Source organism: Littorina saxatilis, linkage group LG11 (assembly GCF_037325665.1).
Source record: "Littorina saxatilis isolate snail1 linkage group LG11, US_GU_Lsax_2.0, whole genome shotgun sequence".
NCBI classification, from domain to species: Eukaryota; Metazoa; Mollusca; class Gastropoda; order Littorinimorpha; family Littorinidae; genus Littorina; species Littorina saxatilis.
Genome location: NC_090255.1, coordinates 14,265,577 through 14,337,501, shown reverse-complemented (window position 1 = coordinate 14,337,501; position 71,925 = coordinate 14,265,577). Strand labels below are relative to the sequence as shown.

General features: G+C 43.9%; 2 protein-coding genes and 1 long non-coding RNA gene across 3 annotated transcripts; all 3 read left to right on the top strand.

Moving 5' to 3' along the window:
* The first annotated feature begins 9,996 nt into the window (after positions 1 to 9,996).
* Positions 9,997 to 16,471, top strand: LOC138980777 (uncharacterized). Its single transcript, XR_011460441.1, has 3 exons — positions 9,997 to 10,209; positions 13,176 to 13,353; positions 16,313 to 16,471. It is a non-coding gene; the product is annotated as an uncharacterized lncRNA (long non-coding RNA).
* Positions 16,472 to 18,157: 1,686 nt separating this feature from the next.
* LOC138979475 (protocadherin-11 X-linked-like) lies at positions 18,158 to 31,374 on the top strand. The gene is made up of 9 exons (XM_070352191.1): positions 18,158 to 18,300; positions 18,899 to 19,066; positions 20,096 to 20,286; positions 20,613 to 20,937; positions 21,288 to 21,541; positions 22,392 to 22,584; positions 26,586 to 26,750; positions 29,620 to 29,761; positions 31,356 to 31,374. Exons 1-9 carry the CDS (start codon positions 18,276 to 18,278, stop codon positions 31,372 to 31,374), a joined length of 1,482 nt encoding a protein of 493 aa, XP_070208292.1. The 5' UTR covers positions 18,158 to 18,275.
* Positions 31,375 to 35,807: 4,433 nt separating this feature from the next.
* LOC138980679 (cadherin-87A-like) lies at positions 35,808 to 70,846 on the top strand. The gene is made up of 20 exons (XM_070353587.1): positions 35,808 to 35,847; positions 36,691 to 36,813; positions 37,332 to 37,505; positions 37,789 to 37,979; positions 38,304 to 38,495; positions 38,927 to 39,037; positions 43,490 to 43,602; positions 44,363 to 44,507; positions 53,940 to 54,120; positions 54,696 to 54,857; positions 56,111 to 56,239; positions 57,807 to 57,929; positions 58,622 to 58,804; positions 59,292 to 59,485; positions 66,062 to 66,316; positions 66,667 to 66,863; positions 67,806 to 68,077; positions 68,871 to 68,991; positions 69,576 to 69,664; positions 69,936 to 70,846. The coding sequence occupies exons 1-20, from the start codon at positions 35,808 to 35,810 to the stop codon at positions 69,986 to 69,988; spliced, it is 3,048 nt and encodes a 1,015-aa protein (XP_070209688.1). The 3' UTR covers positions 69,989 to 70,846.
* Positions 70,847 to 71,925: the final 1,079 nt, after the last annotated feature.

Genomic DNA, 71,925 nt, shown 5'->3' with positions numbered 1-71,925 from the left:
GATGATGATGATGATGATGATGATGATGATGATGATGATGATGATGATGATGATAAGGCATGAAGAGCGTACACAGTCATGTGGTTATTCATAAAATCAAATGCATACTACGCAGAGAGAGAGAGAGAGAGAGAGAGAGAGAGAGAGAGAGAGAGAGAGAGAGAGAGAGAGAGAGAGAGAGAGAGAGAGAGAGAGTGGGCTGGGTGGCCGAGTGGTAACGCACTTGCGCTCGGAAGCGAGAGGTTGCGAGTTCGACCCTGGGTCAGGGCGTTAGCAATTTTCTCCCCCCTTTCCTAACCTAGGTGGTGGGTTCAAGTGCTAGTCTTTCGGATGAGACGAAAAACCGAGGTCCCTTCGTGTACACTACATTGGGGTGTGCACGTTAAAGATCCCACGATTGACAAAAGGGTCTTTCCTGGCAAAATTGTATAGGCATAGATAAAAATGTCCACCAAAATACCCGTGTGACTTGGAATAATAGGCCGTGAAAAGTAGGATATGCGCCGAAATGGCTGCGATCTGCTGGCCGATGTGAATGCGTGATGTATTGTGTAAAAAAAAAATCCATCTCACACGGCATAAATAAATCCCTGCGCCTTGAATATGTGCGCGATATAAATTGCATAAAAAAAAATTTAAAAAAAATTAATCCCTGCGCTTAGAACTGTACCCACGGAATACGCGCGATATAAGCCTCATATTGATTGATTGATTGAGAGAGAGAACGAACGAACGAACGAACGAACGAACGAACGAACGAACTTTATTACTCAAGGATGGAGATTTTAGGCTCACGCCTTGTCTTACAATCTGTCCCTGCTAAACTAAGACATAAAAATAAAGACAATAAAAGGACAATTGTCAATCGCAATCATACAGTATTACTAATTTCAACATTACCTATACGACTACATAATGCATAATAGAACATTAAAATGTACATGTATGTCAATATAATACAAAGAAAACGAAAATTCGACTCGCACACACACGCGCGCCGCATGCCTGCAATCACGTTCGCACTCAATACAACACACACACTCACACACACACACACACATACACGCACACACACTCACAGAGAGAGAGAGAGAGAGAGAGAGAGAGAGAGAGAGAGAGAGAGAGAGAGAGATTTGAATTGAATTGAACTTTATTTAACAATAATTCAGATTTTTCGTACAATCTGTCCTTGGGACGCACAGACACACAATGATCATTTTGTTTGTTTGTTTAAAGTTAACAAAAAAAGGAGGTCGGAAAACTTAAACTCGTGATCATAAAGATGTCGATGATGATGATGATGATGATGATGATGATGATGATGATGATGATGATGATGATGATGATGATGAGGCATGAAGAGCATACACAGTCATGTGGTTATTCATAAAATCAAATGCATACTACGCAGAGAGAGAGAGAGAGAGAGACAGACAGACAGACAGACAGACAGACAGACAGAGACAGAGAGAGAGTACGCACGTATGTTGGAGAGAGTGAGAGAAAGAGAGTGGGTTCTTTGGCATGTCACGTTTTCGTCGGTGTAACGTTTGCACTTGTTATAATGATAATTTAACTTTCGAATGCAACGTGAAGAGAAGATATCTTCAGCACCTCTGCCTCTAGTCTTACCTTACAAAATCCATCATTGTATTGTGACTTTTGTTCTTTTAAAGACATGATGACGTGAACAGTTTTACCTATCTGACCTTTGCTTTTTTAAAGACATGATGACGTGAACAGTTTACCAATCTGACCTTTACTTTTTTAAAGACATGATGAGGTGAATTGTTTTAGTTATCTGACTTTTGCTTTTTGTTTTGAGCTTATTGGCATTGTTTTTATTTTATTTCATCATTGTATCGTATTCGTAAGGAGTGTATGCGTGAACGAATGTCAACCAAACCGTGGCAAAATACGAATGGATGAAATGCTATATTGCGAAATAAATCCTTTTTCTTGTTTAAAAAAAACGAAATCGTATTTGACTTGGTTTTTACATTTAGTCAAGTTTTGACTAAATGTTTTAACGTAGAGAGAGGGGGGAATCGAGACGAGGGTCGTGGTGTATGTGCGTGTGTGTGTGTGTGTCTGTGTGTGTGTGTAGAGCGATTCAGACTAAACTACTGGACCGATCTTTATGAAATTTGACATGAGAGTTCCTGGGTATGAAATCCCCGAACGTTTTTTTCATTTTTTTGATAAATGTCTTTGATGACGTCATATCCGGCTTTTCGTGAAAGTTGAGGCGGCACTGTCACGCCCTCATTTTTCAACCAAATTGGTTGAAATTTTGGTCAAGTAATCTTCGACGAAGCCCGGACTTCGGTATTGCATTTCAGCTTGGTGGCTTAAAAATTAATTAATGACTTTGGTCATTAAAAATCTGAAAATTGTAAAAAAAAATAAAAATTTATAAAACGATCCAAATTTACGTTTATCTTATTCTCCATCATTTTCTGATTCCAAAAACATATAAATATGTTATATTTGGATTAAAAACAAGCTCTGAAAATTAAATATATAAAAATTATGATCAAAATTAAATTGTCCAAATCAATTTAAAAACACTTTCATCTTATTCCTTGTCGGTTCCTGATTCCAAAAACATATAGATATGATATGTTTGGATTAAAAACACGCTCAGAAAGTTAAAACAAAGAGAGGTACAGAAAAGCGTGCTATCCTTCTTAGCGCAACTACTACCCCGCTCTTCTTGTCAATTTCACTGCCTTTGCCATGAGCGGTGGACTGACGATGCTACGAGTATACGGTCTTGCTGAAAAATGGCATTGCGTTCAGTTTCATTCTGTGAGTTCGACAGCTACTTGACTAAATGTTGTATTTTCGCCTTACGCGACTTGTTTGTTGTTGTTGTTGCTTTTTATATTTAGTCAAGTTTTGACTAAATATTTTAACATCGAGGGGGAATCGAAACGAGGGTCGTGGTGTATGTGCGTGTGTCTGTGTGTGTGTGTGTGTGTGTGTAGAGCGATTCAGACTAAACTACTAGACCGATCTTTATGAAATTTGACATGAGAGTTCCTGGGTATGAAATCCCCGAACGTTTTTTTCATTTTTTTGATAAATGTCTTTGATGACGTCATATCCGGCTTTTCGTGAAAGTTGAGGCGGCACTGTCACGCCCTCATTTTTCAACCAAATTGGTTGAAATTTTGGTCAAGTAATCTTCGACGAAGCCCGGACTTCGGTATTGCATTTCAGCTTGGTGGCTTAAAAATTAATTAATGACTTTGGTCATTAAAAATCTGAAAATTGTAAAAAAAAATAAAAATTTATAAAACGATCCAAATTTACGTTTATCTTATTCTCCATCATTTGCTGATTCCAAAAACATATAAATATGTTATATTCGGATTAAAAACAAGCTCTGAAAATTAAATATATAAAAATTATTATCAAAATTAAATTGTCCAAATCAATTTAAAAACACGTTCATCTTATTCCTTGTCGGTTCCTGATTCCAAAAACATATAGATATGATATGTTTGGATTAAAAACACGCTCAGAAAGTTAAAACAAAGAGAGGTACAGAAAAGCGTGCTATCCTTCTTAGCGCAACTACTACCCCGCTCTTCTTGTCAATTTCACTGCCTTTGCCTTGAGCGGTGGACTGACGATGCTACGAGTATACGGTCTTGCTGAAAAATGGCATTGCGTTCAGTTTCATTCTGTGAGTTCGACAGCTACTTGACTAAATATTGTATTTTCGCCTTACGCGACTTGTTACTCACTGTTTTCACTTTACTTCTAGAATTATGAAATCTAGATTGATTTTATTTTGCTTACGATTGCACCCCCCCCCCCCCCACACACACACACACACACTGGCGCATACACACACGCACAAACGCATTCACGCACATGGAAAAAAGAGAGACAAAGTCTGACAGACACTCAGACAGACCAATAAATACAATGTGTGTGTTTGTGTGTGTTTGTTTGTGAGTGTGAGTGAACAAGAGAGAGTATGTTTGTTGGTGTGGATATGTGCGCGCTTACGTGTGTATGTTTGATTAAAAGAGAGAGAGAGAGAGAGAGAGAGAGAGAGAGAGAGAGAGAGAGAGAGAGAGAGAGAGAGAGAGAGAGAGAGAGAGAATGTAGTAGGTGAACCCGCACTTGCTTGAACTTACACCATAGACGTCTCTGTTGTTACACCACAAACCAATAAGTAAATACAGGACTCTAGCTGTGCCGATAGTAAAAGGGTCAAAACTCAAATGTTGAGACCGCTGGGCTGTATTGATGACAGGTGGACAGCCCGTCACTTGTCCTTGTTGGGGCAGGTTTGGGAGGGGGGGGGGGGGTGTCTTAAAGGCACACTCCTTCCCGTGAAAACAATTCAACTCACCGTCCCAGATCTGGTCAGGGTTTACATGGGGTAAGACAACCCTTCCAAGGCACAGTAAGCCTCCCGTAAACCATCACTTAGCTCCCCGAGCCTCTACAATACAGTGCAAGCATACTTCCATTTGAACGCTCACCGAACGGGAACATCCTGGCTGCTTTCTGTCGAGAGTGAGACATTTTCAAATTATTTATTTTCGTTTACTATGCGAACGGACAATCAGGCGCCTCGTTTTGGTGCTAGACCTAACTTTTAAAATCTAAATCATAAATTGACAGCTTGTTACACAAACATTCTTAAATCATAAAAGAATTCTTTTTTCATCAAAACAAGATCAGTACAATTCGAAGTTTTGAAAGTTTGAAAAAAGAAAAGCCCGAAAACGTGTCACGCAAAACGTCTTTCTCGTAGCAGACGACGGTTGTGTCTGAACCGTCAACCGCCACCGCCGTCAACCGCCACCGCTCTAGTTCGCAGCCGTTTGTTGCGTTTTAGATTCAGAGGTACACAATAACGTGCTATTGCAGATAAGCGTACAGCGAGTCGCATTGAAATCACAAACTGACGACTAAATTGTGAGAAATAAAGGAAACTGGATCACACGGGTTCACGATGGCTCAGGGATAAGATAAACCACGCAAAAATAAATTCTTTAAAAATTGCTGAAAAGGATGTTCTCAAGCGGTGAGTGCTTAAATGAAAGGGTGTACCGTGTGTGTAAAAGCCTGACAGTATCTGTGATGGTTTACGGGAGGCTTACTGTGCCTTTAAATGAAAGGGTGTTTGTACTGTGTGTAAAAGCCTGACAGTATCTGTGATGGTTTACGGGAGGCTGACTGTGCCTTTCATTTGGAAACACACCATAAATCGGCAGTTTGTTTTCTCTCCGTGCAGAGTGATCGTGTTTTGATGAATTGATCGGACACTCGGGTGGCAATCTGTCAAACTCATACACACATGATTACCACGCGCAGGAAGCAGTGAGAATGTTGATCTTTACATTCTACTATGAGTCCAAGTGGAGGTATATGTTTCTCATCCTATGTCAAAACCTGACCAGATCTGAGTGTTTTGACGTGAAGGAGAGTGCCTTGAACGAGCAATGACCGTGACTTGATGAGCTCAACAGATCGCAGTGTCCCTGTGTCCCGACTGGAGAACAGGATCAAGGGCAAAGGCCAATCGCAGAAGTTGTTATTAGCAGGTCTTCCACAATGCACTCTTTATTCACCACTCTCCACCATTGGTATTATATGGGTAGTCAACAACGCGATACAGTGGAACCTCCCTTTTACGACATCCCAAAATAGGATAAAATCTTGACTTAAAAGAAGGGGAGTGTAAAAATGGATTTTTTTTTTACCGTCGATGTGAACAGTAAGTCTGAAGGGGGGGGAGGGGAGTCTAAAGTCACGTGGTCTTAAAATAGGGGTTTAGTGTGCCCTTGTCTGCGAACATAAAAGCTACTGGCTTGACAGATCCCACAGAATAATAATCAACAGGAGGCACGGGCTGGGAACAAACCATAGATCATACACAAAGGCTTGCACAGACCCAAACAAACTTTCTGAGCGTAAAGACTCCCATCGCGCTCAACGGCATATTCCTTCTGAAAACAACACTCGCCCATGTGATGTGACTCAAGTTCATATTATTTTGATGCACAAGAGCTACATGAGCATGATTTGGGAGACATTATTTTGTGTATTTTTCTGGAGAGTATTTGTTTCGGTGAGTCTCTCTCTCTCTCTCTCTCTCTCTCTCTCTCTCTCTCTCTCTCTCTCTCTCTCTCTCTCTCTCTCTCTCTCTCTCTCTCTCTCTCTCTCTCTCTCTCTCTCTCTCTCTCTTGTAAAACAAGGGCTTCATATTGGCCATTTAAACATAAACCATGCATATAACAAAATGACAGACATATTATCCTTACTTTCTAACAATGGTAGAAACTTTCATATTATTGGATTTTCAGAATCTAGATTATCTAACAACATACTTGATTCGGATATTTTCGTTTCAGGTTATAAAACATTACGAAAAGATTCTTCCAAAAACTTAGAAACTGGTTTGTTAGTTTATATTAATGAATCATTAACCTACAAGCGTCTTGAAAAACTTGAATCTCATGGAATAGAATTCATTTGGGTGGAATTATGCTTACAAAAATCAGCATCAATTATTGTTGGATTCTGTTACAGAAACCCAGCAGAGAAAGTAAACTGGTGTGATAAATTCATGGACATGATGGATGCAGTTTTAAATGAATCAAAAGAAATCATTCTTCTTGGAGACTTTAATATCGATCTTCTGAAGCAAAATAAGAATTGGTTGGAAACACTAAATCTATCAAATTTACATCAAATGATTCAAAAACCTACTCGTATTACTTCCACCTCTGAAACACTTATTGATCATATCTATGTTTCTGAAAAACGTCATATTAAAGAAACATGTGTACCATTTTTTGCTGTGAGTGACCATTTTCCCATTTGCACCACATGGTCTCGTAAAGGGGTAAAAATTCCAAAAACAGGTCACAGAACAATTACATATCGTTCATTCTCTCATTTCAATGAAAGTGCATTTCTTTCTGATCTAAAAAATAGTCCACTTTCAAATACTTACAATTTTACAAACCCTGACCAAGCTTTGGATTTTTGGATATCTATATTCATTAATATTTATAACAAACACGCACCCCTTAAAACACATCGAATCAAGCAGATCGAAAAACCTAAATGGATCGACAAAGACATAGAAAATGCAGCAAATTACCGTGATTTTTTAAAAGAATATGGTACACATGAAGAGTACAAACAACACAGAAATAAAGTGAACTCCCTGCAATGTCTTTGATGACGTCATATCCGGCTTTTCGTGAAAGTTGAGGCGGCACTGTCACGCTCTCATTTTTCAACCAAATTGGTTGAAATTTTGGTCAAGTAATCTCCGACGAAGCCCGGACTTCGGTATTGCATTTCAGCTTGGTGGCTTAAAAATTAATTAATGACTTTGGTCATTAAAAATCTGAAAATTGTAAAAAAAATTTTTTTTTATAAAACGATCCAAATTTACGTTCATCTTATTCTTCATCATTTTCTGATTCCAAAAACATATAAATATGTTATATTTGGATTAAAAACAAGCTCTGAAAATTAAAGATATAAAAATTATTATCAAAATTAAATTGTCGAAATCAATTTAAAAACACTTTCATCTTATTCCTTGTCGGTTCCTGATTCCAAAAACATATAGATATGATATGTTTGGATTAAAAACACGCTCAGAAAGTTAAAACGAAGAGAGGTACAGAAAAGCGTGCTATCCTTCTCAGCGCAACTACTACCCCGCTCTTCTTGTCAATTTCACTGCCTTTGCCTTGAGCGGTGGACTGACGATGCTACGAGTATACGGTCTTGCTGAAAAATGGCATTGCGTTCAGTTTCATTCTGTGAGTTCGACAGCTACTTGACTAAATATTGTATTTTCGCCTTACGCGACTTGTTACTCACTGTTTTCACTTTACTTCTAGAATTATGAAATCTAGATTGATTTTATTTTGCTTACGATTGCACCCCCCCCCCCCCACACACACACACACACTGGCGCATACACACACGCACAAACGCATTCACGCACATGGAAAAAAGAGAGACAAAGTCTGACAGACAGCCAGACAGACCAATAAATACAATGTGTGTGTTTGTGTGTGTTTGTTTGTGAGTGTGAGTGAACAAGAGAGAGTATGTTTGTTGGTGTGGATATGTGCGCGCTTACGTGTGTATGTTTGATTAAAAGAGAGAGAGAGAGAGAGAGAGAGAGAGAGAGAGAGAGAGAGAGAGAGAGAGAGAGAGCGAGAGAGAGAATGTAGTAGGTGAACCCGCACTTGCTTGAACTTACACCATAGACGTCTCTGTTGTTACACCACAAACCAATAAGTAAATACAGGACTCTAGCTGTGCCGATAGTAAAAGGGTCAAAACTCAAATGTTGAGACCGCTGGGCTGTATTGATGACAGGTGGACAGCCCGTCACTTGTCCTTGTTGGGGCAGGTTTGGGAGGGGGGGGGGGGTGTCTTAAAGGCACACTCCTTCCCGTGAAAACAATTCAACTCACCGTCCCAGATCTGGTCAGGGTTTACATGGGGTAAGACAACCCTTCCAAGGCACAGTAAGCCTCCCGTAAACCATCACTTAGCTCCCCGAGCCTCTACAATACAGTGCAAGCATACTTCCATTTGAACGCTCACCGAACGGGAACATCCTGGCTGCTTTCTGTCGAGAGTGAGACATTTTCAAATTATTTATTTTCGTTTACTATGCGAACGGACAATCAGGCGCCTCGTTTTGGTGCTAGACCTAACTTTTAAAATCTAAATCATAAATTGACAGCTTGTTACACAAACATTCTTAAATCATAAAAGAATTCTTTTTTCATCAAAACAAGATCAGTACAATTCGAAGTTTTGAAAGTTTGAAAAAAGAAAAGCCCGAAAACGTGTCACGCAAAACGTCTTTCTCGTAGCAGACGACGGTTGTGTCTGAACCGTCACTGTGACCGCCACCGCCGTCAACCGCCACCGCTCTAGTTCGCAGCCGTTTGTTGCGTTTTAGATTCAGAGGTACACAATAACGTGCTATTGCAGATAAGCGTACAGCGAGTCGCATTGAAATCACAAACTGACGACTAAATTGTGAGAAATAAAGGAAACTGGATCACACGGGTTCACGATGGCTCAGGGATAAGATAAACCACGCAAAAATAAATTCTTTAAAAATTGCTGAAAAGGATGTTCTCAAGCGGTGAGTGCTTAAATGAAAGGGTGTACCGTGTGTGTAAAAGCCTGACAGTATCTGTGATGGTTTACGGGAGGCTTACTGTGCCTTTAAATGAAAGGGTGTTTGTACTGTGTGTAAAAGCCTGACAGTATCTGTGATGGTTTACGGGAGGCTGACTGTGCCTTTCATTTGGAAACACACCATAAATCGGCAGTTTGTTTTCTCTCCGTGCAGAGTGATCGTGTTTTGATGAATTGATCGGACACTCGGGTGGCAATCTGTCAAACTCATACACACATTATCACGCGCAGGAAGCAGTGAGAATGTTGATCTTTACATTCTACTATGAGTCCAAGTGGAGGTATATGTTTCTCATCCTATGTCAAAACCTGACCAGATCTGAGTGTTTTGACGTGAAGGAGAGTGCCTTGAACGAGCAATGACCGTGACTTGATGAGCTCAACAGATCGCAGTGTCCCTGTGTCCCGACTGGAGAACAGGATCAAGGGCAAAGGCCAATCGCAGAAGTTGTTATTAGCAGGTCTTCCACAATGCACTCTTTATTCACCACTCTCCACCATTGGTATTATATGGGTAGTCAACAACGCGATACAGTGGAACCTCCCTTTTACGACATCCCAAAATAGGATAAAATCTTGACTTAAAAGAAGGGGAGTGTAAAAATGGATTTTTTTTACCGTCGATGTGAACAGTAAGTCTGAAGGGGGGGGGAGGGGAGTCTAAAGTCACGTGGTCTTAAAATAGGGGTTTAGTGTGCCCTTGTCTGCGAACATAAAAGCTACTGGCTTGACAGATCCCACAGAATAATAATCAACAGGAGGCACGGGCTGGGAACAAACCATAGATCATACACAAAGGCTTGCACAGACCCAAACAAACTTTCTGAGCGTAAAGACTCCCATCGCGCTCAACGGCATATTCCTTCTGAAAACAACACTCGCCCATGTGATGTGACTCAAGTTCATATTATTTTGATGCACAAGAGCTACATGAGCATGATTTGGGAGACATTATTTTGTGTATTTTTCTGGAGAGTATTTGTTTCGGTGAGTCTCTCTCTCTCTCTCTCTCTCTCTCTCTCTCTCTCTCTCTCTCTCTCTCTCTCTCTCTCTCTCTCTCTCTCTCTCTCTCTCTCTCTCTCTCTCTCTCTCTCTCTCTTGTAAAACAAGGGCTTCATATTGGCCATTTAAACATAAACCATGCATATAACAAAATGACAGACATATTATCCTTACTTTCTAACAATGGTAGAAACTTTCATATTATTGGATTTTCAGAATCTAGATTATCTAACAACATACTTGATTCGGATATTTTCGTTTCAGGTTATAAAACATTACGAAAAGATTCTTCCAAAAACTTAGAAACTGGTTTGTTAGTTTATATTAATGAATCATTAACCTACAAGCGTCTTGAAAAACTTAAATCTCATGGAATAGAATTCATTTGGGTGGAATTATGCTTACAAAAATCAGCATCAATTATTGTTGGATTCTGTTACAGAAACCCAGCAGAGAAAGTAAACTGGTGTGATAAATTCATGGACATGATGGATGCAGTTTTAAATGAATCAAAAGAAATCATTCTTCTTGGAGACTTTAATATCGATCTTCTGAAGCAAAATAAGAATTGGTTGGAAACACTAAATATATCAAATTTACATCAAATGATTCAAAAACCTACTCGTATTACTTCCACCTCTGAAACACTTATTGATCATATCTATGTTTCTGAAAAACGTCATATTAAAGAAACATGTGTACCATTTTTTGCTGTGAGTGACCATTTTCCCATTTGCACCACATGGTCTCGTAAATTAAGGGGTAAAAATTCCAAAAACAGGTCACAGAACAATTACATATCGTTCATTCTCTCATTTCAATGAAAGTGCATTTCTTTCTGATCTAAAAAATAGTCCACTTTCAAATACTTACAATTTTACAAACCCTGACCAAGCTTTGGATTTTTGGATATCTATATTCATTAATATTTATAACAAACACGCACCCCTTAAAACACATCGAATCAAGCAGATCGAAAAACCTAAATGGATCGACAAAGACATTGAAAATGCAGCAAATTACCGTGATTTTTAAAAGAATATGGTACACATGAAGAGTACAAACAACACAGAAATAAAGTGAACTCCCTGCAATGTCTTTGATGACGTCATATCCGGCTTTTCGTGAAAGTTGAGGCGGCACTGTCACGCTCTCATTTTTCAACCAAATTGGTTGAAATTTTGGTCAAGTAATCTCCGACGAAGCCCGGACTTCGGTATTGCATTTCAGCTTGGTGGCTTAAAAATTAATTAATGACTTTGGTCATTAAAATTCTGAAAATTGTAAAAAAAAATTTTTTTTATAAAACGATCCAAATTTACGTTCATCTTATTCTTCATCATTTTCTGATTCCAAAAACATATAAATATGTTATATTTGGATTAAAAACAAGCTCTGAAAATTAAAGATATAAAAATTATTATCAAAATTAAATTGTCGAAATCAATTTAAAAACACTTTCATCTTATTCCTTGTCGGTTCCTGATTCCAAAAACATATAGATATGATATGTTTGGATTAAAAACACGCTCAGAAAGTTAAAACGAAGAGAGGTACAGAAAAGCGTGCTATCCTTCTCAGCGCAACTACTACCCCGCTCTTCTTGTCAATTTCACTGCCTTTGCCACGAGCGGTGGACTGACGATGCTACGAGTATACGGTCTTGCTGAAAAATTGCATTGCGTTCAGTTTCATTCTGTGAGTTCGACAGCTTGACTAAATGTTGTATTTTCGCCTTACGCGACTTGTTTTCAATGCTTTCATAATTATGTGTATATTCTTGAAAGCTTCATTTGGGTATCATCATCATCGTCATCATCATCATCATCATCATCATCATCATCATCATCATCATCATCATCATCATCATCATCATCATCATCACAAGCATTGTCATTGTAGGCATTATCGTCAACGTTGGTATTGATAGTGCTACTGCCGGCTACTTTAAAATCGTTAGTATTATGTTCTCAACACCTTTTAAAGGTTTTTCTTGCTGATTACTCTTTGGTCACCACCATCATCGTGGTTATTTGACTTTTGTTTAAAGGCACAGTAAGCCTCTCGTAAACCATCACATATACTGTCACGCTGTTACACACAGTACAAACACCCTTTCATTTAAACACTTACCGCTTTTGAACATCCTAGGTACCCTCCGTAAAGAGCGAGCAATTTTCAAAGAATTTATTTTTGCGTGGTTTATCTTACCCCTGAGCCATCGCGAACCCGTGTGATCCAGTTTCCTTTTTTCACAATGTAGTCGTCAGTTTGTGATTTCAATTGCAACTCGCTGTAAGCTTATTTGCAATAGCACGTCATTAACATTGTGTACCTCTGAATCTAAACGCAACAAACGGCTGCGATTCACACGAACTAGAGCGGTGGCAGTTGGCTGTTCAGAGGAACGGGCGCTAGGCACAACCGTCGTCTGCTACGAGAAAGACGGTTTGCGTGACACGTTTCCGGGCTTTTCTTTTTTCAAACGTTCTAAACTTCGAATTGTACTGATCTTGTCTTGAAGAAAAAAGAATTCTTTTATGATTTAAGAATGTTTGTGTAACAAGCTGTCAATTTATTATCTAGATTTTAAAAGTTAGTTCTATCTGATTTGCCGATCAGACGGTCCACGAAAATAAATTATTTGAAAATTGCTCGCTCTTTACGTAGGGCACCTAGGATGTTCTCAAGCGGTGAGTGTTTAAACGAAAGGGTGTTTGTACTGTGTGTAAAAGACTGACCGTATCTGTAATGGTTTACGGGAGGCTTACTGTGCCTTTAATCATTTTAAAAAAATCTATCTTTCTTCCTTGGACCGAAACAAGGGCATAAACCAAACCTGGGGCAAATACGTTTACTAGAACAAACGAAAAGAGAAAATTGAACGATGGTCAAATGCTTTAAGTCAAAGCTGAACGAGCAAAGAATTGTTAACATAATTTAACTGACAGGACGCTGCTCCTCCCGATATTACGTCAGTTCCCATGCCAACGTTACGCAGAGACAAGAGCTATGACGTCAGTGCCCAGATGCTTGTGGTCAAGGACCCGGATGGAGATGACGTCACGTGCAGACTGTACCCTGTTTTTCGAGTTCCTTTCACCACAGACATGACAAAAACGTCCACGGGTGAGTAAACAACATGATTTTTTTGGACACAAGTGAACAATCCTATGCCTACTTTAACAACTTTTTCCGAAACATTGCGTAACATCCTAACAATTAAATATCTGTAACGATCCAAAATTTCGCTCGAATTATTTCTAGTATGTTGATGAATTATTCTGAAAGTTTCAAAGCAATCCACCAAGTCATTGCTAAAGTACAGCGCTTTTTGTCATGATACCCCTACAAAATGACGCAATAAATCCCGTTTTTTATATTTAGTCAAGTTTTGACTAAATATTTTAACATCGAGGGGGAATCGAAACGAGGGTCGTGGTGTATGTGCGTGTGTGTGTGTGTGCGTGTGTGCGTGTGTGCGTGTGTGTGTGTGTAGAGCGATTCAGACTAAACTACTGGACCGATCTTTATGAAATTTGACATGAGAGTTCCTGGGTATGAAATCCCCATACGTTTTTTTCATTTTTTTGATAAATGTCTTTGATGACGTCATATCCGGCTTTTCGTGAAAGTTGAGGCGGCACTGTCACGCCCTCATTTTTCAACCAAATTGGTTGAAATTTTGGTCAAGTAATCTTCGACGAAGCCCGGGGTTCAGTATTGCATTTCAGCTTGGTGGCTTAAAAATTAATTAATGACTTTGGTCATTAAAAATCAGAAAATTGTAAAAAAAAATAAAAATTTATAAAACGATCCAAATTTACGTTTATCTTATTCTCCATCATTTGCTGATTCCAAAAACATATAAATATGTTATATTCGGATTAAAAACAAGCTCTGAAAATTAAATATATACAAATTATTATCAAAATTAAATTGTCCAAATCAATTTAAAAACACTTTCATCTTATTCCTTGTCGGTTCCTGATTCCAAAAACATATAGATATGATATGTTTGGATTAAAAACACGCTCAGAAAGTTAAAACAAAGAGAGGTACAGAAAAGCGTGCTATCCTTCTTAGCGCAACTACTACCCCGCTCTTCTTGTCAATTTCACTACCTTTGCCATGAGCGGTGGACTGACGATGCTACGAGCATACGGTCTTGCTGAAAAATGGCAGCTACTTGACTAAATATTGTATTTTCGCCTTACGCGACTTGTTATCGCTCTTGCGATCGACACCTGCATCAGTAGGATAGCATAGCACACGAAATACGCAAGCTAGCTAAACAAATCAACCTGTTCAGAGTACATAACTGATTCGACTTTCTTCTTGTATGTAAAAGTTGCAAAGTGTTGCCAATTGTGATTTATTGTCGATTTTTAATTTGGCCTTTCCGGGTTTTTCAGGTCGATTTTGAGGTTACCCTTCTTTGAGCGACGGTCACGTGATCCCTGTAAAAGATATCTTTAATTCAAAAGATGATCCTGATAGTTAAAGGTACAGTAAGCCTCCCGTAAACCATCACAGATACTGTCAGGCTTTTACACACAGTACAAACACCATTTCGTTTAAACACTCACCGCTTGAGAACATTCTAGGTGCCCTCCGTAAAGAGCGAGCAATTTTCAAAGAATTTATTTTTGCGTGGTTTATCTTACCTCTGAGCCATCGTGAACCCGTGTAATCCAGTTTCTCTTTTTTCACAATTTAGCCGCCAGTTTGTCATTTCAATGCAAATCTCTTCAAGCTTATCTGTAATAGCACGTTATTGTGTACCTTTGAATCTGAAATGCAGCATTGCAACGGCTGCGAACTAGAGCAGTGGCGGTTAACGGTTCAGAGGAACTTAATTGCGCCAGGCAGCGTCGTCTGCTACGAGAACCACGACCTTGCGTGACCCTGTTTCCAATCAATCAATCAATATGAGGCTTATATCGCGCGTATTCTGTGGGTACAGTTCTAAGCGCAGGGATTTATTTATTTATTTTAATTTTTATTTTATGCAATTTATATCGCGCACATATTCAAGGCGCAGGGATTTATTTATGCCGTGTGAGATGGAATATTTTACACAATACATCACGCATTCACATCGGCCAGCAGATCGCAGCCATTTCGGCGCATATCCTACTTTTCACGGCCTATTATTCCAAGTCACACGGGTATTTTGGTGGACATTTTTATCTATGCCTATACAATTTTGCCAGGAAAGACCCTTTTGTCAATCATGGGATCTTTAACGTGCACACCCCAATGTAGTGTACACGAAGGGACCTCGGTTTTTCGTCTCATCCGAAAGACTAGCACTTGAACCCACCACCTAGGTTAGGAAAGGGGGGAGAAAATTGCTAACGCCCTGACCCAGGGTCGAACTCGCAACCTCTCGCTTCCGAGCGCAAGTGCGTTACCACTCGGCCACCCACCCAGCTTCCGGGCTATCTTTTTTAAACTTTCAAAACTTTGTATTGTTCTGATCTTGTCTTGATGAAAAAAAGATTTTTTTTCTGATTTAAGAATGTTTGTGTAACAAGCTGTCATTTCAAAGTTATTATTTAGATTTCAAAAGTTAGGTCAGAAGCGCAAAAAAGCACCGTCCGATTGTCTGACAGACAATCCGCAAAATTAATTCTTTGAAAATTGCAAGCTCTTTACGTAGGGCACCTAGGATGTTCCCGTTCGGTGAGCGTTCAAATGGAAGGGTGTTTGTACTGTGTTTTAAAGCCTGACAGTATCTGTGATGGTTTACGGGAGGCTTACTGTGCCTTTAAGTGAACAGCCTTAACTGGCATATAAAGCGCCACGAGAATGAGTTGTTTATTTTGGGTGCGAAATTTGTTGCAATAATGTTTTGGCCAAGTTTATTATGGTAAGCTTTCAATCTTCACTTTTCTGTCGTTTGTCTGTTCTCGTGTGTGTGTGTGTGTGTGTGTGTGTGTGTGTGTGTGTGTGTGTGTGTGTGTGTGTGTGTGTGTGTGTGTGTGTGTGTGTGTGTGTGTGTGTGTGTCTGTCTGTCTGTCTGTGTGTGTGTGTGTGTGTGTGTGTGTGTGTGTGTGTGTGTGTGTGCCTGCTTGGTTGCTAGGCTACCTGATGACCTTCACTCACACATCACCCCGGGGCTTGTTGTCCACTGACTACACGCTGAAGGTCAGGTGCACGGACACCGGTCAAGAGACAACCAAGGTTGACGTGAAGGTCAGAATTATCAACCATCCAAACTCACCGCCTAATGCCGTCACGTATGCTGGTGAGTCTGCAAGTCACTAACCGTCCAGGATTAGGCTACTTAGTGAATAACACTGACGTCAGTCAGTGTGTGCTGTCAATGTTAATCACAGAGCACAATGCAGAGAAATTCCGAGTTGAAACCGCATATTGAAAAGTTGAGAGAAAAAATGAAGTCGGTTTGGTGCGCTCTGTCACTGTTCAACATTTAATATCGGAGTACAGAGAGAGAGAGAGAGAGAGAGAGAGAGAGAGAGAGAGAGAGAGAGAGAGAGAGAGAGAGGGAGAGAGAGAGAGAGAAAGAGAGAGAGAGAGAGAGAGAGAGAGAGAGAGAGAGAGAGAGAGAAGGAGACACACACACAGAGAGACAGAGACAGAGATAGACAGACAGACAGGAAGACAGATAGACAGACAGATAGGAAGACAGACAGACAGACAGACAGATAGATAGACAGATAGACAGATAGACAGACAGACAGATAGACAGATAGGAAGACAGATAGACAGACAGACAGATAGACAGACAGACAGACAGACAGATAGATAGAATGTAAGTGAGGTTGCAGCACAACAGTTGTCTAATACTTTGTCCTTACCCGTTTCCAGCACACTGTTAAACTGTAAAGGTTGACACTGTGCAGTGCTACTGTCAAATGTCATTGTTTTACATCAGCATATATTTTAACTTGAGGCGCATCTAACGTGAAAAAGTGTACTTGTACGGCTTATGCGTTATCAATTAAACAGGTAAGACCATGGTTTCCAAACCTGCTACCCCAAAATCTTAAGGCAAAAGAAGGCAGCTCAACTCAGTTTGGATTTTCCCTCCCCAAAACTTTATTGGCAGGACTACGTTACACACAGTTAAGGCAAAATTAAGGCACAAAACAGAATTAACCTTTTCAACTCGTGTGTCGCCAACCTATTATGCGCACCGATACAAACCAATAATTTGCATATTTAATCATGACGGCCTTTTGCCGTTAAAAGGCAAGAGACAGCAAAGTCCGGAAAACGTAGTTTTGTGAAAACCGCGTATTTTTTTTCCGGAGATGTTACATGAAACAGAAAAACGCGATTTTCTCAAAACGATGTTTTTTGGACGTACTGTTTTTTGCCTGTAAGGGCAGAGTGTCACCCTGGAGTAAATCTAGTCAAACACTCACTGTTCACTTGTCCATGTGTGTCCGGCGCAGAGATAATCACCATCGACGTGAACACGACATTCCTGCCACACACCGTCCTTCACAGGCTGAACATCACTGACCCGGATGGTGACCCCTTCACCTGCGAGGCCACGCCACCCGCCGGCTTCACAGTGGACGGTACATGTGAAGATGAAATGGATGGATGGAAAGCCGGACAAACATTCTATCATTTAACTTCAGCATTGAAAAAAAACAACCCGTACATTGCGAATTTGCTTGACTTAAAACAAACACGTGGCTTGTTGCGATATCAAAACACTCAGTTCATTTGTTGTCCAAAAAGAGCAGTATCCTGTCTTGCAAAAACGTGTTGACTGTGTTGACCCTGTGTAACGTCCCGTTCCGACCCCATTCTGAAAAGTCCCCACGATATGGACAGAACGAAACTAAACTAGGGGTCCTTATTAATGTTCTCACAGGAAATTTTCCTTTTAGGGACATGAGTTGATGATACGCTAAGACACAACAATGGACAGAACTTGACGTGTACAACGTTTTATTGCAGAGTATGACTGCACCATTCGCAACAGCCTTGACCTTCGCTCTCTGCCTTTGACCTCGTCAGCTCTGATTGAAGTGGAGGTCAGGGATGGAATACACGGTCCCGTTGTCATGACGAGGACGCTCTCTTTCTTAAGTGAGGTTCTTTTTCTTCATGTTCAATTGTGTTCATGTTGCCCGTGTGTATTCAAATTTTTGTTTTTTAATACCAAGTTGTTCGTCTTCTTCCACAGTCATCGTACAACACACACACACACACACACACACACACACACACACACACACACACACACACACACACACACACACACACACACACACACACATACGCGCACACACACACACACACGCGCGCAGACACACACACACACACATATACACACACACACACGCACACACACACACACACAATGTCGTGCATGCGTGCCTGTGTATCTGTGGGTGCGTGCGTGCGCGCGAGCTGGTGTGTATGTTTTTGTGTGTATCTGTCAGTCTGTCTTAGTGTCAGTCTGTCTGTCTTAGTGTCAGTCTGTCTGTGTGCGTGTCTGTGTCGGCTGTGTGTATGTCTTCATGTCCTTACATTTGTAATCACACTGAGACATTTTTGACGCTTGGCTTCGGTGGGAATCCAATTTGAGTTGTAAAGTTTTACCTCCGTGTAGCACACCATCACAGTAAGCACCTGCCATTGTTAACAGGTGTTGAAATCCAAACTCTCAACTCACTCTCTGTAGATCCCAACAAGGCTCCCGCCTTCTCGGCCATCCCTACCGTCGTATCAATTCCCGAAGACGTGACGTCAGGAAGCACGCTCGTCACGTTCAGCGTCACAGACACCCAGCCATTCTCAAGGACCTTCACCGTGGATTCCGATCCATCCTTCTTTGATTGGAACCTCACGTGTGAGTATTCGTCATTGGTCACAAAGATAGGTCATATATCATTGATCTTGCGCGTCAGAAATGTGACAATTTGGCCGTCATGTGCCTGGTACGTGCGTGTATGCACATTCCTTTAAGATGCAGAGTACTAGTTGGTACGAGAGTCTCTGGGCGGGAAGTTGGTTCAGCTGTTGAGCAGCTAGTTTTGAAACCAGTGGGTGATCGGTGCTTATTGTCGTTAACCTGACCGCCAGAGAGAACTAGACAAATAGTTTAACAACGTTGTTTACTTCTTTCTCCATCAACTCTACAATGTATAGCCTACATGTTTAAGGATGTAGCATAGTATGTATACAGGGATCGCGCTAGCTTTTTAAAAAACGCGTAAGTCATACGCAACGAAACGAAAAAAACGCGTCACGGACCAGTATTTTTGCGTACTACGAAAACACGTACAGACACAAACAAAACACGCACGAAAGACTTAAAGACACTCCTTTCCTTAATACGGCGAGTTTTCCTGTCGAACTCCGCGCACGCCTGTCGAATAACACCCCTGCTGTCTCCAACCTTCGGGCCTTGCGAGTTTGTTTCCCGCTCTAATACGACTAGACACACTTTCCGCCTTTTGGAAGCGCGAGATGGGAGAGCAGCTAATGTCTGTTTCATTATCCGACAAGACATTATCTGGTAATACCCTCGTTACGTTCGTTTGCGATACTTCGATGCAAAAAGAAACGGACTTTAGTTTTGACGCGCAGATTTCATGTGTGTCGAGCCCTATAGTCAGATTATTAAGTCAGAGCAAAAGCGCTGCGTGAAGACAAGAAAAAGTTACAATTTTTTTGCGTATGGCTTACGCGGCGCGGCGAAAAAAACGCGTCAGCGACTTTTAAAATGCGTCAAATACGCAAAAATCGTGTGTAAACGCGATCCCTGTACAGTATATCAAGATTTACATTTAACTGACAAAATAGTATTTTGTATTAGTCATACTGCAATGTGTATGTCATTACTCGCAGATAATCACCGAATGGATTCCATTTCCAGCTGGTGAGGTGAATTTAGCAGCTGGCCAACTGCTCAACTACGAGGCGGAGAGAAAGAGCTACGTCATCACCTGTGTGGCAGACGACACTTTCTTCCAGTCTACGGCCTCAGTGACAGTGTCGGTGGTTGACGTCAACGACGCCCCGGTTCTCTCCCCTGCCTCTCTTGCCATCACTGTTGAGGAAGGACCGGTAACAATAAACATTCCTGTCGGGAAACACCACTTGCTGATCTAATTGGTTTTGATTGTTGTTGGGTGTTTATTTCTATTTTAAGCTACAAGTGAAAATTAATACGCATGTGACGGAATATATTGTTGCCTGTTTATTGTCGTTTAATTGAACGCGAGTGAGAACTAGACAATAAGTGAAACGATGTCTTTCACTCTTTTCTTCATTAACTCTTGTAGCACAATCAATATAGGCTACTTGAAGAGCTAACTGAGTAACTCAAATCGCTGATATTAGATTGGCGTGTTAAAGTGATAGCTTCAGCTTAATGAACGTTGTCTGTACAGCCCTCCTCGCTGTCAGCCAGGCTGCCCCTGACAGTGACAGACGATGACGGCACGAGCGCCACGTCCCACGCCTTCTCCCTGCGTTCCCATGGCAACCACAGCAACCTCTTCACCTTCCCCGACCCGCACAGCCCCGTGCTGACCAACCTCCTGACGCTGGACGCCGAGAGTGACGACCCGCCCTTCCCGGCCATCCTGGAGGTCGTCGTCATGGACACCGGAGGGAAAACCGCCACGGCCAAGGTCATTGTGACCTTGAGTGATGTCAACGACAATGACCCAGTTTTTTTGCAAGATTCATTGACCATGAAGACGGTTTATGTGGGTAAGTTAGAGCCGTTCAAAGTAAACGTTCAATAAAAAAAACCACTGAATCAATTTTTTAAATATTCATGGAGTTTTACAACTTCTATGAAACATAATTAAATAAAAATAATAAAGACGAGTATCATTTCTAAAAAACAAAATAAAGACAAAAAACAAAACCCAAAGACAGACGTGTGGGATAAAACTAGATCCTAGGTCGCCGACCTAGTTACTTTGAAGTGGGCGGACAAACACCAACGAAAAAATGAACAGAGAAGGTAGGTGGTGTTTCTTTAATCTCAAGGTGGCGAGGGTCATAGGGTTACTTCTTCACAACGACAGTCTTGACCAGTGTTGGATGTATTTCAGGCATGGCGGCAGGGACCTCCCTGGGTCAGGTGGTGGCGACTGACGCGGATGAAGGGGGGAGTCAGGGGGTGGAGTTGTCCCTCCTTGCATCTGACGCACACCCACACCTCGTCACTGTTCAACATGACGGCCAGGTGGCGCTGACACAAACACTCCCCACGGAAGATTACGGGACGCTGCTTACTGTGAAGGTCAAGGCCACGGATAAGGGGTCGCCACAGAGGTCATCAACAGTAGTTCTTACGCTATATTGGGTAAGGTCATTTTTGCCACAAGCACACGACACTGGGTACTACACAACCACAACAACAACAACTACAAAAGCAGCAGCAACAACAACCTCAAACTGCAAAGTCCTGTACTCTTGCGGCATTCCTTTTATTCACAATCAACAACAACAAAAGCAACAACAACAACAACAACAACAACAACAACAACAACAACAACAGCAACAACAACCTCAAACTGCAAAGTCCTTTGATCTCGACAGTCCCTCTTTATTCACAAACAACAACAACAACAGCAACAGCAACAACAACAACATGTGATCGTGTCAATGCTTCCATATTGTAGGCCCCACAAACAACGCAACATTCTCTGCACTGTTGAATCTCCAGTTGTGTGTCACTCTGTTGTGCCTGGGATTTTTGCCCTATCACGTGAACAAGTTTAAACTTATCACGGGTTCTGTAACAGATTATATTTTCTCTGTTAGTCTTTGCTCCTCCTTTGTTTGTTTGTTTGCTTGCCTATTTTGTGTGTTTGTCTGTTTGTTCGTTTGTTTGTTTTTTCACACACCAGTCCCCATAACTGTTGAACAACAGAATGTTTTTAAGCTAAGGAGCAACGACTAAATTCCCACAGACACAACATGCCATACACTGTTCTTAATATTGCATCTAGGCTATGTGCTCGGAGACACAACATGCCTTAAACTGTTCGTAATATTGCAACTGGGCTATGTGCTCGGAGACACAACATGTCATACACTGTTCGAAATATTGCATCTGGGCTATGTGCTCGGAGACACAATCCTGTTATGCCCATATCTATGTATAGACTATTGGAAACATGGATTTCACTGACTTGCTAACTGTCTTTCAGAACAAAGCACCATCCATCCTCAATCTCCCTGCAAATGCTGACGTGCCGGAAGATCCGTCGTTGGAGAAACTCCTGATTACTCTGGTGACGTCAGACCCTGAAAACGACACCGTGACGTGTCAAGTAAGCGACGTCACTCCCCAAGGAACGGGGTCCGGCGCTTTTGTTGTACGCAACGTGGCGGGCGCTTCAGGTTGGTACTTTTGTCTTACTACTTGTATGAGGTAAAGGCAAGGCAACAGACGTTTTCGGAAATTACGCTTTTCTTTAGAAAATATCTACACTGTGCATTGGAGCTCGCGATCACTTCAGCCATTGAAAAGTCTCCTTATCCCTTGATCAACCAACGCACGTGGCGTCTTTTTAATCGGCAGTCAGACAACCACGAAGGCAGCGATCGTGAGCTCCGATGTGGATATTTTCTGTGGATTGAGGTGTATAACGATGCAAAGGTAGGGTTTTCCGGCACATACCTTCTTTTTAAACGTGAATTCTCTGGCTAACGAAAGAAAGGGAATGTCATGCAAATATATATCAGAAAAGATGTGGCATAGCATATGCATTTCCCTCCTCCCGCACTATCGTGCCTGTTTTGGCCGAAAGAAGTATTACAGGAAGACACTATCCATTTCAAGCGCTTCAAACTGTCACCTTACTAGCAGCTACATTGGACCCCCCCCCCCCCCCCGAGAAAGTCTTAGTTAATATGGTAGTAGTAGACATAATAACATAATAAACAGAACATTGGAAATAAAGTAGGGTCCTAAAAGGCGGTGTGGAGGGGGGGGGGGCAGTGACTTTGACTGAGTGGTGACTGGCACACTCCCCAGGCCAGGCGGTGTGGAGGGGGGGGGGAGTCCAGTGACTTTGTCTGAGTGGTGACTGGCAAACTCCCCAGGCCAGGTGGTGTGGCGGGGGGGGGGGGGGGGCAGTGACTTTGACTGAGTGGTGACTGGCACACTCCCCAGGCCAGGCGGTGTGGAGGGGGGGGGGGCGGCAGTGAATTTGACTGAGTGGTGACTGGCACACTCCCCAGGCCAGGCGGTGTGGAGGGGGGGGGGGCAGTGACTTTGACTGAGTGGTTACTGGCAAACTCCCCAGGCCAGGCGGTGTGGAGGTGGGGGGGCAGTGACTTTGACTGAGTGGTGACTGGCAGACTCCCCAGGCCAGGCGGTCTGGAGGGGGGGGGGTAGTGAATTTGACTGAGTGGTGACTGGCACACTCCCCAGGCCAGGCGGTGTGGAGGGGGGGGGGGGGGCAGTGACTTTGACTGAGTGGTGACTGGCACACTCCCCAGGCCAGGCGGTGTGGAGGGGGGGGGGCAGTGACTTTGACTGAGTGGTGACTGGCACACTCCCCAGGCCAGGCGGTGTGGAGGGGGGGGGGCAGTGACTTTGAGTGGTGACTGGCACACTCCCCAGGCCAGGCGGTGTGGAGGGGGGGGGGCAGTGACTTTGACTGAGTGGTGACAGGCACACTCCCCAGGCCAGGCGATGTGGAGGGGGGCAGTGACTTTGACCGAGTGGTGACTGGCACACTCCCCAGGCCAGGCGATGTGGAGGGGGAGGGGGGCAGTGACTTTGACCGAGTGGTGACTGGCACACTCCCCAGGCCAGGCGATGTGGAGGGGGAGGGGGGCAGTGACTTTGACTGTGTGGTGACTGGCACACTCCCCAGGCCAGGCGGTGTGGAGGGGGAGGGGGCGGTGATTTTGACTGAGTGGTGACTGGCACACTCCCCAGGCCAGGCGGTGTGGAGGGGGGGGAGTCCAGTGACTTTGTCTGAGTGGTGACTGGCAAACTCCCCAGGCCAGGCGGTGTGGAGGGGGGGCAGTGACTTTGACTGAGTGGTGACTGGCACACTCCCCAGGCTAGGCGGTGTGGAGGGGGGGCAGTGAATTTGACTGAGTGGTGACTGGCACACTCCCCAGGCCAGGCGGTGTGGAGGGGAAGGGGGGAAGTGACTTTGACTGAGTGGTGACTGGCAGACTCCCCAGGCCAGGCGGTGTGGAGGGGGGGGTAGTGAATTTGACTGAGTGGTGACTGGCACACTCCCCAGGCCAGGCGGTGTGGAGGGGGGGGGGGGGGCAGTGACTTTGACTGAGTGGTGACTGGCACACTCCCCAGGCCAGGCAATGTGGAGGGGGAGGGGGCGGTGACTTTGACTGGGTGGTGACTGGCACACTCCTCAGGCCAGGCGGTGTGGAGGGGGGGAGTCTAGTGACTTTGACTGTGTGGTGACCGGCACACTCCCCAGGCCAGGCGGTGTGGAGTGGGGGGGGGGGCAGTGACTTTGACTGAGTGGTGACTGGCACACTCCCCAGGCCAGGCGTTGTGGAGGGGAGGGAGTCCAGTGACTTTGTCTGAGTGGTGACAGGCACACTCCCCAGGCCAGGCGGTGTGGAGGGGGGGAGTCCAGTGACTTTGACTGAGTGGTGACTGGCACACTCCCCAGGCCAGGCGATGTGGAGGGGGGAGTCCAGTGACTTTGTCTGAGTGGTGACAGGCACACTCCCCAGGCCAGGCGGTGTGGAGGGGGGGAGTCCAGTGACTTTGACTGAGTGGTGACTGGCACACTCCCCGGGCCAGGCGGTGTGGAGGGGGGGGGGCAGTGACTTTGACTGAGTGGTGACTGGCACACTCCCCAGGCCAGGCGGTGGGGAGGGGGGGCAGTGACTTTGACAGAGTGGTGACTGGCACACTCCCCAGGCCAGGCGGTGTGGAGGGGGGGCAGTGACTTTGACTGAGTGGTGACTGGCACACTCCCCAGGCCAGGCGGTGTGGAGGGGGGGGCAGTGACTTTGACTGAGTGGTGACTGGCACACTCCCCAGGCCAGGCGGTGTGGAGGGGGGGGGCAGTGACTTTGACTGAGTGGTGGTGACTGGCACACTCCCCAGGCCAGGCGATGTAGAGGGGGGGGCAGTGACTTTGACTGAGTGGTGACTGGCACATTCCCCAGGCCGGGCGATGTGGAGGGGGGGGGGGGGCAGTGACTTTCACTGAGTGGTGACTGGCACACTCCCCAGGCCAGGCGATGTGGAGGGGGGGGGCAGTGACTTTGACTGAGTGGTGACTGGCACACTCCCCAGGCCAGGCGATGTGGAGGGGGGGGGGGCAGTGACTTTGACTGAGTGGTGACCGGCACACTCCCCAGGCCAGGCGATGTGGAGAGGGGAGTCCAGTGACCTTGACTGAGTGGTGACTGGCACACTCCCCAGGCCAGGCGATGTGGAGTGGGGGGGGGGGGGGCAGTGACTTTGACTGAGCATGAGTGATGACAGGCACACTCCCCAGGCCAGGCGGTGTGGAGGGGGGGCAGTGACTTTGACTGAGTGGTGACTGGCACACTCCCCAGGCCAGGCGGTGTGGAGGGGGGGAGTCCAGTGACTTTGAGTGGTGACTGGCACACTCCCCAGGCCAGGCGGTGTGGAGGGGGGGGGAGTCCAGTGACTGACTGAGTGGTGACTGGCACACTCCCCAGGCCAGGCGGTGTGGAGGGGGGGAGTCCAGTGACTTTGACTGAGTGGTGACTGGCACACTCCCCAGGCCAGGCGGTGTGGAGGGGGGGAGTCCAGTGACTTTGACTGAGTGGTGACTGGCACACTCCCCAGGCCAGGCGGTGTGGAGGGGGGGGGAGTCCAGTGACTTTGACTGAGTGGTGACTGGCACACTCCCCAGGCCAGGCGGTGTGGAGGGGGGGAGTCCAGTGACTTTGAGTGGTGACTGGCACACTCCCCAGGCCAGGCGGTGTGGAGGGGGGGGGAGTCCAGTGACTGACTGAGTGGTGACTGGCACACTCCTCAGGCCAGGCGGTGTGGAGTGGGGGGGGGCAGTGACTTTGACTGAGTGGTGACAGGCACACTCCCCAGGCCAGGCGGTGTGGAGGGGGGGGAGTCCAGTGACTTTGACTGAGTGGTGACTGGCACACTCCCCAGGCCAGGCGGTGTGGAGGGGGGGGAGTCTAGTGACTTTGACTGAGAGGTGACTGGCACACTCCCCAGGCCAGGCGGTGTGGAGGGGGGGCAGTGACTTTGACTGAGTGGTGACTGGCACACTCCCCAGGCCAGGCGGTGTGGAGGGGGGGGGAGTCCAGTGACTTTGACTGAGTGGTGACTGGCACACTCCCCAGGCCAGGCGGTGTGGAGGGGGGGAGTCCAGTGACTTTGACTGAGTGGTGACTGGCACACTCCCCAGGCCAGGCGGTGTACTACAACACAGCTGAGGACCTGAGTCGGGCAGTGGCTTCCGCCTATGACGTCACGGTGACAGCTAGTGACGGCAAGGGGGGACAATCAAGTCAAGTGCTGACGGTGGAAGTGACGCCGAACACACCTCCTGTGTGGTCATGCCAGGGCTCCGGTGAGTGGTTCTGTATATCAGCTGCTTCTCTACAGTGGACTTTTCCCTCTCACTCCGCTCTTTTCTTCATTATGTACTTTGGTACCTGCGCTGTGAAACACCTCTAACGACAGGTCACCATCCAAATAGCGGACGCCTTCTGTTTCACTGTGTCTAATACTTTGACCAAAATAGACCTACCATGAAATAAAGGGCCCCCATGCAATTTTGATGCACTTGTGGCTTGTCCAAAAGGTGTCTTAACCCTGTGCACCACTGTATCCCCTATGGTTATCGTGGAATGGGATGGTGGCCCGATGATGTGAGGTGAGCTGGGATTGAAACAGTGTGCATGTAGGAGCTTGCTGTTTCTCTGTGTGTATGTGTATGTGTATGTGTGTGTGTATGTGTGTGTGCGTGTGTGCGTACGTGCGTACGTATGTGTGTGTGTGTGTGTGTGTGTGTGTGTGTGTGTGTGCGTGCGTACGTACGTGCGTGCGCACGCACGTGTCTGCATATCAAAACAGTGGAGGCGAATTCAGTATTAGAGCTCACAGTCCTGTGTTATAGCTGCCTTGTTTTGTTTAGCGTGTGCTGACAAAACACTAGCCCCTGCTCGTCAAGCGTTAAACGGTTTGTCTTTCGCCGCTAGCCTGCAGGCGAGTTGGCGTTGTTTATCTCTGGTGGCCACTGTTTATAATTCAGAATCTCGGAACCGAGTCTCAGTAAAAACTCTTGGAGAAGTCTGCAAAGCGAAGACCAGAGCTTTTTTGCTATGTATGTGGGGGTTTTGCAGACGACATTTTGAAGCATACGCGTTGCCATGACTGCATCAAAATGTTGTATTAAAAACTTCGATAAAGTATCTCAGTTGCACATTTTAGCAAGGTCAATCATTATGCTAATTTAAAATCGCTTCAAGCACTTATTGATTAAAACCAAAACTGTGAAATATAATCTGCTAACACTTTCTTTTATCTATCTAGAGAGTATTGCCAGGATGGTCACGTGCTTCCGTCTTAAATAAACGGGATTATGTATGCCACAGTATGGATGAACCGAGTTGCATTCACTGAAGTGGCCGTAACACAGGTTAAATAGCAATCTGTTTAACAGAGCTCTGTAAAGCACACAATCTCCCCACCCCCCTCCCCAGCCCCCCAAACAGATTAACAAAATAAAAGAAGATGATTTTAGAAACAGCAGCCGGAGAGAGGCCCGGGGGGGGGGGAATTAAAGATTGGAATTTAATTATAATTGGATAGATCCGCCGCACTGCCAAGAAAAGTGTACAGTGTTTCACCCACTTTCCCGAAAATATATGCATCTGTGTTAAAATTGTCAAAATGGAGTTCCAACTTATCATCAGTGATCAGACATAATTATGTAGATAGATGATCAATGTAGGCTATATTATATCTCTGTTATCATGCACTACTGACTCAACAACACAAATACTTGCTGAATATAATATCTCTATTTGAAAGCATATCCAAAGGAACCTTTTGTCTCTGTTGATAAATATCGAAGTTCATTGCATTATCTTTACTCTAGACTTGTATTCAGTTTCTCTGTCAGAGCGGCAAAGTATCGTCTGCTACAGACACCGACCCAGCAGTAAGAAAGCATAGGCTCTAGCTGAATACATTTTATTTTTTTCTCGTCAAAAGTAGAAAATACATTCATTCGTAAAGAAGAACTAGGGTTTAGATGAAAAGGTTAGTCAGTGTAATATCATATATATACCAATAGATTAAGGAAGATTTTTCAAGAAAGTGCCGATTGTGTTTTTTGTGGTTAGGCCTATCTTTTATCGCGAGTTCCGACAGTAGCGGCTCGGTTACTGCGGACCAGCATAACTGAGTTCACACAGAACTATTCTCAGCTGCACTCAACATGGAAAAAACCCTGTGTTAATTGTTTCAAGACAACCACATTTTGTAACACTACTTTGAAACTTCTGCTTCTTGTCATCATTATAATCATTGCAAGGGCTCCAGGAACTGAGAAATGTTAAACACACTTAAAACCACGTAAATGTTACAGGAAGGCGCCTTTACCGCCTATGCATGGTGCCACAGATTTCAGCAGCTAGCGGCCGCCGTGACCTTGCAAGGCGGAGCATCGAAATTTGCGCGGAATATTCAAAAAGCTTAAACCACACTCACTTTTTTTTTCTTGAAAACAGCATAAATATTGTTTTAAGCGTAATAAGTTTAATCTGTATGTATGCTGGAGGTGTAAATGCACTAACATGCATATTTTGTTGCTTGTAAGATGTAGTGTTCACTTACAAAACTTTGACAAGTTTGGTCTTTCGGTTGGCGGTGTAATGTGATTCTTATGTACCGGTTCGACATGTAGGAAACAGCAGTATTTAACTGATTTCTTCCGCATTGAATGTTTCTTTGTGCAATCAGTATAGAAGATTGCAGAGAGTGTATTCTGATGATTTAAAATGTGTGTATTATTATTAAGCAGCCCTGATAGTACTGGCTATGACTTTGTCTCTTTCTACTAAACTGACTCAGTGTGTGACTTCTTAACTGTGCACATTTTCAGCCAGAAATTCATTTCTCTTCCTTGTCTTGCTTGCAAATTTGTTCTTTCCTGGCCGAGCGATAACATAAACACTCCTGCCAAGGGTTGTGTTCTGCGATGTTTTAGAGCTCGGAAAGGCAGCAGAGGGCTTGTCATCAGCTTTCCCTAAATGGATTGCTTGAGGGCTAATAAGGAAGGGATACTGCTATATCAGTGGTGGTTGTTGACATCTTGTATATATACAGCTTGCTGAATCCTAATGCATGGGCCAAAGAAGGAAACTCGGCTCCACTGATTTGATATGGTGATGTCTTTAGTGTTTACTTTTTTGTCGTGTGTGGCTTACCAGTGTCGGCGTCAGTGGATGTACAAAACGCAAAGGTTGGCGATGAAGTCCATGCTTTCACTGTGACGGACAGAGAGAATGACACTATTTTCTTCACTATGACGTCATCACCGGACTCAGGCTCCTTCAGATTTGACGAAGGAAAGTCGGACCCCCCCCCCCCCCCTTCTCTCTCTCTCTCTCTCTCTCTCTCTCTCTCTCTCTCTCTCTCTCTCTCTCTCTCTCTCTCTCTCTCTCTCTTTCTCTTTCTCTCTCTATAATAAAAAATAAACAATATAGTAAACAATAGTGCTATGATTCAATTTGACTGTCAGATCTGAATTCTTAATTTAGATCTGTTAATGGTGTGTGTGTGTGTGTGTGTGTGTGTGTGTGTGTGTGTATGTGTATGTGTGTGTGTGTGTGTGTGTGTGTGTGCGTGTCTTTGTGTGTGTGTGTGTGTGTGTGTGTGTGTGTATGTGTGTGTGTGTGTGTGTGTGTGTGTGTGTGTGTGTGTGTGTGTGTGTGTGTGTGTATGTGTGTGCGTGTGTGTGAAAGAGAGAGAGGTAGAACAATTGATAAAACATTGATATTATTATTATCATTCAATCACTTCCCTCCTTGTGACAATGCTGATAGCTGAGCTATTTTTGTGTGAGAAATAATACGTACACTACTGCTAATTATCATATGGTCTGTTATCAATGTAATCAAAAGGATCTGATTACATTTGTGAGTGCATCATTATGATTATGTGACAGTATTGCTGCTACTTCTGAATTTATGGATCAACAAAGTGCTGTCATTGCAATTATCTGTGAAATGAACGGCCAATTATCTAATTCTGCATCATTTGAAAAAAAAATAATGAGAGAAACTGAACTGATGTGTAGAATAAGAGATCTTTATTTGCACTCTTGTGTTCGTGATGGTGTATATTATTGGTCATTGAGTGTATGATACTATTGATTTGCTGACATGAATTTCGAATTGTGACTATGCTCATGGCTGAGCTATCTTTTTTTGTGTGTGAGAACAAAGTACGTACACTTCCTCTGATTATCATATGGTTGGTTAACAATGTAATCAAAAGGGGTTGATTACATTTGTAAGTGCATCAATATGATTATATGACGGTGTTGCTGCTATTTCTGAATTTAAGGATCAACGGATTCCTGACATTGTAATTCTCTTTGAATTTAGTAGCAATTTATTTAATTCTTCATCAATTGTCAGTGAACTTATGAGTTCGACTGAATTGATGTGTTGACTAAGAGGTGTTTATCTTCACCTTGTGTATGTGGTGGTATATAGATTTGGAAATAGAGTGTCTGACAATATTGGGTTGCTGACATTATTCAGTTTTATTATTACGAATTCGGAATTGTTAGTATAACATTTATAATTATTGTTATTATACACCTGTATTCTTTTTTTCAAATTGCAAGCAACTTTTCAACAGGCTTGCATAGTCTGTGAAAAAGTAGTCACTTTTCATTACTTGCTTTTCGTCATTATATTTTTTTTTAAAAGAAAAGTAAAAAGCTTTGAAATTATAAACATTACCATGACTTCAACTAAAACATCTTGGCCGAATAAGGAAGGGCTTCGCATAGGACACCTGAATATTAATCATTTATATAACAAAATGACTGATGTTTCAAATGTACTTTTTAATTCTGGAAAAAGTTTTCATATGTTTGGTTTTTCTGAATCCAGACTATCAGATAATGTGTTAGACTCTGACATCATTGTTCCAGGATATACTCTTATTCGTAATGATCCTGTTAAGGAGAATGAAACAGGCATTACTGTTTACATAAGTGAATCAGTTACATATAAACGACTACCTCATCTTGAGGTTCATGGAGTTGAATCAATATGGATTGAAGTTAAATTAAAAAGATCTCCGCCCTTACTGTTAGGATTTATTTATAGAAACCCTTCTGAAAGAGTAAATTGGGCAGATAACTTTACTATTATGATGGACTCTGCAACACTGGATTCTAAAGAAATCTTGCTCTTAGGAGATTTTAATATTGATTTACTGAAGCCACATAAAAATTGGAATGATAAAATTAATAGCTTTGATTTGCAACAAATGGTTCAGTTACCCACTAGGGTCATGGCTGTTTCTAAAACTCTTATTGATCATATTTATGTGTCAGAAAAACAAAATATTATTGAAACATGCGTTCCTATTTTATCCTGCAGTGATCATTATCCAGTGTGTCTTACCTGGTCAAGGAAAGGTATTAAAATCCCTAAAGCTGGACATAAAACTGTAACTTATCGTCGTTTCTCGCGTTTTAATAAAAATGATTTTCTCTCTGATTTAATTCACAGTCCTCTTTCTGAAGTCTATAGCTTTCAGAATCCTGATAAAGCTTTGGAGCATTGGTATAATATTTTTATTTCTATTTATGATAAACATGCACCATTAATTACGCACAGAGTTAGACATATTGAGAAACCAAAGTGGTTTGATCAAGAAACAGAAGATGCTGCAAACCACAGGGATTATTTGAAAGCAAAGGGTGATTTTGAAGGATATAAACGGCAAAGAAATAATGTAAGTTCACTAAAAAGAACTAAAAAGAAAAACTATTTCACTGAACTAGTGTCATCTAAACAAGATTCAAAATCAATTTGGAAAGCCATTAATTTATTAACAAACAAGCGTTCTAATTCACACCCTACTGCCATGAAAAATATTTCTGCTGATAAACTTAATTTACATTTTTCTACAGTGGGGCAAAAAGTTATTCCTATTGATAGAACACAAGAAAATGATTTAAATACCTTAATAGATCATTGCAAATCTAAGAGAATAGAGGCAGAAATGCCGCTACAACACATGACTGTGTCTGAAGTTTACTTTGCACTTGTTCATCTTAAACAAACAGGAACCCGGGGTGTAGATAGAATAGACAGTAAAATATTGAAAATAGCTGCTCCTGTAATCACAGACACCTTGACATACATTTACAACTTATGCATTACCACCTCTTATTTTCCAACAGCATTTAAGCAAGCTAAGGTGATCCCTCTGTTTAAATCAGGTGATCCTTCTGATCCCTCTAATTACAGGCCTATTTCAATCCTATCACCACTTTCAAAACCCTTGGAAAAACATATATATAAACATGCCCTAGCACATTTTGATAAAATGTATTCCATCCAAATCAATCTGGTTTTCGCAAAAAGCACTCATGTCATACAGCTCTTATAAATCTAATTGATCAATGGCTAACCAACATAAATTCCAACAAATTTTCTGCAGCACTGTTTGTGGATTTTGCAAAGGCGTTCGATGTTATTGATCATTCTCTTCTCATCAGGAAATTGTCAATATATGGCATGCAATGCACCACCATTAATATTCTTGAATCTTTTCTTTTAAATAGAAAACAAATTACATTTACTAATGCATCATATTCAAATGAAAGTACTTTGAAATATGGGGTCCCACAGGGATCTGTTTTAGGCCCATTATTGTTCTCCATTTATGTCAATGATTTACCACTTTGCATACGTAATAACTGTGAATTGTTTGCAGATGACACTACTATTCATTCTAGTCACCATTCCATAAATTATTTGTCAAAAACTCTCCAAGAAAGCATTGATGTGTTCTGCGCGAAGTTAGCATCCGGTTTCATTCTAGAATGGACCGGGTCCAGGTTGGAATTCTTACCCTGCGCAAGTACAGGGGTGCCATTCTAGAATGAAACCCTTGTTGCTGGTCCATTCTAGAATCGGCCGTGCGCAAGGTTGGAATTTGGGTCCAAGTTGGAATAGTCATTTCAGTTAGACTATCACACAGCCAAAGCCACAAATGTGGATTTTCTGTTTGTTTTTGTTTTTTGTGTGTTTGGTTGGTTTTTTTTCCGGTTTTTTTTACACTTTACTCAAAGACATCGTGAATTGGGATTGTGATGTTCTGAAAGTGATTACGATTTTGAGAGACACTCAGCACTGATCGCTACGAACGGAAATTTCCGGACTGACAGTGTTTTGCCGATCTCGCTTGTAACTTTTAATCTTATTCATATACATGAAGTTGGTCTTCTGAATTGTGAAGATAAAGTCTTTAGCTTTGTATCGATATATAATATGACTATATAGTTTGAGCGAGGGAAAGGCTTTTTTTTAACTTTTTTTGTAAACTAGCTTTAACGTTCTATCAGGCATGCGCCTCTTAAGAACGGTGCTGCTTTGACCACAAGACTCGCAGCCATAGCAAACCCCTCGTTATGAGCGCCGACCACAACGAAAGCAATTGGCTGCGGTGGGCCCCACGAAAATCGGCAAAGGCGAGGCTAGTTTCTGTAGAAAATCGTCTCTGTTTTCTCCAAAATGACATATCATCCCATAACTGGCGTTTGTATTTCGACATAAGGTCATCGATTTCATTCTTTCATTTGATTCATTTGTGAACGCTGAGCTTCGAGTATTTATGCTTTTCAGGGAAAATTTTTGAAAATTCTGACTTTCCACAGTTATTACGGAAAATCAAGCTTGTCAATCAAGATGCTGTGAATTGGAATGTCATTACTAATCATTAGTTGACCTCTGGCTCAAGTGGTGTCATCTTGCTACACGGTTGAATTGCAATTCGTCAATCTCTGCCGTCACTGGGCACTGAGAACGTCAGGAGCCTGTATTTTTTTCAAGGGCAATTAGAGGTTATTTGAAAGTATGACATGGTATAATGTTGTGATTTTGGAGAGAAAAATTAATTGACTGTCATTGCAATGAGGCTTGGTCAGAAATAAAGGGTATTCACTGATTTTAAGCTACAATTCAGTTGCTTGGAAATGACAGACCTCCAATCCATTTGTAAATCAAGTGAACTCTCTTGAATGATTGGTACTTCCTCTACAAATAAATGTGCACCAGGATATAATTCTTGGAACTTTGTTCTTTTGTGTAGTAGTAATGCAGGGTTGTAGGAGTTTGAAACGTGGGCATATCACAGTTTGGAAGGTAGGGATTCTGATAGATTAAATAAAAACTGTCAAACTTTTAGGCATGGAATTCCCCTTTGAGAGTATTTGTTGTGGTAGTACTACTACTATGAATTGCTTTCAATGTTTTTCCATAATATTATAAAAACAGACAAAAGTTGTTGTTGATTTCTGTTTTTGTTAATGTCAACTTTTTTTTAAACCTGTGACAACAGCTCTATAACTCACTCTGTCCTTCTGTTGGTCTGTCTGTCGGTTAGTCGGTCTGACCGTCTGTCTGTCTGTCTGTCTGTCAAAAAAATTGTCAAAAAACCGGACATTTCCGAGAGGGAGACAGCGCTGACATTGCAAGCGGCCGCAACCGGCTCTCATCACAAAAACAACTGCCCTGCAAACATTACCGCCCTGGTAGTCCCCCTTGCTATGGTCTGCCTTTGTTTATTGCGTACTCAGGAGTGTCAACTTTCTTGACATGACATGACATCGCAAGATCGCCAAAGGATTTTTTTCAGGGGTAGACAAATCAGCCCCATTTTATCAAAGGGAAGGTGCAGGTGGAGATAATTCAAGGGAAGACAACTCTGTCTTACCTACAAACATTACGGCCCCCTTTATTCAAGGGTTTCATTCTAGAATGGCACCCCTGTACTTGCGCAGGGTTAGAATTCGAACCTGGACCCGGTCCATTCTAGAATGAAACCGGATTCTAACTTCGCGCAGAACAGATGCACTCGATCCTGAATTGGTCAGAGTTAAACCATATGTCTCTTAACCATACAAAAACAAAATTTATGCTAATAACCACAAGACAGAAACGACAAAATCTATTATCGAGCATTCCACCTCTTTATATTAAAAATCAAGTATTGGAAGAAGTGTCTCACCATAAAGTCCTTGGTGTAAAGATTGATAATAATTTATCATGGCATGATCACATTGATTACATCTGTAAGATTGCTTCCCAAAAAATATATCAGTTATCAAAAATAAAACATTTCTTGAATTTCCACTCGCGAAAGATTTTTTTTTTACAATCACATCTTGTCAAATATTGATTATGCATCCACTCTATGGGATTGTGCAAGTGCTAATGTTTTGAAACCTTTAGCCAGTCTTCACAGAAGAGCAGTTAAGCTTATAATGTTAAAAAATCACACTCCTTCAGAATCTGATTATAAAAATTTGCAAGTATTACCATTTCAAAAAAGATTAATGTATAATAAAGGTATAACACCTTTAAAGATGCATAAAGTGATGTCAGGATATGCACCGGAGACATTACGTGATAATTTTATTTTGAACTATAACAGACTAAAAATCATAACACCGACTCCACGTATTGACCTTTTCAAATCAAGCCTTCTTTATTCAGGTGCGGTCCTATGGAACTCACTGCCTATTTTTCTTAAGCATAAAACAAACACAGACAGCTTCAAAAAAAATTATATGTCGCACATAATGCAACTAATTAAACATGTGCTGAATGGTTCATCAATTCATTTAAAATGTATGTGCATGTTAAACAAAATTATAATAATATGCAGATCTAAATTAAGTTATGTTAAAAATTGACACTTGGAAATTGTACTTAAAATGCAGCATGACAATTTATTTTTTAAATTTGTATCTGTATATACAGTTATAATGTATTAAGTTTGATGTGATAGTTCTTTGATTATATTGTTTTCTGTTCTTGTTGACCCTATATTAGGGCGAGGGCTGGATGTAAAAAAGCATTATTCTTGCTTATCTATTACCCTCGATAATAAAGATTTTGTCTTGTCTTATCTTGTGTGTGTCTCTCTCTCTCTCTCTCTCTCTCTCTCTCTCTCTCTCTCTCTCTCTCTCTTTGTGTGTGTGTGTGTGTGTGTGTGTGTGTGTGTGTGTGTGTCTCTCTCTCTCTCTCTCGCTCTCTTTTGTAGCCAATTTTTGTGCAGAAGAGAAACTGATCTTCAAATGCATTTATAGTTCGTGTGTGCGTGTGTGTGCGTGTGTGTGTGTGTGTGTGTGTGTGTGTGTGTGTGTGTGTGTGTGTGTATACATGTGTGTGTGCGTGAGTGTTGTGTTTGTTTGTTTTTTTACTTTGTGTTCATGTAATTCAGATTGTTATCAATTTTCCTCTCAGGTCCGAGAAGAGTGGTTGTTGCCAGAGACTTGAGAAGGGAGCCGGTGACGTCACATGAGCTGACGATTGGCTTGTCTGACGGTCACACGCACATCACGTGCACGGTTTTTATTGTCCTGAACAGTACGTGTATAATTAGGATTGTTTCCACTTGCTCTCTATAGCTGTTTTGTTGTCATCACAAGTACGTGTATATGTTTATGTTTCCACTTGCTCTCTGTTACTGTTTTGTTGTCGTCACAAGTCCGTGTATATGTTTATGTTTCCACTTGCTCTCTATTGCTATTTTTGTTGTCGTCATAAGTGAGTGAAGGGTAAATGTCCCTGAGGATATCAACTGTGAGATTAATGTGTGAATGTGTTTCTATGACTTGCACATATCGTTACTCGTATGGGAACGCTTTGTGCTTGAAGGGACAGAGGTTAAATCCGAGTTTCTGTGAAGACGCGTCAAATTCTTCTGGTTTTAGTACAGCTAGCAGTCCACGAGCGAGTGCTTACGTGAGGGGATGTGAAACAGTCACAGAAGTGGTTATTGACGCACCTTGTGTGAAGTTTTGAACTGTAAATCCGTTAAAACTGGGAAAGGAAATGGCAGCTGAAAAACGGACATACGTTTATTGTTAAGTTGTACTTTTCAGACAAGAATTCTCCCGCACAGTTTGCGCCTCACACCGCCGTTGTACCCGTCAAGGAAGATGTCCCTGCACTGACGTCACTGTTCAAGTTTGACGTCACAACCAATGACACGTACTCCCTTACGTGGAACGTGGAACCTTTCAGTGACGTCAACTTTTTTCACTTTGACGACGAAGGTCAGTGCATGTGCGCATGCGTGTTTTTCCGTAAACATTGAAAGTGTGCGTGTACTGTGAGAACTGCAGTGGCCTTTACATTGTGAAGGAAGAATGAATGCCACGGTGTGTAAATAAAAAATATGCACAATTACACGCGTCGACGAGCATGTGTCTTTTTCTATGTCTTTGTGTGTGTGTGTGTGTGTGCAGTAGCATGTCAGAGTTTATAGCCTACAACAAGTCCCAGGCTATATTATTTTCTAGACATCCATTCTGTGATCCCACGCCACATTTTTTCCAGCTTACGAGGTCAGACTAGCCGAAGGTCATTCCTTTGACTACGAGACGAAAACGAGGAAGTTCGTGATCACGTGTACAGCAGACGACCGTTTTCTTCAGTCGTCATCCTCCGTGACCATCAGCATTGTGGACGTGAACGACCCGCCCTACTTTGTGTCCCCCCGCCTGCACGTGGCAGTGGACGAAGGTCCTGTAAGTAGACATCTGCCTTCACGCAACGAATGCTGCTGCAGTGAAAGCCCTCTTTTTAGACCCCCCAATTTAAGACCAAGACCCATTTTTGAGACCTTGCTCTTCAGATTATCTGTTCATAATCTCTGCAAATTTACCTCCATTTTAAGACCTGGGGGATCGGGGTAGGAAGTCTGGAGAATTCCGCAAGGACAAGTAAGAATCTTATGTAAAGTTGCATTCACTGTAATTCAGAGACGCAAAGTAAGTCATGATCATCACAGAGCAAAGGGAATCCATTTGATTCAACTTTTCACATTTGTGTCCGGCTATGGAATTGTTTAGGCTCCAACAGTCAGCTTTTTGCCACACTACAACGTCCTTGACCCCGACAACGACACGCTATCGTTTGGCCTTGTGGGTAACCGTACTACATCAGACAACGGTCTCTTCACAATCAACGCTGAAACAGGGGAGCTAACCAATCGTCTGGCGCTGGACCGCGACCAGGGCAAACCTAACCCCCTTCAGCTTCAGGTCAGAGCAACATGTGGGTGTGTACTGTGGGGGGAGGGGATTGAAAGAGAGAGAGAGAGAGAGAGAGAGAGAGAGAGAGAGACAGAGAGAGAAAGAGAGAGAGAGAGAGAGAGAGAGAGAGAGAGAGTGAGAGAGAGCGAGAGAGAGCGAGAGAGAGAGAGAGGCACGCACAAACATACACACGCACACGAACACACACACACACACACACACACACAGACACACACACGTACGCACACACACGCACACACACGCACGCACGCACGCACGCACGCACGCACACACTTACACACTCATACACACACACACACACACACACACACACACACACACACACACACACACACACACGTATGCGAACAAGCGACAAGACATGACTGGAGCAGGTGGAAACCTTCACCTCCACGGTAACTGTGTCTTTTGTCCTCAAGGTGGAGGTCAAGGACCAGGCCGGTACGTCAGCCACTGTTGACGTCATCGTCTTTCTCAATGACGTCAATGATAACGACCCCGAATTCGCCCAACCAACGTATGCCTTCAAGGTATGTTTGGGGTTCAAACTGTTTGAAGTCATATTGTGACGCCCAGTTTAGATGTTTGTTAGCAATAAGTTTTATTTCTATGTTTGACAAGGAAAACAAATCACTTGTTAAAGGCACAGTAAGCCTCCCGTAAACCATCACAGATACTGTCAGGCTTTTACACACAGTACAAACACCCTTCCATTTGAACGCTCACCGAACGGGAACATCCTAGGTGCCCTACGTAAAGAGCGAGCAATTTTCAAAGAATTAATTTTGCGGATTGTCTCCTCACACAATCGGACCGTGGTGCGTTTTGGCACTAGACCTAACTTTTAAAATCTAAATAATGAATCGACAGCTTGTTACACAAACATTCTTAAATCATAAAAGGATTCTTTTTTCATCAAGACAAGATCAGTACAATTCGAAGTTTTGAAAGTTTGAAAAAAGAAAAGCCCGGAAGCAGGGTCACGCAAGGTCGTGGTTCTCGTAGCAGACGACGGTTTATGCCTAGGCCTCGCCAGTTCCTCTGAACAGTCAAAAGCCATCGCTAGAGTTCTTGTGAACCACAGCCGTTTGTTTCGTGCATAGTCAGAGGAACATAATAACGTGCTATTGCAGATAAGGTCACAGCGAATTGCAAACTGACGACAACATTGTGAACAAGAGGCGAAGCCATCAAGGCTCACGTAAGAAATCGACAAACAGTAACACAAACTCAATCACTCCGTCACACATACACACACACACACACACACACACACACACACACACACACACACACACACACACACACAGAAAGAGCATAGGTGAAACTGTGCAAGAAAGCGAGACACTAGATCTAGATCTGTCTGTCTGCATGTAGCCTACTTACAGGGACACGACTGCCAACTAGTCTCGGCCCGCTCAAAATAATAATGACCGAGACTTTCAGTACTTCCTTCGCGTGACGTCTAACCCTCTTACGTCATAATGTGACGTCAATGTAATGTGACGTCTTCAAATGTTAGAGTTTCTACCACAGACATACACACGCACGCACGCACATACGCACGCACGCACGCACGCACGCACAGACAGACAAAGTTACGATCGCATAGGCTACACTTACGTGAGCCAAAAAGGGAAACTGGATCACACGGGTTCACGATGGCTCAGGGGTAAGATAAACCACGCAAAAATAAATTCTTTGAAAATTGCTCGCTCTTTACGGAGGGCACCTAGGATGTTCTCAAGCGGTGAGTGTTTAAATGAAAGGGTGTTTGTACTGTGTGTAAAAGCCTGACAGTAAATGTGATGGTTTACGGGAGGCTTACTGTGCCTTTAATTTGAAAGCCTTTTGCAATAACTCATACCAAAGCTACACGAGCCTTTTGATACTGAGGGTCTTGTCCGATTACAGTGGTTGCCGACAAATTAACAAAGGCGAACACATGCATATCATGTGACAGACAGAATGACAGACAATAGGATTGACGGACAATCAGAGTGACGGACTATCAGAGTGACGAATAAACAGAGTGACGGACAAACAGAACGACGGACAGATAGAATGGCGGACAGTTTAAAAGACGGACAATCAGCGTGACGGACAAACAGCGTGACAAACAAACAGAGTGACAAAAAAACCACCAGAATGACGGACAATCAGGGTGACTGACAATCACAATGACGGACAATAAGAACGACGGACAATAAGAACGACGGACAATCAGAGTGACAGACAATCAGATTGACGGACAGATAGAATGGCGGACAGTTTAAAAGACGGACAATCAGCGTGACGGACAAACAGCGTGACAAACAAACAGAGTGACAAAAAAACCACCAGAATGACGGACAATCAGGGTGACGGACAACCAGAATGACGGACAATCAGAGTGACAGACAATCAGAATGACGTACAATCAGAATGACGGACAATCAGAGTGACGGACAATCAGAGTGACGGACAATTAGAGCGACGGACAATCAGAACGACGGACAATCAGAACGACGGACAATCAGTATGACGGACAATCAGGGTGATGGACAATCAGAATGACGGACAATCAGAGTGACGGACAATCAGAATGACGGACAATAAGAACGACGGACAATCAGAGTGACAGACAATCAGAGTGACGGACAATCAGGGTGACGGACAATCAGAATGACGGACAATCAGAATGACGGACAATCAGAATGACGGACAATCAGAACGACGGACAATCAGGGTGACGGACAATCAGAGTGACGGACAATCAGAACGACGGACAGTCAGAATGACAGATAATCAGAATGACGGACAATCAGAATGACGGACAATCAGAATGACAGACAATCAGAATGACGGACAATCAGAACGACGGACAGTCAGAATGACAGATAATCAGAATGACGGACAATCAGAATGACGGACAATCAGAATGACGGACAATCAGAACGACGGACAATCAGAATTACAGACAATCAGAAATACAGACAATCAGAGTGACGGACAATCAGAATGACGGACAACCAGGGTGACGGACAATCAGAATAACGGACAATCAGAACGACGGACAATCAGAATTACAGACAATCAGAACGACGGACAATCAGAGTGACAGACAATCAGAATGACGGACAATCAGAACGACGGACAATCAGAATTACAGACAATCAGAACGACGGACAATCAGAATTACAAACAATCAGAATGACGGACAATCAGAATGACGGACAATCAGAATTACAGACAATCAGAAATACAGACAATCAGAGTGACGGACAATCAGAATGACGGACAATCAGGGTGACTGACAATCACAATGACGGACAATAAGAACGACGGACAATCAGAGTGACAGACAATCAGATTGACGGACAACCAGAACGACGGACAGATAGAATGACGGGCAGTTTAAAAGACGGACAATCAGCGTGACGGACAAACAGCGTGACAAATAAACAAAGTGACAAAAAAACCACCAGAATGACGGACAATCAGGGTGACGGACAACCAGAATGACGGACAATCAGAACGACGCAAAATCAGAACGACGGACAATCAGAGTGACAGAGAATCAGAGTGACGGACAATCAAAACGACGGACAATCAGAATGACGGACAATAAGAACGACGGACAATCAGAGTGACAGACAATCAGAGTGACGGACAACCAGAATGACGGACAAGCAGAACGACGGACAATCAGAATGACGGACAATCAGGGTGACGGACAATCAGAATGACGGACAATCAGAACGACGGACAATCAGAATGACAGACAATCAGAACGACGGACAATCAGAATGACAGATAATCAGAATGACGGACAATCAGAATTACGGACAATCAGAACGACGGACAATTAGAATGATGAACAATCAGAACGACGGACAATCAGAGTGACGGACAATCAGAGTGACGGACAATCAGAGTGATGGACAATCAGAATGACGGACAATCAGAACGACGCAAAATCAGAACGACGGACAATCAGAGTGACAGAGAATCAGAGTGACGGACAATCAGGGTGACGGACAATCAGAGTGATGGACAACCAGGGTGACAGACAATCAGAATGACGTACAATCAGAACGACGGACAATCAGAATGACGGACAATCAGAGTGACGGACAATCAGAACGACGGACAATCAGAATTACGGACAATCAGAACGACGGACAATCAGAATGACGGACAATCAGGGTGACGGACAATCAGAGTGACGGACAACCAAGGTGACGGACAATCAAAATGACGGACAATCAGAACGACGGACAATCAGGGTGACGGACAATCAGAGTGACGGACAATCAGAGTGATGGACAATCAGAACGACGGACAATCGGAACGACGGACAATCAGAATGACGGACAATCAGAACGACGGACAATCAGAATGATAGACAATCAGAACGACGGACAATCAGAACGATGGACAATCAGAGTGACGGACAATCAAAGTGACAGACAATCAGGGTGACGGAGAATCAGAACGACGGACAATCAGAATGACGGACAATCAGAGTGACGGAGATTCAGAACGACGGACAATCAGAATGACGGACAATCAGAATGACGGACAATCAGAGTGACGGACAATCAGAGTGACGGACAATCAGAATGACGGACAATCAGGGTGACAGACAATCAGAGTGACGGACAATCAGAGTGACGGACAATCAGAACGACGGACAGTCAGAATGACAGACAATAAGAATGACGGACAATCAGAATGACGGACAATCAGAGTGATGGACAATCAGGGTGACGGACAATCAGAACGACGGACAATCAGAATGACGGACAATCAGAGTGACGGACAATCAGAGTGACGGACAATCAGAATGACGGATAGTCAGAGTGACGGATGATATGGTGACGGATAATCCGAGTGACGGACATATAGAATGATGGACAAATAGACTGACGGACAAATGGAATGACGGACAATGAGAGTGACGGACAATGAGAGTGACGGACCAGTATGATGTGTGACAGGTGGGCCTATCCTCCACGCAAGGCACACTGATGGGCACCATTTGGGTGACGGACAAGGATGACGGCAGTAACGGGCACGTGGAGCTGAGCGTCACCAGGCAGTCACCATCAGGGTGTGTACAACAAAACACCGCACTGGACCGTGCTCGTGCTCTTGTCTCCTTAAATTGCACAAAAGACGAGAGCTGAGCACATTCCACACCTCACCCCCTCTCCCCGCCCCACTGACATGTCTGTGCCCATTTTTTAACCTTACCTTGCACCGTGGAGTGTGAGTGTCTGAAATGTTTAACGCTGCCTGTGCCAGGGTGATCAGGTCATGTAGACATTTCCAGATAACACGGAGATTGAAAACCAGAATAATGTACCATAGGGCAATATTAGTTCTTTGAGGTCCAGCTGTTTCATGTAAAATGTGGGTTGTTATTCACGGAAAAGGCGTTGCATGTGAAGTTGATTTCGAGAAGTGAATCCCTCGCCGTCACAGGTCATGGAACCCATGTCAACTGCGCTGCTGTTCAAGATGAAGAAGAAAGACGTGCATACAATAATAACGAGAGTTGTCAAAGAAGAGGGGAGTATGAGGAAGAAGTAAATGCTGACAACTTCGGACCATATTGCAATATATGAAATGGTTAGCGGTTCTTCGGGACGACAGTTAACCATTGAAGGTACCAAGGAGTAAAGAGAACACAAGTCGGTTGCTTTATTGGCTGAATTTCTGTCTGAGCGCATAGGACTTGTTGATAGCAGTGTGCAAGTATTACGAACATCAAATTAGAAAGTGTCATCTGCTTTCGGATTTTGAATGTTATTTTTTTTGGTTGTTTGAATGGCATTTCATGTACACGTGTGCATGTGACATGTTGCCAGATACATGACACTAGAGGCGGACGGACGGCTGTACCTGACGCGGGACCTGGACCTGGAGTACGGCACTCTCGTCTCGCTGCACGTGCAGGCCGCAGATCGTGGTCACCCGCCCCGCACCGCCACCGTCATTGTCGACGTCGTCTGGGTGAGGGGCGGCTCGCTCCATGTCTCTCTCTCTCTCTCTCTCTCTCTCTCTCTCTCTCTCTCTCTCTCTCTCTCTCTCTCTCTCTCTCTCTCTCTCTCTCTCTCTCTCTCTCTCTCTGCACCCTCTCTCTCTCTCTCTCTCTTTCTCTCTCTCTATCTCTCTCTCTCTCTCTCTCTCTCTCTCTCTCTCTCTCTCTTTCTCTCTCTCTCTCACCAGGAAGGGTAAAGCACGGCGTCCCACAGGATTCAGTTTTAGGCCCACTTTTATTTTGCATTTATATTAACGATTTACCTCTCCATATATCAGTGTTACACGACACTTGAGATTGCCACAAGTTCTCAAACGTCGTATAGTTGTGTTCTTTTATTCTACGTCGCCCGTCTTCGCAGCAACAGAAAACAACTGGTCAAATTGAGTTCGAGGATTTATTTAGCATTACATACATACAACTGCACATCTAGCAGAACTCAAATAGAAGCTTTTTTTTAACATTCAAATCGCGCTGGCATATATACTAAACTAGAATGAATACCCGCTTCGCCGGGTAGCCGGCTTCGCCGGGAAGAAGTACTTAGAGCCGTACGCCGGCTTCGCCGGGTCCGAACAATGGACCCGCCAAGCTTAGGTCCCTCCCAGATTCGTGGAATGGGAACAGCACGAAAATGATTTAGTGGCCATAATGCCATTCCTGACCATATCGAGTCCCATCGTTGTCGACGAATGTAACCGTGTTAATCACCTTTGGAGGCGAACTCCACTCAAACAGGACTGAGCAAGTTATGGCTTCTCAAAGGAAGGCCAGTACATAAAATTACACAAAAGCCGCCAGACCACATCACAAACAGAACTGAACAATGCACAGGTGTTGCTTACATAGAGACACACACACTCACACAAAAACACAGAGAAGCCGTATCTATAGAGAGATAGATGACAGTGTATTTTTCGCGTGGCTATAAATTGATTCGACCTTTGCACTTTTACAGTGAGGATAATTTACGGGTCCAATTTACGTTCTGTACACTGCGTTGACCTTCTAAAAATAGTACCAGTAACAGAACGCCGGGAATATCCGAAGACGCTCAGCGCAGTGGACAGCGCAGTGTAGTTTACAACTGAACGGGAAAGCCATACGAAGGAAGGGAGATAAACGCCAAACACTGGAGAAGATAAGGAAGAGTTACTTATAATGGTGAAATGAACACAAAAACGAAAATGAGTTCAGCGCTGCGCGCTGAGAGCACGTGTTGAAATATCTCATCGATGATATTGTGTCCGGGGTGTAGCTGAATACGGTGTCCAAATTTGAAAAAGATCCACCGAGAACTTTGGCGTTGTGATGTGGTGTAGCGGCTATGGTGTGTCGGTATGGGGGCCCGGGTAGCTGAGGTGGAACCAAAATCGGTTTGCGCTGCGCGCTGAGAGCACGTATTGAAATATCTCATGGACCAGATTTTGTGCAGGGTGTATCTGAATATGGACACCAAATTTGAAGTAGATCCATCGAGAACTTTGGCCGTGCATGGCGATCAATCACACACACACACACACACACACACACACAGACACAAGTCGTATATATATATAGATAGATACTCAATCTCGAGAATATTCCAGACCGAACATGATACAACTACATTATATGCGAACCGCCCATGGACTAGAATGGTGACGTTCTCTGTGACGTACATCAAAAGGTGCCGACACCCTTAATCCGATCGAACGCCACGAACTCACACTAAAACAGCATGGTAAACAACTTGTTTTGACAGGACTAGAAAGTTCACCTGCATTCTCGTCCAAGCATAAATATTGTGTTTACAAAATATAATATCGGTACTTTCCCACAAAGTACAAATAAGTCAACTACATGCAACACACAAAACTGAACCAAAGCTCAGCAACGGTAGCGTTTCCTAACATTACCCCCAACACCAGAAGAAATTTACCTAATTTCTTTCAATCATTGAAACGCTACCTGTACACATATTATGTATACATAACAGATTGAAATCCAGGTATGTACATTAGTCTGTTGGAGAATGAACACAGTTTTACTCACATACTCGGCTGAGAAAATCTGCTCCAACATTATCTGAACCTTTGATCGATTCCACTCGCATATCAAAGTTCTGCAAGTACATCACCCACCTCATGATACGATTATTCACAAACTTCGCAGAGTTCAGGTAGGTGAGGGGTTTGTGATCAGTCTGAAGCACGAATTTCACCCCTTGGAGGTAGAGTTCAAATTTCTTGATTCCCCACACGATGGCTAAACACTCTTTCTCCATGGTCGAGTAGTTCTTCTCGGCTCCTGACAGCTTCTTGCTGGCATAGCTGACCGGAAACGGTTTACCTCCATGTTCTTGCATCAGCATGGCGCCGATCCCTTCGTCCGATGCGTCTGTACGCAAGATGAACTCTTTGGCAGTATCAGGAAGGCGTAGCACCGGGTCTCGTGACATCAGGTCGCGCACGGTCTGGTATGCCTTCTCCTGAGCTGGTCCCCAGAGTATTCGGTTGGGGCATCCTTTTCGGGTCATGTCCGACAAAGGCGCCGTTATGGCGGCGAAGTTTGGAATGAACTCTCTGTAGTACCCAGCCAATCCAAGGAAGGATCGCACCTGCTTCTTGGTTTCAGGACGTGGCGCATTGAGGATCTTGGTGACGTTTTCCAACAAAAGCCCCTTTTGACCTTCCTTCAGTGAATGACCTATGAAGTCAACGTTGTCGGTCCCCAAAATGCACTTGCTGGGTCTCACGGTCAGATTGGCTTTTGTCAGGCGGGAAAACAGTTCCCTCAAAGTCTCCAGATGCTCCGCAAAGGTCTCCGTGTGGACTAGCAGATCATCCCAGTAGTACACAACATTCTTCATTCCTTTGAGCATTTTTCGCATTCCCCTCGTAAGGGTAGCACCACTGTTCACCATGCCAAAAGGCATCCGCAGGCACTCATACGTTCCGTCTGGAGTTGCAAAGGCGGTCTTTGGTATGTCCTCTTCGCGCACAGGAATCTGCCAATATCCCTTGCTGAGATCGATCTTTGAGAAGATCTTACTGCCAGTCAACCGTCGGAACAGATCAGCCGCTGTCGGCATTGGTTCAGGGTCAAACACGGTGATCTTATTCACTTTCCTGAAGTCAATGCATACCCTGTTTGTACCGTCTTTCTTCTTGACAACAACAACGGGAGATGAGTAAGGGGATGATGACTCACGGATGACTCCCATCTTCAACATGTTGTCGATGTCCTTCTTCAAGGATTCCCGAGCCTGAAACGGGATAGGGTATGGTTTTGAGCGAACAGGAACGTCAGATGTGAGGTGGACTTCATGTTCGACCAAGGACGTAGAGCCTGGAACATCAGAGAACCTATGGGTGAAGTCGCCCATAAAATCATGCAGCTCCTTCTGCTGGTCTTCCGTCAGGTCAGGTCCTAACTTGACGTCATCCACTCCTTCTTTCTTGTGGAGGTCTCCCAACTCCAGTAGTTCCTCACCGTCGAACTCGTCTAGTTCGGCTGGTTCTTCCACACTTGCTGCGACCTGTACTGCTTCCGGAGGTCTCTCCACATACAGTTTCAGGAGGTTAGCGTGGTAGATCTTGGACTTCTTGCCGACATTCACCTTGTAGTCGTTGATCCCTACCACGGCCTCAACCTCGTATGGGCCTTTCCACTGCATCAGTAGTTTGTTGTGATCAGTGGGAAGCAGTATCAGCACTTTGTTACCTGGTGTAAACTTCCTGTTTACGGCTTTGCGGTCGTAGTAGTGCTTTCCGCTATCCTGAGACTTTCTCAAGTTTTCTCTCGCAATCTCGAGAGTCTCCTCCAGTTTCTCTCGCAACTCGACCACGTACTGGTAACTGTTCTTCACTTCAGGTGTGCCTACATCTTTCGTCCACAATTCCTTTAGTATCTGCATCGGGCCTCTCACGGTCCGCCCGTACATCAGCTCGAACGGGGAGAATCCAGTGGACTCTTGTGGCACCTCCCTGTATGCAAACAGCAAGGCATTGATGTAGCGATGCCACTGCCTTGGCTGCTCACTGCATAGTTTCTTCAGCGTGGACTTCAGCGTCGCATTGAATTTTTCTACCAGCCCATTGCACATCGGGTGATAGGGTGTCGTAGTCAAGTGACGAATGCTCAGCAGCCTGTTGACCTCTTCCATGCATTCAGAGACAAACTGTGTCCCCAGGTCTGTGAGGATCTCTTCAGGAACCCCAATTCTGCTGAAAATGTCCACAAGTGCCTCGGCAACAGTCTCGGTGTCAATTTTCTTCAGAGGCACGGCTTCTGGGTACCTGGTTGCATAGTATACCAGGGTCAGTACCCAACGATGACCCTCTTCACTTGGCGGTTTGATCTCGCCGATGAGGTCAATGGCCACCCTCTTGAAAGGTCGGTCGATCAAAGGCATCTTCTGCAACGGCACTTTCGGGACCCTTCCTCGAGGTATGGTTTTCTGGCAAATATCGCACGATCGGCAGAATCGAGTCACATCTGCATGCAGTCCTGGCCAGTAAAACGCAGCCTGGATTCTGTCCGATGTCTTCTTGACACCCAGGTGACCTCCCATAATAGAGTCGTGGGCCACCTCCATCACCTGGCGCCTAAGTGGTTGAGGCACCAGAACTTGACGTAATGGCTTCCCACCGTTGACTCTCGGGTGCTGGAACACTCTGTACAGGATCTTGGCCTTTACTTCAAAGTGCACAGTGCCTTCGCCCTTAGTCATCTCCTTGACAGGACGACTCCTGTACTTTGTTAAAGTCGAATCAGCTTCCTGTAGCTGAATCAGCCGATTCCTGTCCACGACAGCAGTTGCAGAACTGTTGGTGACCCCGAGTGGCGTAGTTGTTTTGTCCTTCTTCGCCTGGGCTCTGGTCGTCACAGCGCTTACAACCTGCGGCTGGTCGCGGCGATGCACAGTTGCTCTGTCATCTCGTAACAGTTCGCTGATATCTTCATTCGCGAATGGCAGTGGGTCTTCCTCCTCAGCAGCAGGCTGAGCTGAGCCCATTCTCCATTCGAAATCAGGGTCATCAGGACGTCTCGCACCCCCAATGTTCCCAATTAGTAGATCGTACAAGGGCTTCTTCAGGCAGACGGCCTCAACTTCTCCGGTGAAGTATGGAGTATCTATCTGGATCTTTGCCACTGGTGCCCTCACGCATTTGCTGTCAGCCATGAGCGTCCACTTGAAGTCACCAGTGAACTTCTCTGTTGGCACCAGATCCTCTTTGACAATGACTCCATTGCAGCCCGAATCTCTGAGAACAGTCACTTCCTGCTTCTCAACAAATCCCTTCGACACGGGCATGTTCGACACTGACACAGCTGCGCTGGCGACGACAGAGATTGACTTGCCATTGGCGAGTAGAAGCTGGCCATCAGATAGACATTCTTCCACGTCCGATGGTGTATCCACTTGCTCGGCAGCCCTTGGGAGTATGACGCTGCTCGCACATACTTGTTGGTTCGAGCCACTCGTTTGCCTCTTGTTGTCGTAATATCTCCGTCGATGTTCTTGCGCGTTGTCATTGACATGTCCGTTATTTTTCTTTTGGGGACAGTTGGCGACTCGGTGGCCCTTGGCATTGCAATGGAAACACGTTATGTTCTGCCCTTCATTGGATGATGGTGCGGACTCAGTTTGTCCCTTGGCAGGTTGGTTTCCCTGGTTCCCGCTCTTCTGGAAAGGTTTCGATGACTTTGACGTCCCCAGGGTCTTTCCATGAGCAATGAGATAACGCTCAGCAGCATCAGTAATGTCCTTCAAACCCCGCAGTTTTTGCTCTTCCAAGCGGGTCGCCAGGTCCTTCGGGCAGGCATTAAGGAACTGCTCCTTCACGATCAAGTCCCGCAGACCCTCGTATGACTGCTCTTCACCTGATAACTCCACCCACTTCTGCAGGTATGACGACAGGCGCTCCACAAACTGGCTCGGTGTCTCTCCAGACAATGGCTGGCATTCGCGGAAGCGTTGACGGTAGCCCCTTTCAGTGAAGTTGTAGCAACGCAACAGAGCTTCCTTCAGTACATCATAGTCTCTGGCGTCATCATTTGAGAGTCTAGTATAGACCTCAAGTGCTGCCCCAGTCAAATGTGCGCTGAGTTGAATCGCCCAGTCGTCGCGCTGCCATCTAGCACTCTCAGCGAACCTCTCGAATCTTGCAAGGTAGCAGTCGATCTGGTCCTTCCCGTCAGCGAATGCTGGAAGTTTCGGTGCCCTGTGTAGCATTTGCTGCTGGTTATCTCTTTGGCGTGGTGCCTCGTGCTCATTTTGAACACGCACCATTTCTGTCTGAAGCTCTAAGCGCTTGGTCTCCATTTCTATCTGGAGCTCTAAGCGTTTCAGCTCCATTTGCTTTTCTTCACGCTGCGCTTGTCTTTCTTCACGCTGTGCTTCTCTTTCTTCACGCTCACGCTGCGCTTGTCTTTCTTTATCTTCACGCTGCGCTTGTCTTTCTTCACGCTCACGCTGCGCTTGTCTTTCTCTTTCTTCACGCTCGCGCTGCGCTTGTCTTTCTTCACGCTGCGCTAGCAGTTGTGTCTGGGACTCGACGAACTCCGTCAGCTGCTTGCCTTTCAGTCCCAGTTCAACTCCTTTTCCCCAGAACTCAGCCATTCTGGTCTTTTCCGGTGCGTTCGTCTGTATTCTTTCACAGCCCCGAACGTAGACGAATGTAGTCTTCTAAAAGAACACAGTCTCTACTGCACCTCCGATGCTTCTCTCGTCGCTGTTCACCTTCGTAGACGCAGGCTGCCACCCTCCTCGTCTAACGTGACGGCGCACTCTGCTCACGATACGTACACGACGTACCCCAGTCGTATTTCGTAGTATTAATGCACTAGCTCCGCGACGAAGTCCGTCTCGTCCAAACGGCAGCTAACCTCTGTAATCCCGATACACTCCGGCGTCGCTCACCGTACCGAGCTGCGGCGATTACCAAACTCTTCCCACAGTCACACCGAATCCACGGTTCCGTAGTCTCAATACTGATCCCTCAGGATACACCCGATTGATGGCTACCTCCTGTGACTGTCTTGACACTGGTCCTTGTTACTGGAAAACCCTTGGCGTTAAACGTAGATCCTTGGCTTGGCCCCCAATTGTTACACGACACTTGAGATTGCCACAAGTTCTCAAACGTCGTATAGTTGTGTTCTTTTATTCTACGTCGCCCGTCTTCGCAGCAACAGAAAACAACTCGTCAAATTGAGTTCGAGGATTTATTTAGCATTACATACATACAACTGCACATCTAGCAGAACTCAAATAGAAGCTTTTTAACATTCAAATCGCGCTGGCATATATAGTAAATACTCAATCTCGAGAATATTCCAGACCGAACATGATACAACTACATTATATGCGAACCGCCCATGGACTAGAATGGTGACGTTCTCTGTGACGTACATCAAAAGGTGCCGACGCCCTTAATCCGATCGAACGCCACGAACTCACACTAAAACAGCATGGTAAACAACTTGTTTTGACAGGACTAGAAAGTTCACCTGCATTCTCGTCCAAGCATAAATATTGTGTTTACAAAATATAATATCGGTACTTTCCCACAAAGTACAAATAAGTCAACTACATGCAACACACAAAACTGAACCAAAGCTCAGCAACGGTAGCGTTTCCTAACAATCAGACAAGAAGGTTTTCAATGATCTATTCGCAGACGACTCCTCTCTTCACACGTCCAGTAAAAGTTTACAGACTATTGAAACCTCCCTTCAAACGAGCTTGAACGACATAACTGTTTGGTGTAAACAAAACTCAATGATTGTACACCCTGGCAAAACAAAATGCATGATGATTACTACACGACAAAAACATCAACTCGCTCCTCTGATTCTTCAACTCAGTTTAAATGCGTCACCCATTGAGCAAGTTACAAGCCATCGTGTTCTTGGGGTCATAATAGATGCCGAATTAAAGTGGCAGCCCCACATCGATCGTATTACAACAACCTTGTCCAAAAACCTATTCCTTCTTTCTAAATGAAAGCACTATATAGGCTGATTCCTCAGCACTTAAGTTGTTTTATTTTGGTCATATTTTACCTCATCTGAGTTATGCCTCCACACTTTGGGATGGTTGTAGTGACGTTCACTTGAAAAAAATAAATTCTCTTCACCGTCGCGCAGCTAAACTTATCATGCCGGGGCAGCACACATCAACAGATCAAAATCTTAGTAGCCTAAACTTTTTATTCCTCAAAGATCAGTTATTGTTTAATAAGGCTGTTTTAATGTTTAAAGTGCAAATAAACATGCAATCATTATTTCAAAAAGCAACAGACAGGTATGGTTCCAACAAATTAATTTCTCCACTACCCCGTATTGATTTATACAAAACCAGTTTAGCGTTTTCGGGCTCAGCAATTTGGAATTCTTTGCCATGTGAAATAAAGGGATCAAGCACTTTGTCACGCTCAGGTACATTCTAGAGTTGTTGCTACTTTGTATGATCGCCAGAAGTAAAATGCATCCCTATCTTAACCCATGTATATTCTGTTTTTGCCAAATGACGATGATGATGATGATGATGATGATGATGATGATGATGATGATGATGTGCTGATGACGAGGATGCGGATGAGAAGAATGAGTCTGCGTGCCATGGATTGTGTGGGCGTGTGTGTGTGCGTGAGTGAGTTGGATTGTGTGCGGGTGTGTATGTTTGTGCGTGTGTGTGTGCATGCGTATACAGGTATGCTTGACGTGGTGTAAAATTAATGTATGAGTGAGTGGTGCAGATTAATTTTGTTTGTTTGTATCCCTTTGCATTATTTTGATATGTCAGTTTAAATGGGTTTTTATTTATTTGATATTCGTAAAGATTATGTAGTAGTTGCAATAATGCATGATTAATCTTTACATGTATAACTTTTTTTTCTTTTCCCTTGTGTCGGTTTACGATTGCCATTGTATCCATCTTAATACATGTTTAGTTTTAGCAGGGACAGATTGTAAGACTAGGCGTCAGCCTAAAATCTCCATCCTTGAGTAATAAAGTTTGTTCGTTCGTTCGTTCGTTCTCTCTCTCTCTCTCTCTCTCTCTCTCTCTCTCTCTCTCTCTCTCTCTCTCTCTCTCTCTCTCTCTCTCTCTCTCTCTCTCTCTATCTCTCTGCCATTACTGCGCAGAAGTGGGATTTCAAGCCTTATTCCCAATTAAAGCCTGAACTGACCCGGGCAATCAACATGACTGCGTACGCGGAAAGAACAGCGCCTTTAAGAACCGACAGCCGGTAGGACCAGTAGTGTGGCTATGTACCGCAGCACAGCTTTAGTAGATTCACAGAAATAGTTACTTGGTGTTATTGTGTTCTCTTTACTTTTGCAAAACGAAGGTCTGAAGATTCACACAAATGCCAAGTCAGTGTTCTTGTGCTTTTCACGTTAACTTTGTCCAGAACGAAGGTCCGAAGATCCACAACTTGCCCACAGTGGCCTATGTCCACGAGAGCGCGACGAGGAAGACTGCGATCTTTGACCTGTCCGTGACTGACCCGGAGTCTGACCAGTACACGTGTACCCGTGAAGACATCACGCCCCTCACCAAGGCCTTTGACGTGGAGGAAACTGGCGATAAAGGTCAGTAGTAGGAGACACTTGTTGTCATTCAAGATACCAAATTATGTAACCGTGAATTGATATATCAAGCAGTGCAAAATACATGACATGGTCATACAGAAGTTTTATTAAGAAGAGTACACAACAACAACAACAAAAGTAACAGCAACAACACAACAACAACAGTAACAGCAACAACACAACAACCCCACCACCACTACCAACAATAAGAACAACAACAAAAACCGTGCAACAACAATAACAACAACAATATTACAGCAACACTAACAACAAACAACAACAACAAACAACAACAACAAACAACAACAACAACAACAACATGCAGACTGGCTATAATAGACACCCTTGCAGACAAACATATGTGGAATCGTTGTTTTCACCTTCAGCTGTCTTTAGTGTTGTCTGTGGTTTGCAGCGTTTTACGGTGGTTAGGGGTGGTAAAGGCTAGTGTGTGTGAGTATGTGTTTGTGCGTTGGCGTGCATGCGTGCGTGTGTGTGTGTGCGTGTGTGCGTGTGCAATTTTGTTTTGATCCATACGTAAAGTGTCTGTTGAAATGTGTCCGGAACGTTTGCAGATTTTAAGGTTGTCTACACGGGGTCCGACAATCTGGCATCCAGTGTCCACAGAAAGTATGTGATGACAATACGTTGCCATGACGACAACGGGGAAGTGTCCAAGAAGCTGTCAATTGGCATCCTTAACAACGCCGCCCCTGTCCTACCCTGTAGTCCTATTGGTATAACGTCTTTATGATGATTCTAGACTTGTTTTATTCTTACCTTGCCTGCTCTGTAGTCCTATTGGTAACGTCTTTATGATTCTTATCTAGGCTTGTTTTATTCTTACTTGCCTGCTCTGTAGTCCTATTGGTATAACGTCTTTATGATGATTCTATATAGGCTACCTTTCCTGCTCTGACGTCCTATTGGTATAACGTCTTTATGATGATTCTAGGCTTGTTTTATTCTTACCTTGCCTGCTCTGTAGTGCTATTGGTAACGTATTTATGATGATTCTAGGCTTGTTTTTATTCTTTTCTTGCCTGCTCTGTAGTCCTATTGGTAACGTATTTATGATGATTCTACGCTTGTTTTATTCTTACCTTGCCTGCTCTGTAGTCCAATAGGTAACATCTTTATGATGATTCTAGGCTTGTTTTATTCATTCCTTGCCTGCTCGTTTTATTCTTTACGTGCCTGCTCTGTAATCCTATTGGTAACGCATTTATCTTCTTCTTGTCGTTCGCTGTTAGATCGTCAGTCCGGACTGCAGGGCGAAACGTGCTGCACTGTCGTAACGCATTTATGATTCTACGCTTGTTTTATTCTTTACGTGCCTGCTCTGTAGTCCTATTGGTAACGTATTTATGATTCTACGCTTGTTTTATTCTTTACGTGCCTGCTCTGTAGTCCTATTGGTAACGTATTTATGATTCTACGCTTGTTTTATTCTTTGCGTGCCTGCTCTGTAGTGTTTGTCAAGATAAGTGTTGTGTAATTAGTGTTTGTCTGTGCACTTAAAAGACTGCTGGGTCGATATATTTGTGAACGCAACGTTTTGTTTTGTCAATGATAAAACGTTCCAACAATTTACCTTTTTTATCCTGAATTTTGGAACGTTGGCCCTCTATTTGGTTTTGGATTTCAGCGGATATAATTATAGCGTTTGAGGTGCTTTTTCACTTACCTGCATATGGAGTTCAGTTGGAATTTGGTCTCAATGGTACAATGTCATAATATTTGATCGGCAGATGCTTACGAGTTCCAATCAGTATCGACAGTAAATTGAAGTCTCTGTCCATCTCTCTTTCGCTGTCCCTCTGTCTCTAGCTCTCTTTCTCTGTCCCTCTGTCTTTGTCTCTGTCTGTGTGTGTGTGTGTGTGTGTGTCTCTCTCTCTCTCTCTCTCTCTGTGCCCTCAATTAAGTTTTTTTTTTTAAATTTTTTACCGGCAATGCTTCAATGTACTGCAGTGTAATGTGTTTGTACCAGCGAGTGTGACGGTGGACGCTGCAGACACAGAAGTTGACAACAGTGTGTACGTCATTCATGCTGATGACGCGGAGAACGATACGCTGGAGTACGTCATCAGTCCCTCGCCTTTCTTTTACGTTGGCAGATGTAAGTAATGTTCAACGCAGAGAGCGAGAGAGAGAAGAGAGAAACGGGGAGGGGGGGTAAGGGGGGGGAGAGAGAGAGAGAGAGAGAGAGAGAGAGAGAGAGAGAGAGAGAGAGAGAGAGAGAGAGAGATCTGTAGGGGAAGGGCTCCTAATATGGACCACGTTTTGTTTCATGCTAATAACTAGCTTGTTTTCTTGCGAAGAAGTTTCATTTTGTGTTTGGTAGTCCTTCTCTCTTAAGTGAACCGTTAGGCCTAATTAGAGTGAAATAGCTTTGATAGACATTCAGCAAAATTTAAATACAGAAAAAATCACAAATGGTCCATAATAGCGCCCTCCTAATATGAACCAGTGAAGCGGCCTTCACGAATCACTGTCAAAAGCCCCCTATACTTCAAAATAACATGATACAACTTATTGTGCATGTCAGACAAATTCAAATATGCTTTAGATTTATCTGTTTCGGGTTGATGAGAGCATTATTTGAAGCACACCAGGAAACTAAAGAAGCATATCAAAAACAGAGTGAAAATAAGTGAAATTATCAACTTCCACAAAAAGAAGACAATTTGATATATTTTTTTGAAAGCTCGAGGGCTAGTTATAGGTTATTTTCAGCAAGCTTCTTAATGAATTGATGAAAATAGCCTTTAGCTTTTATTATCTTCGATTTGTTGAAGGTGGTCCATATTAGGGGACTCACACATACTTTGAGATTTTGCTATTATTTTTTGTTTGCAGTAGAAACTCGGGGTCAAAACTGCTAAAATGTAACAAATACGGTCTTAGCTGTCATATATAGCAATTTATGTGTGATAAAAGCTTTGGCTGTGGACAGAAACGAGTCCGTTTTAGGCGTCAAATTTAGAGTGAACGCTGCCAAAAGTGAAAAAAAGAGAAAAAGCCTAACGGTTTTGAGGTTTGTGTTTCTGCAACTGTTTTGACATGTGCAAGTTATCCAGAGAGGGTGAATACAGCGAATGAAATTGTTTTTAGCGCTCTAGCGCTGTTAGTTTGTCAGATCAAGAGGTGGTCCATATTAGGAGCCGGTCCATATTAGGAGCCCTTCCCCTACTGTTTTCTAGCTCATTGAAATATTTTTTTCCATTACTTCAATGGAAGATGTAGACAAAGCTGTCAGCGAAGCAATATATATGTCAGGCGACTGATTGAGTTGAAACAAGAGACTGCAGGTGAGCAAAACTTGAACAATATTACAATGACTTCCTGTTCCCTCTGAAGAAGCAAACTTAACCATCCGAAGCAAAGTCATCATCTTATATCATGCTCGTAATTTTTAAAGGCAAGTAGGTTAAAGTTGTTTAGTAAACGTTACATTAATTAACCTTTCGTGTTTTTAGTTTGTATTAGAAATATTCTCGTTCAATCGTTGAACAGCCAATGTTAAGAAATATCCATAAAATCTGAGTTATTTTTAATCGTTGTGCCCTTCAGACTTTGCGTGGTTAGAAGCTTTCCCGTCAGACGTACTCGATCTGCAAGAAGAAGAACAAGATCAACAAGAAGATGGCCGCATCCTGATAATGTGATGAATTGCAACGTTTCAGATTCCGGTGTGATCAAAGCCAGAACGTCACTGAGGACAGCAACCACTGACCAGTACGCCGTGTCCGTGTCCGTGTTAGACCCCAAACACACGGCGTACTGCACCGTCATCATACACTTGACACGTAGGGCCTGGACATTCATGCTTAGTACTTTGCTGTCTTCTTAAACTGATTCTTCTTATTTTTTTCTCACTCTTCTTGTTCTTCTTCTTCTCGTTCTTCATCTTGTTCTTGTTGTTCTTGTTCTTGTTCTTCTCGTTCTTCATCTTGTTCTTGTTCTTCTCGTTCTTCATCTTGTTCTTGTTGCTCTTGTTCTTGTTCTTCTCGTTCTTCATCTTGTTCTTGTTGCTCTTGTTCTTCTTCTTCTTGTTCTTCTTCTTCTTGTTCATTTCTTTCTTTCTGTATGTTCCACTGGAGTGTTTGCCTGTCTTATTATTTCTTACTCGGTGGAATTCGATTCCTCAGTTGTGTTGAAGGTACCAGACAAAGCTAAACGCAAGCACTTCTGAGCTGTCCCCATGCCTCTTATACACCTAGTATTGCTTCAGAAGAATCAGGCTACAGACGTATAAGGAAATTGCTACTAAGCGATTGGAACTGTTACGTTTGTGTTGAAAAGGGGGCCAGATATCTTTAGTCAGATTCTTCGCGCTTCTTTATTCATGTATTGAAATCCGAACAACTAGACTGCTAGCGTTCCAAAATCAAAAACAAAATGTTCAATGTTCCCAGAACTAACCTTTCTTGTTTAAAACAACGACACCAACACACAAAAAAAGAATTCTATAATTATGTACTGTCCTTTTTCTGCCCAGATGTGAACAGGGCTCCCATTTTCTCCAACCTGGATCACACAATAGATATCCCAGAACACACGGCAGGGGGAAGCACGCTGTACGTCATATCCGTGATTGACTCAGACATCTTTGACAGCAACATTGACGTCACGTGGACAGCGGACAACAGGCACAAGTTTGACGTGACCGTGTCCGGACTGAGTGAGTGATTATGAAATAATGACCTGTATTTGTACTTTGATAAATGTGGATATACACAACTTTCCGACTATGAAATAATGACCTGTACTTATGGTTTGCTAAATGTGGATATATATACACAATGTTCTGATTGTAAAATAATGACCTGTATTTATACTTTGATAAATGTGGATATACACAACTTTCGTGAGGCTGTACGTGTCTTGGATGTGACAACCTCATTTTTGTCACCAATATAAACTTTTTGATTGTTGTTACTTATGAAAGTACAACGTTAATTTAGTGTCCGTTATGACGATGGGTGATTGGGAAAAAACCTCCACCAATATTGTTCCAACCAATTTAATAATTATATATTGCGTAAGGAGGCTCATGATGATTAGTAAACACATTTTTGTAACCAACTAACTTTTGTTAAAGACTTCTGTGTGTCTGTCCGCGTGTCTCTCTGTGTGTCTCTCTGTTTGTCTGTCTGCCTGTGACACAGCTGTGACAGTGAAGCTGAGAGCGGACGCAGTGCTTGACTATGAGTCGACAGAACGGAGGTACGTGCTCAAGTTCACGGCGTCTGACCACTACCTAGCGTCAGAGGAGAAGACGTTGACCATTCTCGTGGCGCCGGTCAACGAACCGCCACGCTTCGCTAACAACGTGCTCAGCTACGCAGCTACCTTTCGTGAGGTTAGCTTACGTTTACGTAATTCAGTCAATCAACGAACCGCCACGCTTCGCCAAAAACGTGCTCAGCTACGCAGCTACCTTTCTCTTTGAATGAAATGACAGGGGAATTAATGCTTTTATTTGGGTGCGAAATTTGTTGCAATAATGTTTTGGCGAAGTTTATATGAAGAAAAGTTTACGTACTTGATAGAGAAACGGTTTCTGCAGTTGCCACCTTAAAATTGCCAATATACGATAAGCAGTTCACGCATTCTTGCACATTTTTTGAGAGCAGTTACCTTCGATGCGCCTTCTCTTGCCTCAGATTGTCAACCGCGCGGGCAATAGGCATTGAACCGGTCGTACACCTTCCCCCGGCGTGAGACATGCTGAGTGCTACGTACAGCATTGTGATGTTATTGTTTACTGTTCATGTTGTTTTATGTGTGTCATTCACTCACGCTCACTGCAGACTCGGGAGAAGTTGTTCAAGTTCAACATTGTATTGAGGTATCCATGCATCTTGCAGGAAGTACAGCCAACATACCAAGGGAAGGTACTCTCAGTAAGCACAATATAACAGTATCCGCTATAGCTCAGAGGTTCCTGGTGTTTCGTACTGGGTTCCTGGTGTTTCACATGTACCATGGATATCATTACATCCCTCTTCTTTGTATAAATGAAAATAACATAACTTCAACTTTGTTTTAACCAATAACCTGAAAACTGGTAAACCTCATTTTAACACTAAAATAGACATAATCAATTCCAAAGAATTATTTTAATTTATCACTTACTGATAATGAAATAAACAATTATTTCTGAACGTTACTTTCAAAGAAAGATTGCGTCTTAAACATGGGCAATTACAAAGATAACTTTCAACGATCATAACACCAACTATTGCAAAAAATCCGTTGCTCTGAATTAAAGAAAACTGTTCACTGAGACTTCTGTTGTCATTGTTCATAATTCTTGTCTCTGTATTGCTTGTCTCTGCAAAACTTGTCTCTGTGATACTGAATACACAGAACATATGAAATAAATCAAAACAATCAAAACATGTTTGTCATGTCGTCAAATGTCAAATCATCAAATGCTTTCAATGAGTCTTTCTGGCTTCTTGATGCTTCTCTGGGGCCTCTGATGTGGAGTTGGTGCTTCAACTACTGGCTGAGTAATGTATGGAGGTTTTGCTGCTGGTTGGATGTGATCATCATACTGCTCAGGTGTTGTGGAGATTGGAGGTGGTGTTCTGGTCTCGATGATCTCAGGTTTGTCATAAAATCTGACATGTCGTTCCGTTGGCTTCTGCAGGTTCATCAGGTGTCTTCTGTTTCTGCGATAGGTTGCTCCATTGGGTGATTGGACAACGTATGATCTTGGTTCGTTGCTGGGTTGTATGACTGTTGCTGGTGTCCATTTTCCTCCTTCTTCTTTCTGCATCATGACAGGTTGACCTTTTGACAGTGGTGGGAGAATGCGTGTTGCTGTTCTGTCATGGTACATCTTCTACTGCTGTTGACGCTTTTCTAGCTGCTTTCTGACTTCTTTCTTCTTGGACAGGGTGTTGGGAATAACAGAGGGAAGGTTTGTTTTGAGTTTGCGGGAGTATAGGAGTTCAGCTGGGGATGGGAGTTTGTGGTCGATGGGAGTAGACCTGAAAGCAAGAAGTGCTATGTTGATGTCAGAGTGAGACTCTTTTGCTTTGGTCATAATGTTCTTGACTGTCTGCACGGTTCTCTCTGCTAGTCCGTTTGATCTTGGGTATCTTGGTGAGCTTGTAGTATGCTGGAATCCCCATTCTTTTCTGAATCTTTGAAATTCATTGCTGATGTATGGTTTCCCGTTGTCACTGACAAGTTTTTCTGGGACTCCCTGCTCCCCGAAGAGTTGACTGAGGGCGGAGATGATGCCTGTGCTGTTGCTGTGCGGCGTACGAACGGCAGTTTTGAATAGTAGTCGCAAACGACAATGTAGTCGCTACCATCCAACGTCATGATGTCAGTGCCGACTGTATGCCAAAGTCGTTCTGGAATCTCATGCTGCAATAGTTCTTCATGGGGTTGACTTTTCTGATGTTTCAGGCATGTCTTACAGGTTTTCGCGAAGGTTTCAATGTCGTGACTTAGACCATGCCAGTATACACACGTTTTGGCTCTCATACGACATTTCTCTATAACCTGGTGACCAGAATGAATTGTCTGTAGAATGTACTGCTTCATGGACTCTGGAATCATGACTCTGTCTCCTTTGAGAACGATGTCATCCTCAACGGTGAGTTCTTCCTTGAGCGACCAGTACTGTCTGAGGTTCTTGGGTAGGTCTTTTGGTTTCTCTGGCCATCCTTTGATGATGGTGTTTTTGAGTGCCGTCATGTGCGGATCTCTGCACGTCTCATCTTTCAGCTGCTGTAGTCTATCTGCTGAAAACTGAACGGCGAAGACTGATTTCTCAATGTCGATCTCGGGTCCTGTGGTAGGATGGAGTCTGGATAGCATGTCTGCTAGGACCACTTCTTTGCCTGGGCGGTAGACAATGTTCATGTCGTACTTTTGCAGGCGAAGCATCATTCTTTGGAGTCTGGGAGGTGTGCTCGCTAGGCTCTTCTTCTGAATCTGCTCTAAGGGTTTGTGGTCTGATTGCACAGTGAAGTGCTTCCTGAACACGTAGGTGTTGAAACGTTCACATCCGAACACGACTGCGTGTAGCTCACGCTCGATGTTCCCATACCGTTTCTCAGTCTCTGTGAGCGCTTTGCTGGCAAATGCAATCGGCTTGTCGTCCTGGATCAGGGTTGCTCCTAATCCTTGCTGTGATGCATCGACTTGGATGACGGCTGGTTTGGTGATGTCAAAGTATGTCAGCGCTGTGTCTTCACGGATCATGTCCTTGACCTTCTGAAAGGCTTTCTGGTGAGAGCTTTTCCAGTCCCACTGCACGTCTTTCTTGGTGAGTGCTCTCAAAGCTGCCGTGTGATCTGCCAGCCTTGGGATGAAGGAAGACGTATTGCACCATGCCGAGAAACTGCTGTAGCTCGGTGAGGTTCTTTGGTGATGGTAGGTTCTTGATCTCTGTTGTCTTCTCAGGATCTGGGTGTACACCGTCAGCGTCGTAGATCATGCCAAAGAACTTGACCTGTTTGCGCTTGATGTAGCACTTGTCCTCGTTGAAGACCAGACCCATCTTTTTTGCCACTTCCATCAGTTGACGGAGGTTGCGATCGTGCTCGTCCTCGTCTTTGCCATAGACAACGACGTCATCTGTGATGCCAATTGGTTCCCGGACACTGGCTGAGGATCTGGTCCATGTGGTTTTGGAATATGTCCTGGCTTACGCTCAAGCCAAAAGGTAGTCGAACGAAACGAAATCTTCCGCAAGGGGTGTTGAACGTCGTGAGACGACTGGATTCTTCGTCGAGTTTGACTGACCAGTAGCCATGTCGGGCATCCAACTTGCTGAAAAGTTTGGCTCCGCTGAATCGATTTGTGATCTCCTCAAGTGTTGGCTTTCTTGTGATGCGTCCTTTTGATGCTTTTGTTGAGGTCTTTGGGATCAAGACATATTCTTATACCACCACTGGACTTTATGCTAAAGGCCAATGAGTTCACCCAGTCGGTAGGTTCCTTGACAGGTACGATCACTCCACTCTTCTGCATCTTTTCGAGCTCCGCTTTGATTTCTGGTAGTAAATGGATGGGGTACTTGCGTAGAGGTTGAATGACTGGTTGTGCGTTTTCTTTCAGCGTGATGTGAAGATCTCCGTGGAACTCTCCAATGCCTTCAAATCTGTCAGGGTAGAGACGCTTGAGTTCTTTCGCATCCTGTATTGGAGTTGGGTATTGGTATTGGACTGGTGTCGTCTGAATCGGACAGTGAAGTGTGAGTAGTTGAAGTCTTGTACTCCCTGGTAGGCCTAGGATAGCTGGTCCATCAGCATCTGTGATGTAGAACTCTTCAGTGTGCCACTTTGATTCTTCGTACTTGCAGGGTAGAGTAACAGATCCGAACTGATTGATGACGCTGCCGTTGTAAGCAATCAGTCTGGTTCTTCTTTGTTGTGTAGATCCTGGTTTCGGGTAACCATCTTCATCCAGCTGTTGTGGATATATGCGTCGAAATATTCTCAGTGGCATGATGTTGCCTTGCGCCCCTGTGTCGACTTTCACCTTGAGTTTTGCATGTTTGGTCTTGCTGAGCTTGATAGACAGATTGGCATAAACTTCTGTGTGCTCGTCGCTGCTGCCGACTGTAGAGAAGTTGATTGGTTCGAAGACTGAATTTCTTCTTTTCTCTGGAGCTTCCTCTTCGACCACTTCCCTTCCAGCCTCCATCACAGTAGGTTCTGGTGACATTTCTCTCTCTGATAGTGCTAGGAATCTTGGGTTCATCATGGACTCCCACCTCTCAATGAAACAACACATCAAAAAAGTCTGTCAGACATGTTACTTTGAGATCAGAAGAATAGGTTCCATAAGAAAATTTCTCACTGTTGATGCCACTAAAACTCTCGTTACATCCTGCATTCTGTCCAGATTAGATTACTGCAACTCCCTTCTCATAGGCTGCCCTGACTCCACTCTCCAACCCTTGCAAAAAGTACAACACTCTGCTGCACGTCTCATTTTCAGAGCACAGCATCGACAACCCTGCACTCCTCTCATGAAAGAACTTCACTGGCTTCCTGTATCTGAACGTATTAGGTATAAAGCTGCCTGCTTCTGCTACAATATCATCTCTGAATCGGCACCTGCCTATCTTTCTGAACTGGTCTCTCTCTACACTCCCTCTCGCACCCTTCGTTCTTCTGATGATGCTCGACTTCTCCGTGAAGGTCGCTTTAAACGCAAGGCTCATGGCTTCCGCACGTTTTCGTATTATGGACCTTAGTTATAGAATTCACTCCCCTTTCAATTACGTCACTCTCCATCCATTTCATCTTTTAAGTCCAATTTGAAAACTCACTTGTTCCAACAACACTACGGATAGTTCCTTAGTATAGAGTCTGGGGATGTGAGATGTGCATGATGTGTTGTTTGAATCTGACAGTGATTGTATGATTTTTGTATACATGTATTGTTGTCACGCGCTTTGAACTTCTGATAAGGCGCTTTATAAATGCCCGTTATTATTATTATTATTATAAGGTGATGTTACCCTCGTCGTAGTCTGTGTCGTTTTCGTCTTCGGCGTTGACGAAGTCGTGACGGCGATGGCGATGAGGTGTGCCGGAGCGACTTCTCTGCCATAAGCCTCCTTGTTGGTTAATTTCCTCTTCCTCGTTGAGGCGAGTTTTGGCTGCCGTGGCTGTTCGTCTTGCTACTGCGACAATACTTCTTCCAGTGGTTCATCTTTCCACATGCACCACATTTCGTGTTGAACGCTGGGCATTTTCTTGGTGCGTGCCTAATCATGCCACAGTTACCACATGCTTTGGTGTTCATGATTCTTGAGTTGACTGCATCAACTGTGAATGGTTTGCTCAGGCTGCTCATTTTCTCCATCTGGTTGACACTTGCTTCATGTGAGCGACATAGATCATGTGCCTGTAGTTTCAGCGTCAGTGTGTCATCTTTCCGCAGGAGTTTTCTCTGCACTTACGGGTACTTGATGACAGCGATAATCTGCTCGATTAGTCTTTCATTTCTTGCTGCATCAGAAGAAAACTTGCACTTGAGCACTTTGGTTTTGCACCGTGTGACAAAATCATCTACAGTTTCAGTGGTATTCTGGCGAAACTGTTGAAGTTCAAGGCAATGAATCCTGAAGTTGTCTTGAGGTTCACTTTCAGCAAATTTGTCCCAAATGTTCTTTGGATCCTTGAGTTCTTCAGCTGATAGCCCCCAAGTGTTTGAAAGTCGCATACCTTCAGTTCCTGACCACAGAAAAATGTGGCTGTACTGTCTCTCCACTTTCGTTTGCTCTGCAGTGAATCTGTACTCACACATCTGCTTGAATTCTGCTAACGCTGTAGCCCTGTCTGGATTTGACCAATCCATGGATGGGTTGGGTAGACCGCCTGGTATGGGACCGCGTTCTGCCATGATAAAGCTTGCTTGACACGTGGAATGTGCTAGAAGCTTGACACGTGGTTTGTGCTGCTGCCTAAAACTACGCTCTGACGATGTCAGGGGTTTGGGAGCACATATTCACTACCCGCGCTGCCACCATGTGATGCTATTGTTTACTGTTCATGTTGTTTTATGTGTGTCATTCACTCACGCTCACTGCAGACTCGGGAGAAGTTGTTCAAGTTTAACATTGTATTGATCGAGGTATCCAACATACCAAGGGAAGGTACTCTCAGTAAGCACAATATAACAGTATCCGCTATAGCTCAGAGGTACTGGGTTCCTGGTGTTTCACATGTACCATGGATATCATTACAATCATCCACGAGAGAACCGGACGAATCGTCAGAAAGTGAAAAACCATAATCGGTGTGGAGAAAACTGACAGACATTTCCCGTGAATAGGATTTATAATGACCGCAATACGTACGTATGTAAAAGTTTCGGTTTTTTTCATGAGGAAATACGCAGTGATACAATTATGAGGAAATAGTATTACATTTTTGTTGTTGTTGCAATTTTTCAGATATCCACCCTACTAGAAACGAAAGCCCTGGGATGCCGTGCGCAGGACCCGGATGAAAAAGACTCGGTGACCTTGACCTTGTCAGGGCTTAATGCCAACCTCTTCCGGATAAGCAATGATGGAAAGTGTGAGCTGACCCTGATCTCGGAATTTGACCTTGACAATGGATTAATGACTCCGGCGACCTTGACATTGGTTGCTACAGACAATCATGGAGAAAAAAACGAAGCCACTGTGATCGTCACTATTGTGGAGGTACAAGTATTACCAGACTAAAATCAGTCCAGCTTAGTACGCCTAGTTTCTTTGGTCGCCCCTGGTGTCTTTTGACGCATGCAAGTTCTCCGTACAACAGGCGCAAGGCATGCGGTGCTCCTCCATGCGGATGACATGCCCCACCCAACGGAGCTAGGCCTTGATGAGCGCAAATTTCATGTTGGTGGAGTCCGCGCGCTCTGGACTTCGACGTTGCTTTAACTTCATGACATTTTACATTCATTTTGTGGACACACAAAATCCAATAATATGACTCATTTTCCCATGCGCTATATATCAATATTCTCTGGTTTCTCTATCTGACGTGATATCCCACCCTTCTTACACAGGTGAACGACAACGCCCCTGTGTTCCGCGGCCCAGTGTGGCTGACCGTTGGTCGTGCCATGAGGGCAGGAGAGAGGGTGGGGGAGGTGGTGGCCACGGACAGGGACCAGGGGACCAACGGGGTTGTCTCCTTCAGCGTCCTGTCTTCCTCGACCACCGCGGTCCCTCTGCAGCCTCGCGACTACTTCACGTTTTCAAGGTGAGCAAAAATCACTAGCAACCCAACACCACATCCGTCACCCCCCACCCCCCCCCCCCCCCCCCATACACACACGTACCCCACCCCCACCTCACTTTCCCTTGACGTCGTAAAGCACTGCCACAGTGACAGCATCATTTTTGTTCAGCGACAGAATATAATATGTTATTTGTATTTTTGACCAAAATATGACATTGACAATCGGTGTTCCTACGAGACCGCGCCAGCAATTGACGGTGAACAATGACTGTCGAGATCTGTGCAAAATGTCATATTTTGGTCAAAATGTATGTATTGATCGAATTTAGTTACAATTCTTTTTATTTTTTACCCTTGTACGCACACAAACATACGCTTGTTTGTATTGTGGCGGCTAGCCGCCTAAGATTTTGTCGGACTCTGATATCACATGGCTCTAAGAAGGTAATTCTGATATTCAATCTTAACATTTTTGTTTACTCTGTACGATTCCCACAAGAAGTCTTGTAGCGCATATCTTCCGCTGCTGCTAAGTGCCTTTGCTTACATTATGGGCATTAATTCATTATCCAAATCCTGAAACACACAGAGGAGCTTTTTATGGGCGTTACAGAGTCTGAACGGTATCTGGTTGCTATGCTGGAGGTATCTCATATTTGACTTATTTTCCGTAAAAGGCGTTTGTAGTGCCCGTCTTTTTTTCGTCAAGAGAGGAATGTCACAAAATGGCGACTTTCAATCAGCCGATTTTTAGCAAACAAAAATGTCAAACAAATTTGCAATGAAAAAGTAGTCAAACTTGGGTTGAAAACATATAAATGTATTCCTTGCGACACAATACAGATACAGCATGTGGTTGATTTGATGGAAAATGATGGTTGTAAACCTTTCATGAAGTAGGTCACCCCCTCTGGGACAGTAATCTAAGAATGACCCTGATAAATATCTCTGACCCCATTTCAGTACTGGCCACTTCACATTGCGACAATCTTTTGACGCAACACTGAGTTCAGGGGAGAACTTCCGCTACGTCATCAAGGCCTCTGACTATGGCGTGCCACCACGGACAGCCACTACCACCGTCAACATCATCTATGACCCCTCCCTCTCCACCACAACCACTACGACCTCCACCAGGGCCTTGACGAGTACAGTGAGCAGCAGGCGTACGACCAGCGCTATGGGGGCGACCTCTGGTGGAAGTGACGACATACTGAAGCGCCCCCTTGTCATAGGTGTGTGTGCTCAGGGCTACTATAAGCTGTCAATTTTTTGGATAGAGCCATTTTCTTCAGCTTTTATTCTCTACATATCTCGAGGGGATTGGGAGAGTGTAAGGGGTATGTTTGTTGAATAATCAATATGATCCGACAAGCTTGGATTGGCCTTGACGCGCGTCGAGGTGATATTAAAATCAGACTTGAAGTAAGACTTGAAGGAATAGTCCAGTACAAGCCACCTTGTCCTTTTAACACATGTGTGTTGTGTGTTACAGGCCTGGTGAGCGTGACATGTGTGTTACAGGCCTGGTGAGCGTGACGGCGTGTCATGTGTGTTACAGGCCTGGTGAGCGTGACGGGGTGTCATGTGTGTTGTGTTACAGTCCTGGTGAGCGTGACGGCGTGTCATGTGTGTTATGTGTTACAGGCATGGTGAGCGTGACATGTGTGTTACAGGCCTGGTGAGCGTGACATGTGTGTTGTGTGTTACAGGCCTGTGAGCGTGACGGCGTGTCATGTGTGTTGTGTGTTACAGGCCTGGTTAGCGTGACGGCGTGTCATGTGTGTTGTGTGTTACTGGCCTGGTGAGCGTGACATGTGTGTTACAGGCCTGGTGAGTGTGACGGCGTGTCATGTGTGTTGTGTTATCACAGGCCTGGTGAGCGTGACATATGTGTGTTGTGTGTTACAGGCCTGGTGAGTGTGACGGCGTGTCATGTATGTTGTGTGTTACAGGCCTGGTGAGCGTGACGGCGTGTCATGTGTGTTACAGGCCTGGTGAGCGTCACATGTGTGTTGTGTGTTACAGGCCTGGTGAGCGTGACGGCGTGTCTCGGGGCCATGTTGGCCGCACTGGCTGTGTACCTGGCTGTCAGGTTCTGCGGGCACTCCTCTACCACCCCCTCTGGTGCCAGCAACTATGTTCCAACGTAAATATGTACACTCTTTCCGTTTACAGCCGTGAATCTTGCTGAAGGTTGCTTTCTCCTTCTGTGCGTGTGTCAGTGTGTGTGTGACATGATACAGTTTGACATGATACAGTGGTGCATGTCATGTCAGGTCCCGCCGCTGACAGGACACCCATATGAGACACGTTCTGTTGTCACTTTGTCTATAAACGTGACTCAAGTAGACCCGTCGTGGTCAGTGAGAAGACACCAGGTGGCAATCTAGGGACACTTTCGTCTGGCCCAAACGGTGTCCCAGCTGCCATCACAGGAACAGAGTCAAACCTGTATATTACGACCAACCAAGGGACCGACCAAAAGTGGTCGTTATAAACAGGTGGTTGTCTATTACGACCAACCAAGGGACCGACCAAAAGTAGTCGTTATAGACAGGTGGTCGCTATGAAAAGGTAAATTATATGGGCAAGAACCTCGATGGGCATCCTTCGGGGTGGTCTTAATAGGCAGGTGGTTGTTACCAACCAATGTAAGAAAGTTCTCGTGTGTGTTGATGTCTTGACATGTCTTATTGCCTTGTGCTAACCATGTTGTGTGGTGTGTGTCAGACGGCCAGTAAGTTCCGTGAAGAACAACAGGGTCAGTGTGACCTGCATTGACACCAGGTATAACGACGCCTTGGACGACATTCGATACGGTAAGCACAGAAGAAACTGGGGGGGGGGGGGGGGGGGGGGGGGAGAGATGGGAGTGATAGAAGAAGTGGAGAGTGAGAGAGCGGGGTGGGGTGGGGGTGGAGAGGGTGAGATGGGAGTGATTGAAGGAGTGGGAGAGGGAAGAAGAGAGCGCGACCAGAGAGAGAGAGAGAGAGAGAGAGAGAGAGAGAGAAAAAAAGAATTTTGAGTTGCCTTTCTCTCCAGACTGTTTCTTGTTGTTCACACAAAGTTGTATGCTTATTATTCTTCCAGATGGTCGCAAAATAACCAGCATCGTTCCTCTTCCCGGGGAAGGCTACTTTTAGACCGTCATGACGCCAGTTCCAGTTTCACAGCCTTCATTATACAGATTTCCGAGTAGTCTAGTTGATGAAGAATACAGAATTAGTCAGTCAATCATATGTTAAAAACGAAAGTAACTGCCCAGTTATATGCCGAGTTGTATTTCCTCTTGTACAATTCCTAAACCAAATAAAATCAGAATTCGAAGGACACATATATACTGAAGTGAATAAAGTCCTTCCGGCAGCAGCTTTTTTCTGAAGAACATGTTTTCATATGACCGAATCTGACACAAATTCAATACGAATCTCATGCGGAATAGTGTGTTACAACAATGAGTGAGGAAGCAATTTTCTTCGTTTTAAATTGAGTTCTATTCCTTTGGGTGGTTTGAACAGTGAAGAAAACCACATCATGTCCGCACCATTTCTGTCAGAAGGGAGGGGGAATACTAGAGAGTCATGACGTCATGTCCGCACCATTTCTGTCAGAAGGGAGGGGGAATACTAGAGAGTCATGACGTCATGTCCGCACCATTTCTGTCATAAGGGAGGGGGAATACTAGAGAGTCATGACGTCATGTCCGCACCATTTCTGTCATAAGGGAGGGGGAATACTAGAGTGTCATGACGTCATGTCCGCACCATTTCTGTCATAAGGGAGGGGGAATACTAGAGAGTCATGACGTCATGTCCGCACCATTTCTGTCATAAGGGAGGGGGAATACTAGAGTGTCATGACGTCATGTCCGCACCATTTCTGTCAGAAGGGAGGGGGAATACTAGTCATGACGTCATGTATGCACCATATTTCTGTCAGAAGGGAAAGGGAATACTAGAGTCATGACGTCATGTCCGCACCATTTCTGTCAGAAAGGAGGGGGAATACTGGAAAGTCATGATGTCATGTCCGCACCATTTCTGTCAGAATGGAGGGGGAATACCGTACTAGAGAGTCATGACGTCATGTCCGCACCATTTCTGTGGGAAGGGAGAGGGAATACTAGAGAGTCATGACGTCATGTCTGCACCATTTCTGTCAGAAGGGAGGGGGAATACTAGAGAGTCATGATGTCATATCTGCACCATTTCTGTCAGAAGGGAGGGGGAATACTGGAGTCATGACGTCATGTCCGCACCATTTCTGTCAGAAGGGAGGGGGAATACTAGAGAGTCACGAGTCGGAAGCAACATATGTCTTGCACAGGGAAAAACACTTTTGCATTTGTGAAAATGGAAACACAGATTAATTGTAATGGTTTCACGTAATGTCTCTTTCTTGATTAGAGAGAAGTCGGGGTAGGGGTGGGTGGGGAGTTAGGAGTTAGTGTACTTCAAAAGTTATAGCGTGTAATCAGTTACATGTACTAGTCTTGATATTGACATAAACTTACATTTGGTTTATAACCCCATGTGCTTTCAGCTGCGTTTGCAAAAAAGATGGCTCTGTATTGTCCCTCTTAAATTTGCAGTCGTTTTAAATTGTTGCCAAATATGCTGAAACGGTATTTTCTTCCATTTAATGAGAAAGCACAACTGGCATGTTAAATCTTTCTTTCAGGAATAGTTTCTGTGTAAATGGATGTGTCTGTTTAGTCATTACAACAGAAGGTCTGGATAAAATAATGCACCTTTTTATGCTTGTGCCATAACTTAATAAATAAGGGTTTATTCTGTGTGGATTCATTGGGCTGACTCGTGGGCAAAAGCAACCAAGTTCATCGCTCTCTCCATGACTTTCTCTCTCAGACAAACACTCATGCATGTATTCATAAACATACAGACAGGCAGGCACTCGCACACAAATATACATTAACATAACAACAATAAAATCACTTCTCTCTTTTATTTATTCACTGTGAATTCATCCATATCTTTGATGAACAAAATGAGTCTTTCTTACCTACAAGTTGAATTACACTGAGACTGCTTACAGTAAGTAAATGCTATCTTTGCCACAG

What these genes read in the sequence shown, in the direction of transcription:
- LOC138979475 (XM_070352191.1), top strand. Translation starts at nt 18,276, where the DNA reads ATGACGAGGACGCTCTCTTTCTTAA. An exon ending in TAGTTCTTACGCTATATTGG is followed by an intron (nt 21,542 to 22,391) that starts GTAAGGTCATTT and finishes ACTGTCTTTCAG; the next exon opens with AACAAAGCACCATCCATCCT. An exon ending in GTGGTCATGCCAGGGCTCCG is followed by an intron (nt 26,751 to 29,619) that starts GTGAGTGGTTCT and finishes GTGGCTTACCAG; the next exon opens with TGTCGGCGTCAGTGGATGTA.
- LOC138980679 (XM_070353587.1), top strand. Translation starts at nt 35,808, where the DNA reads ATGCATAAAGTGATGTCAGGATATGCACCGGAGACATTAC. An exon ending in TTTCTTTTACGTTGGCAGAT is followed by an intron (nt 56,240 to 57,806) that starts GTAAGTAATGTT and finishes GCAACGTTTCAG; the next exon opens with ATTCCGGTGTGATCAAAGCC. An exon ending in ACGCAGCTACCTTTCGTGAG is followed by an intron (nt 59,486 to 66,061) that starts GTTAGCTTACGT and finishes GCAATTTTTCAG; the next exon opens with ATATCCACCCTACTAGAAAC.